Source organism: Helianthus annuus, chromosome 14 (assembly GCF_002127325.2).
Source record: "Helianthus annuus cultivar XRQ/B chromosome 14, HanXRQr2.0-SUNRISE, whole genome shotgun sequence".
Classification (NCBI taxonomy): Eukaryota; Viridiplantae; Streptophyta; class Magnoliopsida; order Asterales; family Asteraceae; genus Helianthus; species Helianthus annuus.
In genome coordinates this window covers 139,065,316-139,137,404 of record NC_035446.2, presented here as the reverse complement: position 1 = coordinate 139,137,404, position 72,089 = coordinate 139,065,316, and the positions used below count along the sequence as shown (strand labels likewise).

General features: G+C 36.1%; 5 protein-coding genes and 1 long non-coding RNA gene across 6 annotated transcripts in view; 4 read left to right on the top strand and 2 right to left on the bottom strand.

The window, feature by feature from the left end:
* Window positions 1-4,612, bottom strand: part of LOC110905954 — a 4,732-nt gene extending 120 nt beyond the window's left edge. The window contains exons 1-3 of the long non-coding RNA XR_002573538.1: window positions 4,470-4,612; window positions 3,239-3,324; window positions 1-101 (exon numbers count right to left, since the gene is read on the bottom strand). The exon at window positions 1-101 is cut by the window's left edge and continues 120 nt beyond it. This is a non-coding gene — a long non-coding RNA (uncharacterized LOC110905954). The remainder of the gene's footprint in view (window positions 102-3,238; window positions 3,325-4,469) is intronic.
* Window positions 4,613-20,254: 15,642 nt separating this feature from the next.
* On the top strand, window positions 20,255-21,729 carry LOC110903914 (peroxidase 63). Its single transcript, XM_022149711.2, has one exon. It carries the CDS (start codon window positions 20,537-20,539, stop codon window positions 21,530-21,532), a length of 996 nt encoding a protein of 331 aa, XP_022005403.1. The 5' UTR covers window positions 20,255-20,536; the 3' UTR covers window positions 21,533-21,729.
* A 246-nt stretch (window positions 21,730-21,975) lies between these two features.
* On the bottom strand, window positions 21,976-23,982 carry LOC110903915. Its single transcript, XM_022149712.2, has 4 exons — window positions 23,514-23,982; window positions 22,589-22,642; window positions 22,397-22,456; window positions 21,976-22,273 (listed from the first exon to the last, which is right to left on the bottom strand). Exons 1-4 carry the CDS (start codon window positions 23,844-23,846, stop codon window positions 22,154-22,156), a joined length of 567 nt encoding a protein of 188 aa, XP_022005404.1. The 5' UTR covers window positions 23,847-23,982; the 3' UTR covers window positions 21,976-22,153.
* A 6,645-nt stretch (window positions 23,983-30,627) lies between these two features.
* On the top strand, window positions 30,628-40,532 carry LOC110907446. The gene is made up of 12 exons (XM_035983100.1): window positions 30,628-30,700; window positions 30,786-30,863; window positions 30,967-31,005; window positions 31,110-31,232; window positions 33,456-33,650; window positions 33,758-33,955; window positions 34,052-34,294; window positions 34,405-34,843; window positions 34,944-35,884; window positions 35,956-37,176; window positions 37,363-37,591; window positions 39,221-40,532. The coding sequence occupies exons 1-12, from the start codon at window positions 30,628-30,630 to the stop codon at window positions 40,530-40,532; spliced, it is 5,091 nt and encodes a 1,696-aa protein (XP_035838993.1).
* A 19,066-nt stretch (window positions 40,533-59,598) lies between these two features.
* LOC110905951 lies at window positions 59,599-61,797 on the top strand. Its single transcript, XM_022151348.2, has 8 exons — window positions 59,599-59,770; window positions 59,869-59,979; window positions 60,068-60,136; window positions 60,536-60,595; window positions 60,679-60,747; window positions 60,818-60,874; window positions 60,957-61,169; window positions 61,267-61,797. The coding sequence occupies exons 1-8, from the start codon at window positions 59,636-59,638 to the stop codon at window positions 61,492-61,494; spliced, it is 942 nt and encodes a 313-aa protein (XP_022007040.1). The 5' UTR covers window positions 59,599-59,635; the 3' UTR covers window positions 61,495-61,797.
* A 6,589-nt stretch (window positions 61,798-68,386) lies between these two features.
* Window positions 68,387-70,883, top strand: LOC110907445. The gene is made up of 3 exons (XM_035983099.1): window positions 68,387-69,233; window positions 69,366-70,654; window positions 70,764-70,883. The coding sequence occupies exons 1-3, from the start codon at window positions 68,387-68,389 to the stop codon at window positions 70,881-70,883; spliced, it is 2,256 nt and encodes a 751-aa protein (XP_035838992.1).
* Window positions 70,884-72,089: the final 1,206 nt, after the last annotated feature.

Sequence of the window (72,089 nt, the reverse complement as noted above, 5' to 3'; positions counted from 1 at the left end):
AACATAATGTAGTTGAGGGAGGCAATGTGTGGAAGCTTCTTTTTCATGTGTTCGGTTCTTGTACGTTGCTTGATCTTCATCCAGGAACTCTTGACATTCACCTATGACCAAAACCAACTTAAAAGTTAGTTTTGATGGTTAAATAACAAGTTTAAACAAGTTATATGGGTCAAACAAACAAAATAAAACAAAATGCCAGCTTTTTCAGCTCTCGCGGGCCGCGACTCTCGTCGCGTGACCCGACGGTTTAAGTATTTGTTGTCGCGTAGCGCGACTGCCCAATTTCGACAGAAAGGTTCTTTCGTTGAGCTGCATTGCCCAGCTCCATTTTTACTAACTTAATATGCACAAAAATGTGCATAACTATCAATTTACAAATCCGTTTTACATGATTCTTTTTCCTATGCGATTGTAATTTAATTCTCCATTGTATGGAGATATAACCCGACATCTGAACTCATAAGGTATTAGATTTCAAGCCCTCGGCTTGAAATTAATTTATAAAGACTTTTGACCCGTTCAAGTTTAAAACCACCAACTTTTTACTAAATAATCAATTTACATACACCAATGTATTTAACTCAAAATCCTTAGCTCGGGTTCGAAATTTTATTATGAATTACGCATCTACTACACAAACAATGCGCATAAATCCATTTTGACCCGTTTAGGGGATTTTTATGCATTAAAGCATCAACACGCTCTTCCCCCTTCACACTTCGCATTCCCATATCTAAGTAACTACTTATAATCCACCACAACTATTTTTGGTGGTAGATTTAACATAATAAACCCCTTACCCCAAATTTTACCCTTCGACTAGTCATTTTACGTAAATGACCCATTTTTAGGCATTCGACCCACAATTGTTTATGCCTATAACTTTTATATGTATCAAGGATTTTATAATCAATATACAAGTTCCTAAAAAACCTCTAAGGGTCGTTTGCCCGGTTTTTCCCATCCAGGGCTTTTTGGTCAATTTTAGTCCCTCATTTTACGACGAAGAAGTTTCACTAATTATTTGACCAAAATTGCACTTTTAACTATAAACTTATTTTATACGTACCTGGCTCGGGTCAACGTATAGACCCGTTTTATACCTTACTTTATTTAGCCGCTACTTGATGTGCACAAAATGCAACATATAAATTACATCAATTGAGGCATAAAAATAACCCTTTTTTAGTACTAATGTTGGAAAAAGTGTGTTTTTGTCTTCCTTTTGTATTTTCAGGATTAAATGAGCTCAAATGAACAAAAGAAGAAAAAAAAGCAGCTAAATCTAACATAAATATAAGAAAAGGAACAAACGTGGGATGCCCGACCCCCCGACAGCATCTACCCAAGCAAAACAAGAGAACAGAAGGCTGAACACGCCCCGTGCTCAGTGAGCACGGGGGCGTGCCCAAGTGTCAGCAGAAAAAACAATGCTGTAGAAGCTTCTAACACCCACCACGGGGGAGTGCCCACTGGACACGGGGCCATGGTCAACTCTAAGATTCGCAGAATCTGAGGAAATCTTGATAGTACAGATACACTTCTGTACACGGGGTCGTGCCCAATGGACACGGGGGCGTGGTCAACTAATGTAGACAAACTGCAATTAATGAAGAAAGAGAAGGAGGATGGACACGGGGCCGTGCCCAATGGACACGGGGCCGTGCCCGAGCTTCTGTTCAGGCTATAAATAGGGGTGCTTGGCTCATTTGAAAACCATCCCTTGGCACACCACCTCTCTCACACTTCACCCACCACCCACCACCACCATCACAACACCATCATCCATTGTCCATCATAGAGTGTGTGAGTCGTCTCGGGAACCAAGATTGATCGTAAGAGTTCTTGACAATAAAAGGCCATGTTTGCCTAAGTCTCTTACATCACTTGGTGAAGACAAATGTTTAGTGTAAGACTTTTTATTTTTAATCTTTTCGCACTTTTTATTTGGTTATGTATTAATGACTTTGATAACTAGTTTCTTATGTTGAAGGTGATTCTTCCTTATCGTTTGTCCGTGGTGTCTTGGCATTATTTTACTGTCTATATAAAATAAGAGATTTTCACCATTCATATCTCCACGGTCTATATGGAGATATGTTGGCTACCTGGTCGGGGGTTAAGGGAACGGTTTGATAAGAGTCTTGCCATTGTTCAGTGTATAGATCCTGCAAAGGACCTGGGTCAAATTTAGTAGGACCTCCTTCAATACCCACCGGTATTGGATGGCGGGGGTCCAAACTCTTTGATCCCCTCATAAGTAAACTACTATTAAAACTTTAACCCGGCTACTTAGGACTGTATCCCTGCTGACTCAGACTACTTAGTCGAGGGTAACGTCACCTTCAAAAGAGGGCCTACCACATTATGCATTAATAACTTAATTAATTATCTTTCAATAATCCGACCCTTTAGGATTGTATCCTTACTGACTCAAACTACTGGGTTGAGGGTAACATCACCTTCAAAAGAGGGGCCTACTACAATAACTAAGATAATCTCTTAAAAAGTGCAAAATTGCGGAAATAATCAAAGGTTACACTACACACGAGTCGGATCCAAGTGATTCATCTTGTCTATCTGTTTTTACTTTTATTTTTATTTTCAGCATTTTAGCTAGTTTTATTTTTCTAGTTTAAAAATCGTTTTCTAACTTTTGATTTGATTAGACGTTGAGGATAAACCGGTATTAAAAGCTCTTGTGTCCTTGGACGACCTCGGTATCTTACCAACACTATACTACGCTCACGATGGGTGCACTTGCCCATATGTGTGTTTAGTGTTAGTAAATATCGTGTTTTATAAATTTAAAACTTGGCTAAAAAGTGTAAAAAGGGCTTAAAATATACACCTAAAGTATATTACACCACGCACACATCACTAAATAGCTACGCAATTATCCACTTCCCATTCACTCTTGTGAACATATGACTTGACAACCAAATGTTAGTCGATATTTGTCAAATGGTGTTATTACCACCATTTGACCCATTTGGCTTATATGACCAAACATTTATATTTATAACAAATCATGGTTTTTAATTACCCATTCACACATCCGACCCATTTCGAATTTTTACCACAAGATCCTTTTCCATTAACCATGGTTTTGATCGTTTTTATTCGTTCCGACTCATATTGTTTCGTATCGGAACCCATATTCGGATACAATCCGTTTTCATATTTATCACCTATAAAATAAATACGTACACTTAAATTGGGTGTAAGCTTTACTTACCTCGCGTCTGCGCAATCATTCTTCGCATCCATGATCCCTTTGACCCATTCCTTTCCAAGTTCCCACCTAGCTTGTTTAGAGTCAAACTATATCATAACATCCATAAGATGGTTAGATGGTCATTCTATACAATGGCCATCACCCTATGGACCTTTTTTTTACACACTTATCAATCAAAGCATGCCATATATTCAAGAACTAGTTTTATACCATAAATCTTTTCGTTCAATTAACCGTTTGACCCGTTAGTGAAGTTACTTATACAAACTAGATAGTAAGTGATCTTAAACACTTTAAGCATGTCAAATAAAGTGATTTTGTTCCCAACAATCAATACTTCATGCCTAAAGCAAGTATATACAATCCTATGTCGTTTTCTTGGTTAACAAGAACATTATTAATGTGCAACGATTTTCTATTTAGCTGCTGTAATTGACCATTTTGACCCATTTAAAATCTGAATTAGATCAACATGTTCAAAGATGGATCGTAGAACTCTCAAATACCTTTCCAAGCATGTATGGTACGTCTTCTAACGATGTTTCTATGATTTTATATGATTTTTACAAAATCAGAACAGCAGCTTATTTTTAGCCCAAACAACATGCTGTCTTTTCGAAATAACCACTGAATTCGACGTTTTTGACCCATTTAACATCTGAACCAAGTCATCATGTTAACTAATGAAATGCAGATTACTCAGAGACCTTTCTAGGCATATAAAGTACACACCCATACGATTTTTCTGTGATTTATTGTGAATTTTCAAAATTCAGGTCTGCACCATATTTACTTAAGCATTTCATCGAACACTTGGCGGGTTTCGCATTCAAGATTAGTCTCTAACCTATCTCTTGAACACCTTACCCCAATTTTATCAACATATCATTACAAACACACATATGTCACTAAGTTTTAGCATCAAAATCAAGTCCCTGTGTCTAGTGTACATGAACGGCATCAAGAACTTGAATTATATCATCAAATTTCACATATTTATTATCATTTTTCCAAGTGTTCTTCCTACTACCATAAAACCCACTTATCACCTATAAGGTCTTTCATTGGATTTCTAGTTTATAGCATTATTTTAACAAATTCACACCTAGGGTTCGTCCCTAGACTCATACACATCTCTATTTCACTATAACATTCATCATTCACACAAGAATTTCGTTCAGGAATTTTAACCAAATTTCAAAGTATCACCAAATAACAAAATTCAACATACCTTGCGATCCCCATGCTTAGGTGATCACGAATTTGTGTTCATGCATTGATTTGAGGCTAGAATCGACCATCAATTTGATGATTTTGGTGAACTAGGGTTTGCACCCATTTTTCCTCCCCTGTTGATCGACCCGCTACACACACTTTAAGTGTGTGTAGTGTTTTAAAGTTCTGTTTATAAATTATAACTTTCCCTTTTTACGACTTTGACCTCTCATGTTTTGTTTCTTTTTTTTTATCACATGAAGCCATAAATCACCAGTTATCACTTAATCCCATATTACTAGCTAGGTTAATTTTACCTAGTTAACTTAATGGGTTTGGGAAGTTATAACCCATTTTATTTTAAAGTCCCGTTAACTCAGACTCCTTATAAGCTTTGTTTTCTCAAAAGCTTTTATTCTCTTTTTTTTGTATTTAATATTAGGTCACAATTATTTAAATTCTAATATTTACTGGGTTAATTTTTACCACTAACGGTATTTCACCCGTTCATTATTATTAACGTGGTTTGATTACTAAACCCGTTTTCGGGGTGTTACATATAGCCCATCCGAGCGGATGACAATTCGAACGGATGGCCATTCGAATGAGTGTGCTTATTTTGGAAAATGGTGAAAGTTTGAAGTTTAGTTAAATCGTTTGAACTTTGGAAATTATAAAGGGGCAGTTCACCTGGTCGGATGGTCATTCGATCGGATGGCCTTTCGAGTGGGTGACTGTTAAAAAGTTTGAGGTTTAACGGAGACGGCGTGATGAGGTGTCAACAACGGAAAAAAAAACACCAAGTCCAGCTCATTCGACTGAGTGGTCTCGGCCCATTCGATCAGACTCACTGTTCTTGATGGAATTTCATGTTTAACCCGTTAATCGGTAATCTCTCCCGAGGAAATCCGTTTTCAAGCCGGCTCTCAACTAGAAAATGAGTAGAGAGTCTGAATGAGTCCAGATTCCATCGGTTTTGAGTAGAAAAGTTGAAGAAAAGTTGAAAACAGTTGAAAAGTGTTGGGATTCGAGTTAAAACGTGTGAAATCTTTCAGATCTAGGACCATTCTTGATCAAATGGTGTTCCTTAACCGTTTTCCAGAGCAAAACGGGTGGAAACCACCTTCAAGAGGTCCAAACCAATTATTTCAGAGAAAAAGTAAGTGTTTGTGTGTGATTTTGATGGAGAAGATGATGTAGAAGTGATTAGTGATGATGATTGTACAAGATTTGAGGAGAAATACTTACGGAATAGCCTTGAATCTCGATTAAAAGTGACTGAGAGTGACTTGAGTGCGAGTGGTCGGATGGAGGTGTCAAATCAGTGAAAAGGAGGTGTACGGGTACTATTTATAGTGTGAGAGAGGGGTTAAGTCTGTGCGCGAATTGGCAGTGGTCGGATGGCCTTTCGGTCGGATGGTCATCCAGTCGGATGGTCATCCGAGCGGATGTCTATTCGATCGGTTGTCCATTCAATCGGCCGAGTTGTGCGAGTTAGTTTTCCAACTTTCATTTCATGTGTTAAGTGTTGCATTGTGTTTAAGCGAGTTGCGAGTATGCGTTGAGCGTACAAACGTTGCGTTGAGATAACCACATAACATTAAACAAGTAATCACACAATTAACACACATAATAACTAAGATGCATAAGGTAAATCCGCGTTTCGAGTTTGCGTTGAGTTTGTGTTGCGTTTGCGTTTAGTCTAAACAAGCGATGTAATCATGCGATAAAGTGCGTTGAAATAGTATGCGTTGTAAACAACGTTTAATTGCAATAACTGCGTTTTGAATAAGCGTTGTAATAAGCGTTTAAAATGCGCTTGAAAACATAGTTTAAAATAGTTAACTCATAGCGATAATCGATATCTCGAGAGTACAAGCAATTAAGCAAGAAATGACAGTGACAAGTAATGACCCGGAAAGTCGGGTTGTTACAACAGTCACCAAGGGTGTGACAGGAACCGTTACTTTTGGGTGACAGGACCCAAAGTAATATGACCACGAGCACGGGGGAGTGTCCCCAGTCGCATACTGTGTTGAATAATTGATAGAAATAAACATTGTAATCGCTCTTAATACTGTGAAGTTATAACAATGTGTTTTTATAAAATATAATGTACTCACCAGTATTTCTTGCTGATAAAATCTTTTTAAAACGCGTTTCAGGTAACTTAATGTAAAGCAATAAGAAGCCAGCTATGGAGCACTGAAGGCTTAAAGAAAGTGGCTTTAATTTACCTAAATAAAAGAAGGAGTTATATTTTCGGCAAACCAGGGTCTATCCCTATAAAAATATTATAAATGAAATATGGGTTTTATCCCATTTGTTTAATATAAAAGTTTGGTGTTTTGCAAACTCTGAATTTATTTCCTAACTACGATCCTAATGTCTCATTTCCGCTGTCAAATTAATAAACACCAATACCACTTGACTGTCTCGGGGCACCCGCTCCCGGGGTGGGGTCGGGGGTTGCGACATTCATGACCCAAAATCCAGTTTCACACAAGCGTCCAAAACACATTGATTTGAATTATCACTTTATTCGTGAACTGGTAAATTCTGGCAAACTTTATACAAAGTTTGTTCCAACCAATCTTCAGGTGGCTGACATCTTTACAAAAAGTCTTCCGCGTGCTCAGTTTGAAGTTTTTCGCTCAATGTTTCGTCTTAGACCGTCACCGTTTTGATTGAAGGGGGGTGTTAAGTAAATAATTTTGTAATTAAATTGTATTAATTGTTTTTATTCTTTTCCTTTATTTTGTGATTTACTCTCTTTATTTACAGGAGATATTTTTGTACCAATTATCATATTATGAATTATCAACATATTGGTGTTTAGTAGACTTATACCTTAAGGATTGGGGGTTTCTCAAAAAAAAAATGTTAATGGTTAGTAGAGTTATACCTTAAGCTTGGGGGGTTTTCCCAAAAAAAAAAAAGTTAATATTAATTCATTTAAATTTAAATAATATCAATTAATAACAAGTTTATGCATTATAGTCTTATACATTGTGCTTTAGAACTTTGTTGTGTCGTAGGTTGTTTTAATTGGATTGGAAAAAGATGATTTTTATCTTTGTTGTTGGATTGGAAAGGAAATTATCGAGGTATAGGTATCATCTATCACAGATTCTGGCATCCTTTTTTTGTTAGGCAGGGCCGGTTATTAGCATGTTCAGAGTGAGCTTGAGAACAGGGCCCAAATAATTAAAGGGCCCAAAATTTTTATGTTTTCTTTATATATATATAGCCCAATTTTTTAACAGGCCCCAATGTTTAGTAACAAACCCATTAACCCAATCTCTTAACTGACTATAGGATATCAAAAGTCACGTACGCTGCAAGAAATCAGAAGTCGGTCGCTCATCGCTGCTTGCATGAAATCAAAAGTCGGTCACTCATCTGCAGGTTCCAAGTTTAACCGTAATACTGTTTGTTGATTGATTTTAACCGTAATACTGTTGTTCCGAAACAGGCCCTGTTCAGATTAAATTAATCTGATTAATGATAACCGGCCCTGGCTGTTTTCATGACCATTTGAAACCCTTATCGGGCACACTTTGAGACAATGATTAGTGATTTGACATATCAACCCATATGTGTGGCATCGATCAATTTTTTTCTATCAGATTGATGTTTTTTTATTAAAATATAGAGAAACTTTGTGAATATTGGAATTACACCTCTTTTGATGATATCTGATAAATGTTATATTTTGTTTAAAGTGGATGTTTGACACCACTATATGTAATGAATGTGTACTGTGCATTGTGCTTAACAAGAATGAGTGCATTGTGCTTAACAAGAATGAGTGATGTCTAGCAATAGTTTGTCTGTTCTGTATAAAATTTTCATTATTTGCCCTGAATGCGATTCTGGTTTACAATATAAAGATAATTTTGAACTGTTATTTAGATAATTAGATTTATTAAACTGTTATGAATGATTGAATGATTTCTAGTTTATTTAGATAAGGCAAATTGGAAAATAATAATCCCACCATTGTGAAATTGGCCAATAATAATCCCAAGTCAGGAATTAGCCAATAATAATCCCACCTCGTCCATTTTTGGAAAATAATACTCCAAATGCTGACGTGGCACTTTTGTCGTTTAGTGACTGTGGATTATTATTTTCCAAAAATGGACGAGGTGGGATTATTATTGGCAAATTCCTGACTTGGGATTATTATTGGCCAATTTCACAATGATGGGATTATTATTTTCCAATTTACCTTTAGATAATTGTGATTGAATGGATTTTATTCGTTAACATCTAGAAATTATGCCTCCCGTTCCTAAATACAAACACCTATCCGGCTTCAAGGAGTTGATCGAGAGCTTTGCTTCAAAAAACGTTAGGAGAACCACATTGTTTGCTTAGCAAGTAAGTTCGATACTTTGATCATTTTTGCTATCTATTTTTGTTAATTTGTTTTTATCCATTTCATAACAATTATCGTAGTCGTAGTATTATGAATTTTTAGTTATATAATTGAATGATTGATGAGTTTATGTTATATAAAGATTTGCGAATAGGGCCCAAATTTTTTATCTCGAACAGGGCCAAAAATTTTTTTAGGATTTTCGGAGACGGCCCTGTTGTTAGGGTTTGTGTAAGTTCTAATATATTTGTTACGAGGTACCATTTAATGCTATTTATAGAAAGGAGGAGCCCCTAAGTCTTTTTTAGGCGTCCAGAGCCACAAGAACAAGTGGTTTGGAGAAGAAAGAAGCGTATGTGATGAAACACGTCTTCATAATCCCGTTATGAGAATTGGTGAGGAGTTTTAAGTTGACAAAATCTAGATGTTTAATAAGTTGATACTATAAGGCAAAATCAATGGAATCTAAATTTCATTTTCAAAAGTTTTTGGTTCCTATAATTTGTTAGACCTAGAATCTAAATTTCATTTGTTTGTTTGAAAAATGAAATTGAAACGTATTCACTAAATCGTGAGTTTGGTTTGCGATTTAAAGCTTTTTCTCGCCCGCGCAACGCGCGGCGGGCAAAATCTAGTTGAATATAAATACATATTGATCCTTGATCCACAATACTTTTTGAGGTTGATTCTTAAAACCTTTAAATAAAGGATTATAAAACCTTAATGAAATGATTATTAATACTTTCATTCAAGGAAATTATGGGAATAACTGAAAGGATGAAAAACAACGAACTATGTCGTAGTGGCCAGTGGGGTCAACCCACACATGCTTGTGCAACTTTTTGGTGAAAAATGATTTACATACCATTTTAATTAATGATTATGATTTATGGATATAAAAACACAAAAAAAAAAAAAAAATTAAAACTTGGATGAGTGGATTGTTATAATATTATGATTGTATACATCCAAAAATACTATTAGAGTTTCTTTGTTTTATAAATTTCTGACAATTCTTTATGTTATAATTGATAAATGCCTTTTAAATGTTTTGTGTTATTAATATTGCAGCAATTTTCATATATGTTATAACTGAGTTACTGACATACTTAGTGATTAAATATTCGGTCAAACTATTTCTCGAAACTAAACAATTAAATGACGTTTTGTTTATTTATATTATAAACCAATTTGCAATCAAATTACCAATGTAAACTACACAATTCAAAACCATCTATTTGCTTAATATTAATAGGGAATATTTCAATAGTAATCAAGTTTCAAAAGTGTTCTAATTAGGTTACTGGTGTTATTTTTGTCCCAATTAGATTACTTAACATTCAAATCGAGTCATGTCCTTTTTCCATGTGTCAAGAAAAAAATGGAGCATAAGATGCTCGTGTCGAATTATTTTAATATATGAAATTATATTTATTAAAAATAAAAACCATTTAATTACATTAAAAATTAAAAAAACAAGTTACAATCCACGTCATCACTTGACGTTAGCATCAAATAAAAGAGAAAAAAGAATCAAAAATCCACATCACCACGGTTACCTATGAAATTGATGAAAAGACCCTTAATTTTAACGAAGAATGAATGATAAGTGACCTGATTGGAACACTTTTAAAACTTGAGTGACCTAATTGGAACACTTTTAAAACTTGGTTACTATTCTACAAAGTTACCCCATATTAATAATGCAACAACGTAGTCAATATTTTTTAAACTTATCTTTTATTTATTTTTTTAAATCAACAAAAACATAACATGCATTTAGCTATTTAGGAGGGATAAGTCATTACTTGAGTAAAACTTAAAAAAAATGTGAGCAATGAGCACTCGATGACTGAGCCATGATGGTTGGAGCAAGGAGGAAGGCATCGTCGAATCAAAGCAATGGGCCTGAAGTCACTTTGGTACTTGTTTTCTGTTAATTTTTAACTGATACAACTTTATTTTTAACTTATTTAATTCTTTTAACAAAAACATTTTTTTACCTTTTTTGGGTAAGCTAAAGAAACTTTCATTAACCAAACACAAACTGCTTAGCCAGAGGTTAAACCACCCCAGCCACAACAAACTCAAAAGAGACCCCAAAAAACTATTTTTTGGAAAAGGTCGGTGGTACCCTACTTAGGGTGAGAGGGGCACTTCCCTCTTAGGGGAGTCCCCTCTCTTACGCACACCCAATCAGGTTATGCCACGTCAACTCCCCTCTTAAATTCCCATCGCACCCCAATTTGATGGCGGCACTCCCCTCTTAGGGGAATTGTTTTTTTATTCAAAAAAAAAAAAAGTTTTCATTGGTTGGAAAAAAGGGTGGCCCACCTTCTCTCTCCTTCCCTCTTCGGTGCCCCCTCCCCGAAATGGGCTTCCCGATTCAGCTCCCCGCCTGGATGGCGGCACCGCCCCGCTCGATGGGGTTGGTCCCCACACAGGGTCACCGAGGGTGCCCCGCTCCCCCTTATGAAATAGGCAGGATCCGAGGCGTGAGACGGAGGTCGAAGAGGTATCCAAGTCGTTGACCCTCACACTATTTTTTTTAAATGTTTTTACTCTTTTTTATCTATTGCAATATCTGTACCTGCTCTATTAAGTTAACAATTCTATATTTTTTACTTTTGTCCAAAATTGCTCATATTTGGCTCGTTTACAAATCGAATCGAGCCGAGCGGCTCATTTAAAACTGAGCCTCACATCTAGCGAGCATTTTCCGAGCAATGGATATTCCGAGTGAGCGTCGAGCGAACTTCAAACGATTTTGACAACTGTGTCGCACGATTTAAATTTGCGGAGAGAGATAGTGATAATGTTGGGTTTCAGGTTATTACGTCTTTATAAACATGCACATTTCATGGCATAATATTTTTCTTATAAATAACAATGTTGTGGGCGATGAGGCGATGTTCATATTACACGAACAATGACGTTGAGAGCAGGAGACGATCAACTTAGGGTAAGAACATGAGACATTGAGGCGATGAACATATTGTCATTTAGCGGTTAGGGTTTGGTTTAACTTTTAGGATTGGTGTTAAGTTTTTTATTGGCATGATTAGACTTGTACGTATAGATATAGTTGTAAATTTGTATATAGTGGACCAAAATCTAATAGAGTGGTGTATATAAAACTATAAATTTAATTTATATCTATGTATATATTTATTTGTGTATGTGTATATATGTGTTTATATATGTATGTCATAGTATGTGTGTGTGTGTGTATATATATATATATACTAATTAAAAATAATAATAATTCGAGCCGAATCGAGCAGAGCGGCTCATTTACAACCAAGCCCCAAATCGAACGAGCATTTTTCGAGCGAGCGACGAGCGGTTTAAACGGCCCTATTTAAGATGTATAACGTGGGCCAGTCTCACATTGGCTAATGTTTTTACTCATTTGCGGTTTTGGTATGTTCAATCAGGGGCGGACCTAGTGTAGTCCGAGGCGTAGCCCGGGCTACGGCTCAACTTTTATCCGGTAGTGTAAAAATTTTTTTTTTTTTTCGATTTTTATACTAAGGACACCCCTCAACAACAACTAGGACACCTCTCAAAAAAAAATTAGCCCAAAAAATACTGATTATATTGGCCCAGATAACCATGGAAGGAAAACAAAGAAAAAAGATGAACTTGGTAAAGTTTCTTTGTTAGCGTTGAAGTGAAATAAAAAAAAGTTGCAGGTTTTGATACAAGAAAGGTTTCTTGAGGAGTACATCTTGGGAAGATAAGTCTGGGAAAATAAGTCTGAAAGTCAAAAGTTAATTTAATTTACCTTTCAATTCCAAAAAATACATTTTAATTCTTTCTTTAAAGAAACAATTTAATATAACCTGTTAGGTGGGGTGGGGATGGACTATTAAGGGATTTGTGTTGTGTATAAATATTGAGAAGCAGTTTCATTATATTCAACAATTAGTATGCCTTGTAGCGAAATTCGGTTTACAATCTTCTTGCTCCAACGCACAGTCTTCATTTTTTGCGTAATCGATCAGCCCCTTACGTAAAAATTAAAAATAAATCTAGCCCGGTCTAAAACCTGAAAACTTATTGTCAATATTGATTCATAAAACATAGCTCAAATGTGAAATACTCAATATGGATTCATTAACCTAAATACTAATAACATTAAAAAAACTAGTTTATAAAATTTAATTCTTTAAGGCCTAAGTGTCTTTTTTTGGCTGGACCAGGGCACTTGATTTTCAAGATTGGCCCTGCCCCGTAATATAGGTAAAAAAATTCTCTATTCTATAAATTATATAAACACACAGTAAAAAAATTGGGATACCCCTGAATATTTCTTCTGGTTCCGCCACTGTGTTCAATACTGGTATCAAATAATTATTTTTAGTTAACTTTTTGATATAAATTTGATTGAAAACTGAGTTGTATTAAAATAAAGTTTTTTTTTGGTACCGTAAACAATATCAAGTATCGCTAACATAACGAACCGAAACGACCAACAGAACAACAATAATGTTTTATGGTATTGATCGATGTAAAAACATGTATCAATATTGTATATTGTTTTGGAATACAACTACTGTGTCATTAAACTTAATACCACGGTAATAAACATTTCTATTTTGTAATAAACTATTGTGTCAAAGCTAAGAACTTAAGTAGGTATTAGCTCAATTACTTAGTTAAAAAATAATAATTATGACAATGAGCGGTTACATTATCTATTTCATCAAAACATAAGGACCCGTTTTCCAGACTCAAACAAAGCCACCTGCACTGTTACTATTACTATAAAACATTTTTTTATTATAAAACTTACTTTTCTAATTGATAGAAAATAGATTTATTTGTTCTCTCTCTTTCTCTTTCTATGGAACTAGTATGATTTCCCCGTGTTTTGCGACGGGAATTCAGTCGGTATCGGTTCGGTTCGTTTCGTTACGATATCATCACTCGCTACAATACTCGGAAAGGAAAACATTACATCCATTGAAAACAATAAAAACGAATATCAATATCAGTACTAATGTTATTAAGTTGATATCAGTCCGATTCTTTTGTATTCTATGTTTATTTTATTTTAACATTGCGATATATATCTTTTTTTATGGATACTGTGTTGGTATCGTACCAGACCAAATCAAAACCGATTGAACAACATCTGTCTCGGTACCAGTATTTATATATTGTTTTTGTTTTCGACAAACTGACACTGTATAACTAACATATTGTATAAATACTTAGAAATATTGAAAAAACTTTTAACTACTATTCATCCACACTTTATATTAATATTAATATGTATATATATATATATGTATAAAATTATAATTGTGTCTCCACTTTAGACCCAAACCTTTCTACTCATTCGCACTTCCACATGGTCTTTTGGTTCACTTAACTAATAAATTAAATCTAAAATGACAATATCAAATATCATATGTTTTTTTACGGCAAACAACAATTACTTCATCACCAAGAGTGTATACAATGTTTAGAAAGAGTAAGATACTAGACCGAATTTTACACATCTCCCAATATTAAACATCACCCAACTTTGCCAATCCAAGTTGCTTCATTTGGCCCGATTCTTCACCCATATGTATGACAAGTCGTTTTATGGAAAAAAAAACAAGTCGTTTCGCGCTTTCCATATCTCCCAACATAGAGTTAAGCTATCATTTGTATAATCTTTTTCTTCGCCTTAGACAGCATCAAAGGTCTGTCCGAATCCAGAAGTTCCTCCATCGATTGGACTGTGACATTTGGGACTTTACACCAGTTGCACAGATTGTCTCTAATAACCGACGTTGCATAACAAGAAACAAAAAGATGGCCTACGTCCTCTTCAACTTCGTCGCATAACCTGCAGAATGCAGATCGCTGAGCCTTGGAGGACATTCTTGCGCTGTAAATCGTCGGCTTCCGATTTTAGACTCACTTCCAGCCGAAAATATTAGTTTTCTTTTCTTAGGCGCCCATATGTATTTGGAAATTTTTGTTTGCCTTATTGAATTTTAAAAAAGTAATAAATCAATAACATAACACCGATAGATTTGTTGGAAAATGTGTTTTTTTTTTGTTTTTTTTTTTCGTTAAGTGGAGAATGTATTTTTCATAATTAACTGTGACATATAGTTTCCATAACAATAAACTTTTAAAAGTTGACTCGTAGACTGATTGTGGTAGTTAACATAAATGCTAAGAAATTGTTTTTCAATTAGTAACACTAGTTTTAATAAACAAACGCACCAAGGATAGCCATGAAGTGGCATTCCCTATATATACTTAAACACCCATTATATACATCAAAAGTCAAAACACTATCATCTAAATCCCCTAAATCTGCACGGGTCTCTTATCAAGTTGGACCACTTCATCTTCATGTGACCAAAATCGATTGAAGTACCATAAACTCATATTATGAAAAGGTCGCCACGCCGAGCTTTATCCTTGAGTAACAGTCGAGGAGCGTAAATAGGGGTGCAAACGAGCCAAGTCGAGCCTGAGCCCCACCTGGCTTGAGCTCTAGCTCGAGCTCGATTAACTTATGAGAACTTGAGCTTTGTTTTCAAAGCTCGAGCTCGGCTCGTTAGTAGTTTCTCAAGCTCGAGCTCGGCTCGTTTATTATTTATTAATTAATATATTAATAAAAATAATATAAATAGTAGACTTATTGAAGCTCGGGCTCATTTACTAACAAGCTTATTTTTACCTTCGGGCTCGGTTCGTAAACAAGTTCAAATAAGCTCGGGCTCATTTACTAACAAGCTTATTTTTACCTTCGGGCTCGGCTCGTAAACAAGTTCAAATAAGCTCGGCTCGTTTACTATACAACTTTAATTAGGGGTAAATGTCGTTAATATTAATAAAAACTAATATTATACTAAAGCTTGACTAGGCTCGACGGGCATGCCAAGCTTCACATATCAGGCTCGAGCTCGGGCTCGATAAGTAAACGAGCTTTATTTTAGGCTCTAGCTCCGGTCGAGCTCAATAAGACTCGGCTCGTTTCAAGCTTTTATCGAGCTGATTTCGAGTAGCTTGCAAGCCGCTCTGCTCGTTTGCACTCTTAAGTGTGCAGAATTTCATTCCGCCATTGTAGTGATTTTCCATATTTCCCCAACAACTCTTCAAATCGAATGTTTTTACAAATAATAGGATAGGATAGGATACATCATTCATAATATTATATACGCAATTGTGAAAAACAAAAAATTCCCTTAAAATAAACTGTAAGCCAAATTCCATGACATTTTTGTAATTAAGTATTGAAGAGGATTGACTTTGCACCGTTTGATGATGGTGGTCTCTGGATTCACGTGTACAGCGCTTCCATTGGGACGTCTCCTTACAGCTGTTGCCAATCACATGAACGAGGTCACATGGGACATTAATAACCCCTTCGCCACCTTAAACTAGGGATGAGAATAGTACCTGTTTGATACCAAAATACGGGGAAAATTGGTACCGATATCGAAAAACGGGAACCGATATCGGTACCGAATATACCTGGTACGGTTCGGTATCAGTACGCTACCGGTTTGCTGCCGGTTCGATACCGATACCCGGTATCAAATGCTCATCCCTACCTTAAACCGTGTGTCGTCACCGTCATTAGTGACGGCCTCCGAGACAAAAAAATCATATTTTCTAACGATAAACTAATCTATTCGTGAACACTTTTCTTTGTTCAAAAGATGAGACTTGAACCCTCATCGTTTGAAAAAGACAACACATTAATAAAAGGATGACAATCGAACCCGAACCCGACTGGTAAACCCGAAACCCAATACATTTGGGACGGGTTTGGGTCGGGTAATCGGGTATGGGACCGGGTTTGGGATTAGTTTTTATTTTTTTCGCAGGTTTAGAATTTGGTGATATATCCGTTTACTCGACCCGATTACCTGATAAAGTGTGTCCGTTTAGCGATATAATTTCTTAATTTTTTTAAGTATATATATGTGTGATATATATAGACTATTTTTGTTATCTATACATTTTGGTATCTTATTGATATACATTATAGTGATTTGATATATCAATATAGTGATAATAAAAAATTTAATTGATTATTAGTTATTAGATAGATACCCGACGCGTTTTGGTCGGGTATACCCAATGGATATTTTTTTTAAATTAACGGGTTTACCTGAAACTTACGGGTATGCCAGATAGTAACCCGACGGGTTTTATAATAGGTTTAGGATAAACTTATCTAATCGAGTTTAAGATGAGGATTACTTAAACCCAATCTATTGCCATCCTTACATTAATATCATCGAGCTACAAGCCTTTTGGTGTGACAGAATCACCAAACCTGCTCTCTAAACAGTTGAAAACCTCCCTTAAGTAAACAGTTACCTAAGTTCATAAAAAGAGTTAATGTTCTTATATTGTGTCCCAAAATATAAATGTAAATCGTACATGAAAAGAATATAAACTTATGATGACTGTTACTTGTAGAAGGCTTTAACAGTTTACATAGGTATATTTTTTTCATGATTATAAAGTGCTGCTACAGACTATATATAGTTTAAAGGAAGAGATGTTATTTTTTTTTAATTATTATTCTAATAGAACAGTTATTATTCTAAGAGTTAAATGTTCTCCTTGTAATGGTTTTAAAGTAAACTATGTATGACTAAACACTTTATAATACCATATAGATGGTTCATTTTGATGGTAATCTTTTAGTATGGGTTTTGACATTGGTAAATCAGGGTTTTGGTAATATTTGAAAGTCTCCATTGGAATATTTAACAATTCCATCACATATAGCAATGAAAGTGAGTTTCATTAACTTTAGAAAAGTTTTTCAATCCCAGTACATTTATGGACCAACCGGATACAATTTTGGATGAAGTGTTTAACAAATTCAATTCAATTTAGTGAGATGAATATAACAAGACCTTGAAGTATGTCATCCAGATGGTGGATATGGCAGGTTAATTTTTTTTTTTTTTTTTTTTTGAAAATTAAACTTAATTAAAAACAACCTCCAACCCAAACGGGCAAAAGGTCAAACACAGACAGAACCCCCAACCCAAACGGGTAAAGGGCAAAACACTTACAACATATACAACGGATAATTACACCATTCATTCCAACTAATATATTTACAAGAAGACCTATTTCTAAACCAAACATAACCCCTTGACTTAATTTCTGCAACAATCTCTTGCGGGCTTCTCTTATGATCATTGAAAACAACCTCGTTTCTGCCTTTCCAAATACACCACACAGAAATTATCATCAAACCAAGCATGATCTTTTTAGCTCTTTTCCCCAAGAAGCAGGTATTATGGATTCCTAACAAATCTTTGAAGGCGAAGGCGAATATCGGGGGAATTTTGCACCAAACACTGATAGCCGCCCAGACCCGTGAAGCTGTCGAGCATGCCGTAAAAAGGTGATCCGCCGATTCCTCGTACTCATCGCAGAAAGGGCACATAACCGACACAATATTAACATTTCTTCTTTTCAGATTAACTCTTGTCGCAAGCATGTCTAAATTGCCTCTCCAAGCCATTATGTTACATTTTAACGGAATCCATTTGCACCATTCAAAGTTGGGAAGAAAGCTATTTCCCCTCTCCAATATGAGCGTCTTTTTCACCGAACCCACCGAGAACTCCTTCTGATTTTCCACGTTCCAGCACCACGAATCCATATCGTTGGACAGTCTCACCATGTTAACGACTTCGATACATTCCTTCCATTCCTTAAGCTCGATGTCTGTCTCTAGTTGACTAATCCAATTCCACGAGTAGCCATCAATATCTTGATCATTTTTCAATCTGTCCGCAACCCTGCAAGGTTTAAACCTTTCCAAAACAAACAAATATGGCCATATTTCCAAGAAAGGAGAATCGCCAATCCAGGTGTCTAACCAAAACTACAAATCGTTACCGTTCCCCACTTTACCCAAAATCATCATGTTTAAACTCTTCCCGTTAAGTTTTATTTTAGATATAGTTTTAACAATATTACTCCAGCATCCAACGATGTTACCATTAATTGGCAAAAAACTTCTTTGATTATCTATACTATGACACGCTTCAACCATTTTCCTCCATAAATTTTGATTTTCGACCTTGTACCTCCATCCCCATTTGTAAAGGAGAACCTCGTTAACATCTTTAAGTCTATTAATACCCAAACGCCCCTTATTCTTGGGCCAAGTAACACAATCCCAAGCCACCCAGTTCATTTTATTAATGTCATTTGAACCCGCCCAAAGGAACCTTCTCATTTTTTCCTCAAGAGTTTTAATGATACTAACATGGACCTTATATAACGAAAAGTAATAAATATGTCAACTCTACAAAACAGAGTTAATCAGAGTGAACCTCCCCCCTTAGAAATATTTTTAGCTTTCCAAACTGACAATCTTTTATTGAACACCTCAATTATATGGTCCCAGTTACTAATTCTATTCATATTAGCCCCCACCGTAATCCCTAAGTAGGACAACGGAATACTATCCGTGTTACACTCAATAACCTTAGCCATAATTTTGATATCTTCCTCATTTACCCCCATCCCATAAAGGTTGGATTTGTGAAGGTTGATTTTTAGACTCGAGCACAAATAAAAAATTCTGAGGCATCTCGCCACATTCGTCACATTAACCCTATCTCATTCCCTCATTAAAAGCGTGTCATCGGCATAAAAAAGATGCGAAATGATCGGCCCATTATTTGGGGTTTTTATCCCTTTGAAACAACCTTCCAACCCTGCTTTGCAAAAGATGCGAGATAGAGCTTCCATAACCAGCAGAAATAAAAACAGAGATAACAGATCCCCTTGAGAAAGTAAATAGATGTGGGGGTGATGAAATCATGAAATGATGAATATAAGAAAGTAAAATTGGAGGAGGTTGTGCCTCCATTGAGAAAGTATTAATGTTACTTTTATACTAACTGTGGAATTGTGCGTGGAATGCCCCAAAAAAACGCCCCACAATGCCCACTACACCGCCTCTATGTATTTTTTGCCTTTTTTTAATGGCGTTTTCTTTTACACATCTAAGATGATTGTGAATAGCCAATAGGATTCTCCCACATCTATTTGGAACTCTTTTTATATTATTTTAAAAAATAATTGAACAAAATTGAATAATAATTGAAGGGCAAGAATGAGGCTTGAACCACTACACCCTTTTTGGATGAAAAACGCCCTTGATGACGTGACATCCACATGGCAGAAAACGCCTCTAAAAGACTTGAACCACTACACATATTCTAAGTTTATAGTTATTTTTAACATTATTAAAGATAGACATCAAACTCGTAATAGATTGATCAAACCCTAACCATAAACAAAATAAAGAAAAGGAAACAATCCTACACCATAGTCTATACTCTATAGTAACCATTCAAATAATTCTAAGAAGTAATCACAGTAGCAAATTTTCCAACAAAGTAATGATTAATCTTGCTAAGATAAAATAAAATATTAGAACACAAGCTCCACAACTTGACATTAACGTTATATTAATTTAACACTATCATTTCTTATATTAAATAAACCTTAATTTCATAGTTCATACCACTTTAAAAAAATAAAAAATACCGTTATGGGCCTATAGTAGTTTATAAAGACATCCAATACAGACTTATAGACATTCAAAACCCTCCTCTTCAGCCACCATACATTATCATCACACCACCAAGCTCTCACTCCTCTCACATCGAGCTCATCGAAGCTCATCCATGGCGATGCAGCAGGTGCTAATAAAACCACTCATTCTAACCCTCTTGTGCATCTCACTCATCTTACAACCTTCACATTCTCAGCAGCTTTCCACATCATTCTACCACAAATCATGCCCCAGATTCGAACAAATAATCCAAGACACCACCACCAACAAACAAATCGCCTCCCCCACCACCGCCGGCGCCGCCCTCCGCCTCTTCTTCCACGACTGTCTCGTCGAAGGCTGCGACGCTTCCGTCCTCATCTCCTCCACCCCCTTCAACAAAGCCGAGCGTGATGCCGACATCAATCTCTCTCTCCCAGGTGACGGTTTCGACGTCGTCGTACGCGCCAAAACCGCCCTCGAACTCGCTTGTCCCGGTGTCGTCTCATGCGCTGACATCCTCGCTGTCGCCACGCGCAACCTCGTCACCATGATGGGTGGCCCCTTCTACAACGTTAAACTTGGTCGGAGAGATGGATTGGTTTCACGCGCCTCACGCGCGCAAAACATTTTGCCCAAACCCACAATGTCTATGAACCGGATCATAAGATTATTTAAATCCATAGGTTTTTCCGTACAGGAAATGGTGGCCTTAACCGGGGCTCATACTATTGGGTTCTCACATTGTAGTGAAATAAGTTCAGATATTTATAATTACAATAACTCCTCAAGGTTTGATCCGTCTTATAATCCTAGGTATGCTATGGGATTAAGGAATGCGTGTGCGGATTACCGGAAGAATCCATCGTTGTCGGTTTTTAATGATATAATGACCCCGAGGGACTTTGATAACTCGTATTATAAGAATTTGCCCAAAGGGTTGGGTGTTTTGAGGTCGGATAGGGCGCTTGTTATGGATCGACGGACAAGGCCGTTTGTGGAGTTGTATGCGCGAGATCAGAAGGCGTTCTTTGAGGCGTTTGGTCGAGCGATTGAGAAGTTGAGTTTGTATGGTGTGAAGACTGGGAGGAATGGAGAGATTCGGCGTAGATGTGACTCGTTTAATTAAACTGGTCGAAATGGTGAGAGTTCAAACCCGGGCGAACTAAAGCTTGCTGGACTTGAGTTGATTTGATTCATTTTGTTTTTTTGAATGTTATGTTAATGATTATATGATTTTGTATACTGGAAAACAAGTTTTATGGCGTAATTAGTGGAGAATGATTAGGGTGTGCCATTATTTTGTTTACATACATTTTCATTTCACATGTCATGTTGGGTCGTCCAAAGTATACCCGAGATCTAGTGAAATCTTTTTTATTTATTGATTTGATTAAACAAACGAATATCAAGACACTATGTTCCTTCATTTTAATATAGACTGAGATTTATTTATTAATTAATTTAAAATCAATATCATTTTCAAACCTTTTTGTTTGGTCCAGTTGCAAACCTTGTTTAGCCCATCATAATCTTTTTAAGGCGGTCACATTAGGGCCAAATACAACACTATGAGTGAACTGAACTCTACATATATCGCATAACTCTGTTACTTCCAAGACAACAAAGCACAAAGAATAAAACATCAGTTAAGATAGCATCAGCGAGAAAATTCAAGATACCTTAACTATGAGGATGTGAATGTTCTGGATTCACTATAGTAGGGAAACGAACAAAGGAAATTGAATATTTAGTTGGCATCATCATCAAAGCTCAAATTCAGTGTCTGTAACTTGAATCCGGAATTTTGTATGATCTCAACCAGATTAGAAGCCACTCCAGTAGCTTGCACAGTTGTTTTCTTCTTTAACTAAACCAAAACAAAACGGGTCAGTTTACATTAAACAATTCAAGATGTCACCCCACTGAATAATGGAACGCCGTTTTAAGATATCTATTTCTCGCTATTTAAAAGATATAAAAAACAATTCACCTCAACACTTGCAATACCCTCAAGAACTTGGACTTTTAAGTCGGAGATGTCATCAGTCCCCTGAAAAAAAAAACCGAGAATGCATAGTTACGGATGTCGTTCCAAAACAGATTTATCATCGATCATGTTATAAAAAACTGCACCATTCAAATATGGATTAAGTAGGGCTGTCGGAGACTAAGTTAAATTTACCTCAAGAGCACTTGTTACAGAAGGAATAGCTGCTTCACTCATTGCTCCCTCAGCCTCCATATACATAAAGATCAACGATTGTAAGTGGCTTTAATCAAAATGAATAACATATACAAGAAACTTTAGCTAAATGTTGGATTTGCAACTCAGAATATGTTCAATTACAAGTGAAATTCGGTATACAGCTCAAAGTAGTTCAAATATTTATGTAACAGCTTTAAGCTTCCATATACTTTTTCATAACGTGGTTCTTAAATTTATCTTTGAACAATTATCAAACAGTTGGTGTGCATTCATTCATCGACCTATATAGGGGTGTTCAGTATTCGAACTGGACTCGAAAAACTCAAAATTCGGTTCAAATTCGATTTGAATTCAGTAATCGAATACAAATTTGAGAATTTCAATACAAAATTCGAATTTAAATTATGCATTTTTTTATTATATATACAAGTACAAAAGGACTTATAATACTTGAATTCTAACATTTGGGTCTCCTAACATTTAGTATGGAATCCAATTATCAACTCAATAAATAGTTACCCCAAAATCACTAATGTCTAACATTTCACTCTAGTCGATAACCCTCATTGCAGAATGATAAATCAATATAGAGTTTATGCATTCAATTTCGAGTTCATTTAGATTTAATAGCATTTTGAATCAAATTCAGTAATAGAAATCAGCTATCTTTAAAATTTTGAACTTGGATTCGAATTCAATTTCGATAAGAATTCAATAATAGAATTTCAAATCGAACCCGAATCCAGTTTTAAGGTCAGTAGTAGAATTTCAAATGGAATTAGAACTCAGCTTCAAAATTTCAACATTAGAATAAATTTATTGGTTTATTCTAAATTTGATTCGTTAAACACCTGTAGCAGAAATAAACATTGAAAACTTGGTGTTTCTTGTTACAAAATACCCGAAAGAACATGGTGAGCATATCAGAACGGGAAACTGGAACAACAACGGTGGGCTCCACTTCCCCTTGGTCGCTGCTGCTGCTCTCTTCTTGTTCAGGAATAGCGGTTTCTTCTTCAGCTACAGAAGACCTTATCTTGTTCAAATTGGGCAATCTTTTATGAAAAAGCAGCGAATTAGGGTAAGAATTGGGAATGCTGATGATGCAACGATGGGTCAATCGGAGTTGAATGGGCAAAGAACAGGAGACGGTGGGAGACGAAACAGAAGCGGGAAAAGGGGTATTAGGGGTTTTATGGGGTTTGATAACTGTACAGCAAGAGATAGTCGCCATTGCTGTTGGTTTCGTTATGCAAAATTGGATTGAATGGAGAAGATGTGTTAATTGAGAGTAGAGAAGACAGAAGAGAAGCTGGAATAATATGACCCTATCTAGACAAGTATCCCACCCTGAACAATTGTTGTTTGTGATTCAGGGTACTACTAAAGTTGCGCATCATACAACCTTTTGACAAAAAGCTGTTGTTTTGATTAGGGTGGTGTAAGCACTAAGTAGTGCATACGTAATAGTAATTAAATGGGGGAAAATTTCGCCCATCCAATCATATTGTGTAGTGTGTAATGTCATTTCTCCTTTCATTCTCCTCTCTTCCAAAAACACTAGAGATGGTTTCCTCAAATCATTTAAAAAAAGAGTAAACTGCCATTTTGGTCCCTGTGGTTTGGGCACTTTTGCCACTTTAGTCCAAATCTCAAACTTTTTACATCTGGGTCCCTGTGGTTTGCATTTTGTTGCCATTTTAGTCCAAAATCCAAAAACCCTCTATTTTGAGAGTTGAAAACTAATTATTTTGTCCTTTAGTGCAGGGGCATTTTGGTCCATGTCAATTTATTATAACATTTTAATAATTAATAACATAATCTTCAAGAACATCATCTTTTATCATCATCAAAACCCAGAAAATCAAGAACATCATCTTCAAGAAAATCAAGAACACAGAAAATCAAGAACATCATCAAAACCCAGACCTCGTTCATCTTACTTCAGCACCAAATTAACCACAACCAAATTAACCAAAACCAGATCACAATCAGAAACAACTTAACATATCCAAATCAACATCTCTCACGGATCCAAATCAACAACCACTACCAGATCACAATCAGCACCAAATTAACCACAACCAGATCACAATCAGAAACAAACAGATCCAAATCAACAACCACTAACCTTTAAAATACGAATCCAGATCCAGATCCTCATGATTTTTGGAATTAGGGCTTCTTGTAAAATGGGAAATTCGAGAAAAGCGGTGGAAGCATCAGCAGATCTGAACCGTTAAGTATCCCCCAACAGCTGTGCCCTGTCGCCACATAACATCCCTTCATGCCCGGAATCTCACCGATCACAGGAATATTGTCATCGGTGCAAGGCAGGAAACATGCCTGCTCGGCTTTCACCCGGCTTTCTTCCCCTAAATGGCTGGAGACCGTCCCAGCTACCCGTTTTAACACCCTGATGGAATCTGGGTTCGGTTCGATCTGTTCTGGGTCGTCCGGAACCTCTTCTTGGGAAGATATTCCACATATATACACCTCCCCTGTAACATAACTATGAGAACCAACTCAAACAACTAAATTAGGGCTGGTAGTGTTTGTCGGTTGGTGAGTTAAAGCCGACACAAACACTAAATTTCTACACGAAGTCGAGAATCAACACGACTCAAAACAGACCCAAATGAGGATGATGCCGATGATGAAGATGATGACTGGTCTGCAGATGAAAGGGTGGGTTTGTGGTTTGGGAACTTTGAAGAAGATGATTTATGCTGAGAAAGAGAGAGAGATGTCTGTTTGAGAGATAGGTTGAAGATGACGATGATAAGGGGTTTTATTATAATTGAGTTATAATAAAGAGATAATAAATCTAAAATGACCAAAATGCCCCTGAGGGTACAGACAAAATAGCAGTTGATTAATGGGAAATCTGGTCAAATCTGAAATTTGGACTAAAATGGCAACAAAATGCAAACCACAGGGACCCAGATGTAATAAGTTTGAGATTTGGACTAAAGTGGCAAAACTGGCCAAACCACATGGACCAAAATGACAGTTTACTCTTAAAAAAAAGATGATTGGTTTAGAAGATACTGGGCCCTCTCCCTCAAGTTCCCCACAAACGGCGATAACTCATCGCAAAAGCTAGCCTCCCGCGGCAAATGATTGATGGCGGTGGACTCCCCGTGTGGCAAAAGGTTTTGCCACTTCCTTTGCCGAGACCACCCCGAATACCCTTATAATCTAGTTGTGGGAGTTGTTACAAACTAAAATTTAATAAATTAGAGACTTAAAGATTAGGAACTTTTAAAAAAATTATTGACGAGATTTTTTTTTCTTTAACAGCAACTTCTAGATTTTTAAGAAAAAATACATTACAACAAGCGCACTATATCTTCAAAACATAGGTTACGCACACTCAGCCTCTCACCAAGTAACTCAAATCCACTGTTATGTTATAGCTGTGTAATAATTAAAAATTGTAAAAATTCTTGTCATGTAACTATCACGTAAACGAATTTGAATAAAAAAATCGTAACTAAACTACGTAATAGCTAGGTGTAATGATTTAACTAAATATAAAATATAAAAAATCATAAGAAAAGATGTGACTGGTTAATGTGTAGCGGACCCCACCCCTTGCCTCCTTCAAGGTCGTTATTCCTTTGGCGTTGAGAGCCTTTGGGGGCCCAAATGGAAGTGGAAAACGGTGTTTGGTACCAGTGGCGTGTGACGTAGAGGCTTTGGCGCTTTCATTACGCATGGTCTTACCAATTCTAATTTAAACAAGAATCACGGATTGTTACAATGTTTTCAAGCAACTGTATATGCGAAATTGAGGAAAGCAGACATTATGCTCAGCTTTGGGTGGGAACTCATGCCTTTAAACTGTCGTTTGGTGGGACAAAAGGCGAAAGTGGTTGTAGGCATGGTTGTAAAACAAGGCCTCCAAGGCCGAGTAATCGCTCCAAGGAAGGTTGAGGAGTCGACTTTTTTCAACTCCGCCTAATTACTTGGAATCGATCAAATGCAGTCAACATCGACCAGAATCAGATCCAGTAGGTCAATTCCGACCAAGTTTGGCTTTAAAAAAAATACATAATTTCTATGCCTATTATATAAAAAATGAATATCATTTTCACGTATTTTGTTATAAATATTAATAAATTTATGTTATTTGACATATATTTAATTTCTGAAAAAACAATTTATTTATAATTTAACATGTCCGAGTACTCTCCACCTAGGCATAGTACTCTCAACTCCCCAGTCGACCGACTAGGGAGCGCCTAGCGACTTTTGCAACCATGGTTGTAGACTTGTAGGTGATGTCTAATCACATGGGCAATGTGCATGCGTGCCTTTTTCAACAGGTCCAGCATAGATCACTCCACCACAAAGAACAAACAGATCCGCCCCTATTTATGTGTGTGTTCATTTGTATTTGCGGGTCAATGGGTCATCTTAATCCGACTTGGCCCTAAACACGTTCCCACAGATTACCCAACCCGCCCATATTACCACATCTTTACCAAATGATAGAACTAAACATTGTCAAGAATTTGGGCTACCAAACAATGCACACATGGAAGCTAACATGAGAAAAAAGCCACCCTAACATGAGGGAACTTGGCTAGCCAAAACCTGCCCATAGCATAGACGTTTATATACAATGAATGAGAAAAATCTAAGTAAATTGTACTTTTGTGGGTTCAATAATCCAAGAAGCATTATCCACCATGGTCGTCTTGTCTCCAAAAATTATCCAAATAAATGAAGCGATTACTTCTCTAACATGGTAATTTTATAGACCGTTCGTAGTCGTTACTTTTTGGGCCTTTTTTTGTAACAAAACGCCCCACCACGCCCCTGTTGCCACCCCCGTGGGCGTTTTTGTACCCAAAATCAGTTGGAGCGTTTTTATTTCCACGCCTTGCTTCCTTTTGTTTGTCCAATCACCATTGATCTTCCTTTGTTTGTCCAATTAATAAGATTTTTGATGATTTTTTTATTTAAATCTCTTTTAACACAATGTCCACATCCCTACTACACCCATTTTAGAAAACGACCCATAATGACCCATTGCTTGCTGACTGGGCTGCCACATGGCGCAAAACGCCCAAGGGCATGGGCATTACCACTGCACATGGTCTAATGGCCGTCTCGTTTGTAGAAACTGTCCATAATGTAAGTGATTACTTATCTCAAAATGGTCGAATTTCAAGTTCTAATGCATTACTTAGAACCTGTACCGTAATAAAGTCAATTCAAATATGAAACTTTTATAATCTCATATCATATTTGACTTTTGATTCAATTATATATCAGCACTTAACATAGATTGTTTTTCCTAACCAACCAGCTCACCACAACAACAATATTAAATAGAAGAATTTGTAGAAGAAAATTGTTTGAATGGATTTCTTTTCGATAATGAAGAACTTGAAAAAATCACCTGGAAATTTGCAGGAATGTGCCATCTTCAACTGCAAACATGGACTCATAAACAAACAACTGATGTGGCTAGAGCAGTGTCCTTTTGTAAGAAATACAGTGTTTCTCCTTTTTATTTCCATGATTTTCTGTCTCAGGTTGTTAGGCCGATGAATGTATATGTATATAGCTGATTAATGTTTAGGTATAATGTGGTTTATAATCCTGATGAATGTTTGTTCTATATCTTGGATGTTATTGAAGGATCTGCTGCTTTTGATACTTTTGTGTTCTTTATGTTTTTTGTTTTTATTTTTTTTATATTTTTAACAGATATTATTTTCATAGTATGCATGTCTTCATATTGATCTTTTAAGATTCTAAAAAAACTGTTCGTGAATCTATCTTTTTGTTGTATTATTTTTACAGTTGTGATGTTATTTGCTATTTCATTTGCAGATTTGAAGGTTTGATTCTTAATTATAATTAAACTTTTTATAAGTTTCTCCTTTAACAAATGGCAGAAACTACATGTTTAAAGTTGAATACCTTTTGTCCAAACTATCTTTTACCTTTAACTTGTGTTTTTTATGTAATGATTAGTATCAAGTAGGTAGTATGCACTGTTTTTTATTTTAAATCTTATACTTAAATGAATGTTTCCATACTTTTCTGTTTTTGTTGAGTCTTATATTATTGTTTTACGGTCCTTATAGATGTTATCTATAGATCGTTGACTAAATTTTATACTATTTTTCTGAATTAATGATGTATTACTTTTTGATATTGATGTTTCATTGTTTGCAACATATTTAGTAAAAAAAATTTCTTTATTTTTGTAGTACATGTATTCAAAAACTGCATCTTTGAATGTAATTATTATGTTGGTTAAAATTTTGGTTTATGTTGCATCTATATGTATGTATAATAAAATTTATAATGCTCGCTATAATTTAACTCTATTTTCAGTTCAGTTGCTGGTTGTGTTCATAATGGGAGACAATTCCGATGATGAGGTTCTTGAAATATCTCGTGATTAGTTTGTTCAGAAAGTAGACGAGGTAAACTACTAATAATTATAGACCAATTTTTGATTAATGGTTATATGGCAGTAATTATATTGCATTTTGTCAATTTTAGTCCTTACGTCAAGACTATGGCTTCTTTTTTTCACATGAAGAACAAAATGACCACCAGGTAATCTTATATTTTTTTAAAAGTATATTTATACAAAAAAAATCATGTGATATTTAGCATAACAGTTAATCATTTACATTATTTATCTTAATGTATAATGTTGCATTTCATCAGGATATTTGCATTCCGCAAGAAGATGCCATTACCATCAAGGAGGGAGTTGGAAATACAAGTAAGGGTAAACTACATGACGTTGAATGTACCTCCAAGGGATTTATATCTGAAGGATCTCCATGTATCACGGAAGATGTAAGTTTTGAGATTCATACAAATAATATTAATTTGTTAACAATAATATGTTATCGTTTTGAAGATAACATTTTTTTTAATCATAAAGGTAAAAGAATGTATAAGGTCGGTTGGTACTTCCAAGTCTAAGAAGCGTTTACATGGAGAAAATTGCGGACAACACACTGTTCCTGAAGGTCTGGCAGTTTTGAACTTCACACGTAAAGGGGAATACAGGCTGGTATTATTTTTGAATATAAGAAATCTTTAAATTTTCATTATTTTTCGTCATTATTGGATGTTTAAGGTGTAAACTGATTAATAAACGTTGTTACATGCAGCGTCTTCCCGTCGGGGTATCAAACCGCGCTGGTTTTACAAAGAAGCTTCATACACTGAAGATTGAAAACATGCAGGGGCAAGTTAGTACTTATGAAGTCAAACGTGAAAAAAACGGAAGTGCGAAACGCTATTCAGTCATAGACTGGCCTGTATTTATGGCGGAAAATAAGTTGAATGATGGCGACATGCTTGATTTCACTTATGTCACTTCAAAGAAGACCGTCATCTTAAAAAACGTCCGACATGTCTAAGCAAAAGTGCACCGAACTTTTTATAAACCGTCTTTATAACAACTGTTTGGACTTTCTTTTGGTAGCTATCCTTTGAACATGTAACCGTCTGGAATTATTTCTTACTAGACTTTTGTATGTTACCTAACTGTTGTGTATATGTTTAGTGTTTAAGTTTATGGTTGTTTATCTAATTAAAAATGTATATCTAAATTCCAGAATGTTATACTACGGAATATATTATATAGTGTCAATTTTTGTAGTGACATTTGTTTGATAATTATTCGTCTAATGTTGATGATAGAATCAATATACGTCATTTGATTATTGTAAATCATAACATACCGAAAATACAAAAACTATACTTGGAAAGCGTGAAATTATTGGTAATTTTAATTTTGGAATAACTAATCAACCATAAATCAATAAAATCTTTTGCAATTTAAGTTGATATGGTATTAAATTGATTCCAAAAATAAGTAAACCACTATTTATATTGAACGAAGACTCTTATTTCTTTTACTTTGTAATCCTCCACTTTGTTCGTTTACTTAACGGTTATACAGTTAACGATTTGGTGTTCTTCTTCTTCTTCTTATTGCAGTAACCTTAATCGCATTTCCGGTAATGTCAAAAAGATCGAAAAGTGAAAATTTTTCTTCTTCATTAAAAGATGTACAGAATGAGAACATTGCAAACCGTAAGTGCCATTTTTTATTGATTTATCATAATAAATTATACATTTACAGATCAGGTTACTTAATTTTTCATCTACCGTTTTACAGTTATAGTCATGCCGAAAAGGTCAAAGCTTGAGTCTTCGTCTTTCGGCAAGCAACCTTGCACTACAAACAATTCAAGTGGTAACATTTTGATTATCTTTCCGTTTAATTATTATTAGGTCGATACATGGCTCAAACCATTGACATATACTACTTTTGCATGCTTTTATTAATTACGTTGCAGGTGTGATATCAAGGATTCCATTTTCAGACATAACTAATGGTATACATATAATCCACACATATATGCATAATCCTTTAACATGCTGTTATAGTAGTTTTCTTTTTATTTATACTTTCTAAATTGTAATTTTAATTTTTTTTTAGTTCGAAATCCTGATACGAATAAGGAAGCGAAAGAGAGGCGAAGACAACGAAAAATCTATTTGGATTCTCGGAAAAATCAGTCTCTACGTAGACATTCTAACGCTCTCAGGAATGTATCTTCAGGTAATAGTTGTAAACTAAATCAAATTCTGAAAGGAACGTACCTTCATGTAGATATATTTTTAATAGTTACATGCATTCATGAAGATAATGTGACCACGATTGCGTCGTAAACATTTAAATAGCAAAACCTTTTGTCTGTAACAACTTATAATCGTATATTGATGTTGTAATTGCTAGATGACCATTATATTTAAAGTAGCATTCCAACAGGATACATGTATCACAATATTTAAACATATAACATAGGCCAAAATATTATCAAGTTCTGTTCCAACAGCTAACATAAACAAAACATTTAAACAGCTTCCTAAAAAACCAGTCCTACACACTTATATACTTATTGCCAAAACCGTTAGTTAGACAAAATTACCATATAAAATGGTTAAACGGTTTTGATCTATGGTACTAACCCCATTATTCTTCGATTACATCCCTAACAAAGAGTGTAGGCATGTCCTCATACCACTCTAAAACGCAAAGATAACCCATCTTGATGTTGTTTTCACGAACCCATGCTGGCCATCCCAGTACACTAAACCGATTTTTCTTTTTTGCTCTTTTTGGTTCAGCCGTGACGTTCAGATTTGTTTCCACACCACGCCTGTTTTTAATGGTCACCTTTCCGCAGCGATCGATTCCCATGGCTCTTGCAACCTTTACTGGTATACGCTAAAAAATGCCAAACAAGTATCCAGACGGTAATGATAAAGGCACTAAGGACACCATATAACATCAACAGTTAACTTACTACACAAATAATCAATATAAATACTTACAAAACGTGTACAAGAGGAGGGCATGAAAATGAGATTTGGTTCTGGTGCGTCCCAGTCAATTTCTTCGGAAGTGAAAGATTCGTCTGAGTCCGAATCTGTTAGCATTATCACTTCCGTTTCTTTGTTGTGTTTCTTTCGCTCAGTTGAAGAACGCGCCATTGACTACATACAATTATAACAGTAAATATTAGATGTTGATTATCATAGAACATATCGATATTGGAAAAATCCCCAAATTTAATAACATTTGTGTGTAACACTTATGCCAAACAAATATACATATCAACAATTATCCTGACCAAAAAACCTAAAACAAACAATAATAGATGTTCAGAAAAGAATCAATCAATAATAATAATAATGCCCCAACGATAATCATTATCAAATCGAAACCCTAAACCGACCTAACCGATAAAACAAACAATACGAAACCAAATCCTGAAACAATAACGGCAGATTAAGATCACAAAACATGTAATTTCGCTCAGCCAAAACGCTAATCTATATAACATGATGAAACGACGAAGAGAATGCCGTTAAAAACTATATGTTGTCTATCAAAGAACATGTCGGTTTATGAAAAGTCGTCAAATTTAGATTGCAAATCCCTAACACTGATTCAATTAAACCTCTAGGTTATGTGAGAAACATTAGTTTGAATCGTACCTGTTGTTCATTTCTCTTTTCGACGCTGATAATGTGAATGCCGATCGACTGTTAAACTTTGTATTCGTATGGAGACTGTTGTCATATATAGGGGCAACAATAGGGAAAGAGATAAGAATCATTGTTAGCTATAAAATATCTGATATATGATTTGACAAGTAGATGATTACTTATATATACTAATAAAACTATTTGATTACTTAATGTAATCAAATTATAAATATAAAACCGGTTGAATTTTTAATAAAAATAATAACTATAACATATTTTTTTTAAAAAAATATGAAACAATGAAATTATTTTTAAATATACTGATTCACTATACATTATAAATGTTACTAATAAATATCAAATTTAAGAACTTACAAACCATTTTCATTGCCGGAAAGAAATAAACCTATCATTTTTGGTCCATTCCCATTCCATTTATTATGTCGTCGTTCAAACTACTGCAAATTGTAATATTCTACCAAACTGCAATACAACTTCCTTTATGTTACTCCTATGTCAGAAAACATGCCATTGTATTACACATAACAGTTTCCTATTTTCGAATACTTTATTTGTAATTATACATCAAATTCTATTTATACACATGTATTGTATTTATACTCACGTATTTACTATTATCCCAGATGTCCAGCAACGAACACCATTGGGCAACATTTCAAACGGTATTATTTAACTTTTTATCTTCAGAGTATGCACATTTTCAATTTAAACCCTATCATTATATTTCATTTAGCTTATATGTGTTTTATATTTAATGATTGTCTGCAAGTTTTCATCCCTAAACTTACTCAAGATGAGAGTAAGGAGAGGCGTAAACTTAGAAAATTATACATCGATGGTAAACGTTATGGAACGCAAAAAGGTACATCACAATCTATACATGTTATAGCATCTACCTCTGGTTCTTCATCCATTCCGCATGACATGGTCAATGTTACAACAGAGGCGTCCATTGGATATGGAGGTAAAACTTTAATAAATGTTTGAAGTACGATATTATTAAAAAAAATTAAATTCTTTAGTGGATAATGTTTATATGTGAATTATCTATTTTTTATTATAAAACTACAGTTTTTGACCCGAGACTTCTTCAAAATCACTGCAAAGAGAGACGGAGGTTAAGGAAGTTATATTTAGACAGTAAAAGATCTACAAGTCTACAACGACGAAAATTACACCCTTCCAATACTTTATCATCTTCTTCTGAATTAAGATTGATATCTTCCAACACGCACAACGTTACTCCTACAACGTCGGTTGTACCTACAAGTAATAATTATATTTACCAAATAATTCAAATTTAATTTCAAAAACGGTATATATGTTTAAAAAAGTTAATAAGTTTGAGTATATTATGTTATTTAGGTAATCTTAGTTGTCTTACAAACAACATGACTACACCAATAAACATCCGTCGTTTTTCTCTATCTTCAAACATCACAAATTCTAGCAACACACCTACTATTCTACAAAGTTCTTCTTTACAGAGGATGTCGCCGGGAAAACGTAAGTTATTAAGTAAACCACGAGTTACAACTCCTATACCAATGATCGACTTGACGACAGAGGAAACTACAGATGATGCAATTTACAAAGGAGTTTCAACAGGTATAAGATCAATTATTTTATTTATTTAATTAAGTAAATAGTATATATTTTTTTATACAAACTTATACTTCGTAAAGTAATATTCTTTTTTTGTTCAACTAACATTACAGATTATTTTGATCATGGTGACCAATGTATTACTTGTGAAGTATGCAATGCTAAATTATGGGATGCTGAAAAAGGAAGGGGAAGAAAAGAGAAAGGAAGAATATGCTATTTCTTATGTTGTGGTTATGGAAAAGTAGAGCTACCAGATTATAAAGATACTGTTCCAAGTTATACGAAACTTTTTACGTATAAGGATAAAGAAAGCAAACATTTTTTGAATAATATTCGACGGTATAACTCCATATTTGCTTTCACGTCAATGGGTGGTAAGGTTGATCACACTGTCAACAGAGGTAACGGACCATTCTGCTACAGAATTAGTGGAGAGAACTACCACAGCACTGGAAGCCTGCTTCCAGAAGACGGAGATCAACCTAAATTTTGCCAGCTCTACATTTTCGATACTGACAACGAACTTTCCAACAGACAATCCGTTTTTAGGTAAATATAATAAAGTATAATTTTTTTCCCATCAAATCTTTCTATAATATATTTTTTATTAATATTGATGTTTGTTGACACTCCACTATTTTTTAATCAGTCGTTCCAAGGATTCATCATCCGCGAGTGTCGCTGAACTTGATAGTAAACTGATTGAACATATAAAATGTGTTTTAGATTCAGAAAACCAGTTGGTAAAAGCTTATAGGATGGTTAGAGACTGTTTTCATGAAAACCCTGATCTTAATCTGAAGCTTCGTCTAATTGGTATTAGAGAAAAGGATGGACGAACGTATAATTTACCAACTTGTGGTGAAGTTGCTGCTCTAATTATGGGGGATATTGCAAACACAATCAACAATAGAGATATAGTTATTGAAACGCAGACAGGTACTTTGAAAAGAATTAGTGAATTGCATCCTTCATACCTTGCACTTCAATATCCTATTTTATTCCCTTATGGAGATGATGGTTACAGAATTGACATCCCTCATCGAGGTGTCGTAGACGTAATCAATAAGAAACGTCCAAATTGTACAATGAGAGAGTTTTTTGCATATCGTGTGCAAGACAGAATTAATCAGTTTTCATTGATTCTGAATTCAAGGAGACTCTTTCAACAATTCTTGGTTGATGCGTATACTATGATTGAGAGCGAAAGGCTTAACTACATACGACTTCAACAAAAGAATCTAAGGTCAGATAGCTATGAAAGTCTATGTGAATTAAGAAATAAGGGCCAGCAAGACATATCTAAGGTTGGAAAACGAATCTTTTTGCCCTCTTCGTTTACCGGTGGCGCTAGATATATGATGCAAAATTATTTAGATGCCATGGCTATCTGTAAGTGGTTTGGTTATCCGGATTTTTTTATAACCATCACGTGCAATCCAAAGTGGCCTGAGGTAAAAAGGTTTCTTAGAGACACAAATCTTAAACCTGAAGATAGGCCCGATATACTGACGAGATTGTTTAAAATAAAGTTGGATTCAATTTGCAAAGATTTTAAAGAACGCCATCTATTTGGAAAAGTTGCAGCAGGTATTTTATCAAATTCCTTTTTATATACATATTAGATTATTTAAATCTACTAATGATTTCTTTTTGTACAGTTGTTTACACAATCGAGTTTCAAAAGAGAGGATTGCCTCATGCCCACCTATGCTTATTCTTAGAAAATGAATCCAAACTTCCAACGGTAAACCATGTTGATCCATTTATAACTGCAGAAATCCCTGATGAAGATGAAGATGCAGAATTATATGCGCTTGTGAAAGACTATATGATTCATGGTCCATGTGGTAACGCTAATTTAAGTTGTCCATGTATGGTTGACAATAAGTGTTCGAAGGGTTTTCCAAAGAATTTTCAAGATCATACTACACTGGATTCAAATGGATTCCCAATATACAAAAGAAGAGATAATGGTGCTTATGTAGTAAAAAATGGAATCGACTTAGACAACAGAAGTGTTGTGCCATACAACAAAAAACTTTTGAAACGCTACCAGGCACATATAAATGTTGAGTGGTGCAATCAAGCCGGATCAATTAAATATTTGTTTAAATATATAAATAAAGGCCCTGATAGAGCAACCGTTGCTGTTGTCCAACATGATAATAACAATGAACAACTAGAACAAGACGAGGTCAAAGAATATTATGATTGTAGGTATATATCGGCTTGTGAGGCATCTTGGAGGATCTTCGCCTATGATGTGCATTACAGGACTCCTTCTGTTATGAGGCTGCCTTTCCATCTTCCCGGAAAACAACCTGTTGTTTTTGGACCCGACGAGGATATTAATCAAGTCCTTAACAAACCATCTGTCAAAGCTTCAATGTTTCTTTCCTGGATGGAACGTAACAAAGACCCGAATGACACATTGGCCCGTACACTTACATATGTTCAATTTCCAAGTTGGTATGTATGGAAGCTTGATAAACGTTGTTGGGAACCTAGACAAAGACATAAGTCAATTGGGAGAATTCACGCTGTAAGTCCGTCTCTTGGGGAAGCATATTATTTAAGAATTCTTCTTAACAAAGTGAAAGGACCAAAATCTTTTGATGATATTAAAACAGTTGATGGTAAGGTATATGATACATTTAGAGATGCATGTTATGCACTCGGTCTTTTGGACGATGACGCAGAATACATTGAGGCAATCAAGGAAGCAAATGAAACAGGATCCCCTTCGTATCTTCGTAATTTATTTGCTACTTTGCTATTAACAAATACGTTGTCCAGACCTGAGGTTGTATGGGAAAGCACATGGAGATACATGACAGACGACTTTATCTACAGACTTAGAAAATATCATCGTCTTACAGGTAATTGTTTTACACAAAATGTTGTTATTATCCCTTTTTTTTTTTTTTTGGTTGCGTTAAAAAAAAAACAATTTTCATTTAAAGAAAACATGGTTTTGTGTTTCATTTATGCTATATGGTTTGGTTCATTAAATATTTTTTGATTTCATAACTTGATAATATATTTTTTTTTCCAATTTTTTACAGCTTTATCAATTCCAGATCACCAGCTTAAAAACTACGTTTTGAGTGAAGTTGAAAAATTCTTAGCCAGAAACAACTCATCACTCAAAAGATTTGAGACAATGCCGTACCCAGATACTGCGTCTATGTCTGATTCAGACAATCGTTTGATTAACGAGGAGCGTATCTACGACCAAACGAATCTTCAAGTTGAATTTAATAATCAACTTAATTTGCTAACTGAGGAGCAACTGTAACAACTGTCACTAAAATCCATAATTAGGATGGTAATTAGGTAATAAGGAAACCCTAATTGAAAAACCCACGTGATTCTGCATAAACCCTAAAATTTTCATAACAATCGGAATCAGGATCAGGGCCCCTAAAACTTAGGGGGGGATAAACCCTAGTTGGTAATATCTTAATAAAATTTACGTGGGAGCTAAGTTTCCGTCGAAACTGATTCAGTAAAGCTATACCCACAGCAAGGCTACCCTAGGCTATGTAGGTTTCCCAGGCGAGTCGCGACAGGTGTCACGACTTCTTCCGCGACACGCGGGGGAGTCCAATTTCAAGTATAAATAGAGGGGGTTGGCACTTGAAGTTCGGTGTTCATTCGACGTCCTAACTCTTAATACTCTCTGAGTTATAGACGTAATAGTTCACAAACACACACGATTATCGAAACGCTGCCGCAATCAGGGTAATAACTCGATCGCTATTACGATTCAACGTCCGATCGATTATAACTATCCAACGATAGTCCGGGTGCTGCTCAATTGAGCTTGTACTTTGATTATTCGTCGTGATTTCGACTTGAATATTTGAGTGCTGTTCGAATTCGGACTATGCTCTGTTATTCGTTGTGAATCCGACTGAATTATCGAGTATTGCACTGATTAATCGTTGTGAGGGTTTAATCTCGTGAATTGACGTAACTGCTGTATTAGTTACTAACCTGTCTGTGTGTGCATTGTGTTAAACTAGGTGTAATCAAGGCTAATCAGTAGGCTTATATCTATTGCTCGTTAATCTGCAATGTGAGTCATTCTTCTTTTTAAATTGTTTTCTCACCGTTTGTGAGTAAGTATTACAATACCTCAAATTATTTTCAAGGTTATAATTACAGGGATTAAGTCTTTGTAATCACCAAATTACAGCTGGTATGTGGGGTATTGTGCACATTACTGTTATTATCACTCTATGTGAGTGAATATTACTCTATGTGAGTTATTATTACTCTGTGTGAGTACACCGTCACTATTTGGGCAACGGGACCCAATAGTGGTATGACCACAGTCACAGAAATGAATCGAGTGACAAATACCCATTCTTGATAATTGGTTGATAGAAACATTGTAATCGCTCTTAATACTGTGAATTATAACTAACGGGTCGTTTTAGAAAACAGAATGATTCACTCAGTATTTCCCCGCTGACAAAACCTTTTTCAAACATGTTTCAGGTGATCTGTGTGATCCAGGAAAAGTGCAGTAAAGCACTATCAAGCTCAGAGAAGTGGCTCAGTGTAAATAAACCAATAAAACGTGTTTTGAAAAATAAAGATTTCTGTGTGAAATCAACTATTGTACATTATGGGATTTATCCCTTAAACTTAGTATAATATATTAAACGAGCATATTTTACGGATAAAAGATCCTGTTATAAAAAGACTTCCGCTGCCGCATAAATTAAATACCACGGGAACTGCCTCGCGGGCCCCGACTCCGTCCAGGGTGGGTCGGGGGCCGTGACAGCAACGGTCAGTTTTCCAACAAATAATCAACGCAATTGAGGGTAACAAAGGTGGGGTTTTTTTTGTGTACGGCTATGGTGGGACCGGCAAGACCTTCTTATGGAAGACATTATCTGCGGCAATCAGATCAAAAGGTCAAATTGTATTAAACGTTGCTTCAAGTGGCATCGCGTCGTTGTTATTGTCTGGTGGCAGGACCGCGCATTCCAGGTTTCGTATTCCATTGAATCTTACAGAGGATTCAGTTTGTCATATAAAACCTGATGGAGATGTTGCTAGACTACTACACGAAACAAACTTGATTATATGGGATGAAGCGCCTATGGTCCATAAGCATGCATTCGAAGCGTTGGATAGAACAATGAACGACATTTTCAATATCGACACTTCCAACAGATCAAACATCCGCTTTGGAGGAAAGGTTATTGTTTTAGGAGGCGATTTTAGACAGATCCTTCCTGTTGTTCCAAATGGTGGAAGACAAGAGATTGTCAATGCCTCAATAAGTTCGTCTTATCTGTGGAATACATGTAAGTTGCTGAGACTAACAAAAAACATGAGGTTAACAGTTGGAAGTTCAGCATCGGACGCTGAAGAAATAAAACAATTTGCCAAATGGCTTTTGGATATAGGTGAGGGAAATGTTGGTGGTCCAAATGATGGAGAAGCGTCAATTGAAATACCAAGCGACCTTCTAATCACTGATACATCGGATCCCATTTCAACTTTAATTGATTTTGTGTATCCTTCAATTCTCGAAAACTTCAACAATCAGAATTATTTCAGTGAGAGGGCTATACTTGCACCTAAGAACGAGGTTGTTCATGAAATTAATGATCGGTTGTTGTCACTATTCCCAGGCGAAGAACGAGAGTATCTTAGTTCAGACAGTCTTTGTCAGTCTGAAAATCCAAACGCTACACAACAAAAACTATACTCTCCTGATGTGCTTAACGGTCTTAAAGTATCCGGCTTACCTAATCATAGGCTAGCACTAAAAGTAGGCGTGCCGATGATGCTATTACGTAACATTGACCAACAAAATGGGCTTTGCAATGGTACACGACTACAAGTCAAAAAAATGTATAACCGTGTAATAGAAGCCGAGATAATATCCGGAGGGAACATAGGCACTCGCACTTATATACCAAGGATTAGTTTGATACCTTCTGATAAAAAAATTCCTTTTGAGTTTCAAAGGAGACAATTTCCGTTGGCTGTTTGTTTCGCAATGACTATTAACAAGAGTCAGGGACAATCACTGTCTAGAGTTGGTCTGTATCTGAAGCAACCAGTTTTCACCCATGGTCAGCTGTATGTTGCTTTATCAAGAGTTAAAACCAGACAAGGAGTTAAACTTCTGATTTTGGACAATGACGGCAAACCTACTAATAAAACGACAAATGTAGTTTACAAAGAAGTATTTCGTGACTTGTGATCTCCATGTACTCATTCATCAAACGATCTTTCATTCCATGTAACTGTTCCATAAAAATCATAATAACATGTTTTTGAAGTTATTTAATTTTTAATTATTTTTGTTTTTTAATCAATTTTGTTACTGTAATAAAAAACGTTTATACTCATACACATACTTAAATATTAAACTAAAAGTATGCATAAATAAACAGTACGTTCACTTACAATCCTCTATCCATTATCTTCCATATACGCAATATTACACAAATTTGGATCATCATGCATCTGGATTTATTACATTATTTGTCTCATTGTAGTTTACTAAATTATTATTACTTGAACTGTCACACCCCAACCGATGGCGGAAACATCGGGATGAGACGAAGTGTGTAGATTGCTCAAAACGTCATAACACTATGTGACAATAATTAATTTAAATTCAAACTTCATTTCAAAACTAAAAGTCATACATGATTCAAAAGAAAATAACAACATTGTTTCATAACATAACATAACAGACAAAATGATAGATTAATCTAGGTGTGTATCTAGTCCACCCTAAACTTGTTTCATGAATCATCCATACTTCAATAATCAACCTGCAACATGTATTAAAATAGAGTTTCAATGCAAAAGCAAAGAGCGAGTATACAAGTTTGTTTACATAGCATAATAGAATAAAAACTCATATCCAACATGAACATAACAAAATAGTTTCAACGTGCTAGTTTACGTAGTCCAAGTGATAGCCCAAGTTTCCCAATGCGTTTAAAGTACCTAACCCAAAGTTTAACGGGAGGTTGTTATGTCTCCTCCTAACAATACCCCAAAGACTAACGGGGAGGTGCATTACTCCTATAGCGCTACTATTGTTAAGGCGGAACTACACACAAGAATTAAACGTTCACATTGCACAAAAAGTCTCAAGATTCACAAGTTTCATGTTTCATGTTTAAATGGATAGAGTAAGTTTCAAATAAGTTTCAAGTGTCGTGTGTGTTTAATATAGAATACATGTTGCACCCAAAGTGTTAAAAGTAGAAATGGGTTCGAGTATACTCACGGTTTACAAGTGGTGACTTGAAGTTCCGAGAGCAAGTTTGTAGATGAGTTAGTTTGGAGCACCTTGTCCTTCTACACAAGGAAACGTAGGTGTGTGAGTTTGGCGTATACGGAAGATTATAGATTCGGAGTTTTTAAAATATAAAGAAAGTAACATAGGTGAAAATAATCATCTTGTACACATAACTCTTGTTCTTGACACTATTGAAACTCAAAAGAGTTGGTATGATTTCATGGATTCTAAGATCCATTAGAGTCGTAACAAGGGCATGGTCATAGATGATGTAACGTCCACTTAACAAATAACTATTAAGTCATCATCAAGTCTTAGTTACTTAGATGTATACATATAGAATAACTTAGATATTATATAGTTTTACAAGTCTTAAGATTCAAGCATGAGGTAGGAGATTAATGTCTCCATTTAGGTACCTCTTTGTGTCATAGAATACATACATGAGGTAGGAAGAACAAGCTTCCATTTAGGCACCTCTATTGTTCACCACTACACTTGTTGTTATAAACAACAAGGAGGGTCATGAACATACAAGTATCAAAGTATTAACAACAACTAATCTATAGTAAAACATCAAGTAATGAGTGGATTCTTATGAAGGATAGCCCAAGCTAATCCAACCATCTCACATTCAACAAGTTTCACACTTGAACATTACTTGTGGGTAAAACCCTAATTAAAAACAGAAAGTTTATGAGGCTTTAACCTCTGATTTAGATGTCTCAACCATGTTTTTAAGCCTAACCAACCATAAGAGAGGTTGTAAGCATTAGGACATTGGTTTGAGATGTGTTTCACACAAGTTGGATGAAGTTTGCATAAGTTTGAAACAAAACAGAAAGTTTTTGGTCAATTTCGGAGCAATTCCAGGTCTGATTTCTCCAAGGAGAAGTCAAGGAATCAAACTACATGATTAACCAAGCAAGTAGGAAAAAGAATGAGCAAAAACGGACAAGAAACGAGTGAGATATGCTCACTTTTGTGAAGTAGGATGAATCTGCTCGAACACCAATTTGCAGCTACGTTTTTGGATGATTTGAGAGAGATTTAGATGAGTTTGTAAAGTGTTTAGGACTTGGATTAGTGTGGTATTTATAGGAGAAGGTTTGGGTTAGGTTGTAGTTGAGTAATTAATGTTAAAACAAGGTTTAAAACTCAAAAAAACATAAAAATCCCGCTCAAAACGCTGAAATGGGGAATCAGTTCGCGGCTGTTAATCTGGGCCACTGTAGCGAGTCCTTAAATGGATTTTTGTCCGGGTAATGTTCAATAAAGGGCTGCAGAGCAGCTGGTTATGTTGTGCGACTGTGGGGATGCTGACCCGGGTTCGAGTCCCGCGGTCAGCGTTTTTGTTTCTTTTTTTTTTCCTTTTTGATTCCAGAACCATATATTTTCATCAATTAACACAAACAGCCCCTGTACTTAGTAACTTCTTATGTTATGTTATTTAAAAAAAGAAACTAGCTTCACAACTAACTAACTTGGTTAGTTAGTTGTATATATATATATATATTTTTTTTTTTCTAACTTTAAAAGTTTAACGAGACTAACTAGGTTATTAAACTTTTAAATAAAATTAATTAATTTAATTAATCCAAACAATTTGAAAAGTGACCATATTTATAATGAATAAAAAAAATTATTCTTTAATCGATTATTCGTTTCACAAAGCTTTCGAGTTTCGAGATTTAGGATTTGAATCTCATCATTTTAATAGTTTCAACTAGTTTAACGAGTATCGAGCGTAATAACGAATATATCGTTCAAGCGTGAAAATTTGCACATAAGTCTAACACAAACATGAATAAAATAGCTTCGTTTTCATTATGATCAATAGTCTCGAATTACAAACGGAACGAAAGTAGATTACAAAGAGAGTTCAAGTGTCTAAATATGGAAGGTACAACACGACTTGCTAAAATAAGAAAGGTTCGAAAATGCGGAGCGTTACAGTCTCCCCTCCTTTAGGAAATTTCGTCCCGAAATTTAGGAAGACGTAGGGAAGAGATGAGGGTACTTCGACTTCATATCACTTTTGAGTTCCCAAGTAAATTCGGCGCCACGTTTTCCTTCCCATCTAACCTTGACGATAGGAATTTTACTGCGCCTTAATAACTTGACTTCTTGGTCCACGATTTCGACAGGTTTTTCCACGAAATGCATAGTATCGTTGATTTGAAGATCTTCGAGAGGAACTTGAAGTCCTTCATCAGCGAGACATTTCTTTAGATTCGAAACGTGGAACGTTGGATGAACATTGCTGAGCTCTTGAGGTAAATCGAGTCGATAGGCCACCTTACCAATCCTTTCGAGTATCTTGAAAGGACCGACATAACGAGGGGCAAGTTTTCCCTTTTTACCAAAACGAACCACTCCTTTCCAAGGAGATACCTTGAGTAAGACATGGTCCCCAACGTTGAATTCCATTGGCTTTCGTCCCTTGTCAGCATAGCTCTTTTGACGATTTCGAGCCTTGAGTAGATTGTCACGGATTTGGAGAATCTTATCCGTTGCTTCTTGAATGATCTCAGGCCCAGAAAAATGCTTATCACCAATCTCGTGCCAGCTTAAAGGAGAACGACATTTGCGACCATATAATGCCTCGAAAGGAGCCATTTGAATACTAGAGTGGTAGCTATTGTTGTACGAGAACTCGATCAAAGGTAAATGCACATCCCAACTACCACCAAAGTCGATGACACAAGAACGGAGCATGTCCTCTAGGGTTTGGATAGTACGTTCAGTCTGTCCATCCGTTTGGGGATGAAAAGCCGTACTAAGATTCAAATGAGTACCCATAGCGGACTGAAAAGTTTGCCAGAGACGCGAAGTGAATCGACCATCACGATCAGAAATGATGTCGAGAGGAACACCATGATGGCGTATGACTTCATTGGTATAGATACGAGCAAGTCGTTCAACCTTGAAATCCTCACGAATGGGAATGAATTGAGCGGACTTGGTCAAACGATCAATGACCACCCAAATACTATCGTAACCAGCAGGTGTACGAGGAAGTTTAGTTATGAAGTCCATCGCAATGCTATCCCACTTCCAAACAGGGATTTCAGGTTGTTCGAGTAGACCAGAAGGTCGTTGATGCTCGGCTTTGACTTTCGAACAGGTAAGACACTTGGAAACGTACACAGCAATGTCTCTCTTCATGCCGGGCCACCAATAGGATGTACGTAGATTATGATACATCTTGTCAGCGCCAGGATGAATTGAGTACCTAGATTTGTGTGCTTCGTTCATGATAAGGTCACGAAGGTTGTCGCGGTCTGGAATCCAGACGCGATCACAACAATAAAGAAGACCATCAGGTTTTGAAACGAGTTGACTCTCAGATGCTCCACGTATTTCTACGGCCATGGAACCTTCATTGATAGATGAGTATTGCGCTTCACGAATACGATCGTGAAGATCGCTCGAGATATGAAAACAACGAATGACATCTACATGAGCCTTACGACTAAGTGCATCGGCCACGACATTCGCCTTACCAGGATGGTAGCGAATCTCGCAATCATAGTCGTTAAGTAATTCCACCCAACGTCGCTGTCGCATATTGAGTTCTTTTTGGTCAAAGATGTGTTGCAGGCTCTTATGGTCAGTGAAAACCACACACTTAGTACCATATAGGTAGTGTCGCCAAATCTTTAACGCAAAAACAACTGCGCCAAGCTCGAGGTCGTGGGTAGTATAATTTTTCTCATGTATTTTGAGTTGGCGAGAGGCGTAAGCGATGACTTTGTCTCGTTGCATGAGCACACAACCAAGACCACGATTTGATGCATCACAATACACCACGAAATCATCATTCCCATCAGGGAGAGCGAGAATAGGAGCGTTGCAAAGCAAGTCCTTGAGAGTTTGAAAAGATTCCTCTTGCTCAGGACCCCAAGCAAAAGGTTTCTCCTTTTGAGTCAACGAAGTGAGAGGAACGGCGATCTTTGAAAAATTCGAGATGAATCGACGGTAATAACCCGCCAATCCTAAGAAAGAACGGATTTCAGAAGGAGATTTAGGCGCGGTCCAATTCTTCACAGCTTCGATTTTTGAAGGGTCGACATGGATTCCCTTTTCACTAACAACGTGTCCAAGGAATTGAACTTCTTTGATCCAAAACTCGCATTTAGAGAACTTAGCGTATAAACGTTCACCACGCAAGAGTTCGAGTATAAGACGAAGATGACGCTCATGATCGGCTCGAGATTTAGAATAAATGAGAATATCGTCAATAAAGACGATCACGAAACGATCCAAGTAAGGTTTACAAACACGATTCATGAGATCCATGAACACAGCGGGTGCGTTGGTCAAGCCAAAAGGCATAACCACGAACTCGTAATGTCCATAGCGAGTACGAAAAGCGGTTTTGGGTATGTCCTCTTCGAGGACTCGAAGTTGATGATAACCAGAACGAAGATCAATTTTGGAGAAACAGGTAGCGCCTTGGAGTTGATCAAAGAGATCATCGATACGCGGCAGAGGGTAACGATTCTTGATGGTGAGTTTGTTGAGCTCACGATAGTCGATGCACATGCGAAAAGAACCATCTTTCTTTTTAACGAAGAGCACGGGAGCACCCCAAGGAGAGGTACTTGGACGAATGAAACCCTTCTCGAGTAGTTCTTGAAGTTGCGAAGATAATTCTTGCATCTCGGAAGGTGCAAGACGATAAGGAGCCTTGGCCACAGGAGTTGCGCCAGGTACGAGATCAATACGAAAATCAACGGATCGAGGAGGAGGAGGACCGGGCAAATCTTCAGGGAAGACGTCAGGGAAGTCGCGCACCACTGAAACATCACTTAGGCTCTTTCCCTTGCCTTTTTCTTCCACAACGTGGGCTAAAAAGGCAAAGTACTGTTTGCGTAAGTACTTGTTTGCTTGTGTGCAGGACATCAACTTTAGTCCCCTTGAAGGTCGGTCTCCATAAACGTGTAAAACATCACCAGAGGGAAGAGGTAAGCGAACGAATTTCTCGCGACAAGCGATTTCGGCATGATTCTTTTGAAGCCAATCCATGCCTATGATGACGTCGAAACTACCCAGTTGCATGGGTATGAGATCGATAGAGAAAACGTGCTCGTTAAGAATAAGACGACAATCGAGGAGAATGGAATCGACTAAGATGGACTTGCCATTGGCGACTTCAACGGAAAACGACTTAGGTAGCTTAGAGCGTGCACATTTTAACAATGATTCGAATTCTAAGGACACAAAGCTTTTGTCCGCACCAGTATCAAATAGTATCGAAGCATAAAGATGGTTAACAAGAAACGTACCGTTAACGACATCATTGTCGTTGCGTGCTTGATTTGCGTTTAGGTTGAAGACGCGTCCACGAGGAGGTTGCTGCTGCTCTTGGATCCATTGAGGGCATTGGGGACGAAGATGATTAACATCCCCACATTTGAAACATGCCCTAGGTGGCCTTGCGTTCTGAGGAGCAGGTGCAGCTTGTGGCGCTTGCTGAGCTTGTGGTGCTTGCTGAGCTGGCTGAGCTTGCTGAACTGGTTGAGCTGGCTGCCCTTGGCGACAATAGCTGATGGTATGACCATAACGGTTGCAATTCTCACAACGACGACACCTAGCATTAGCGGGATGATGGAAGTTACAAGTGGTACACTTGGGGTGAATCCCAGTGTACGGCTTGGGGGCATCAACAGGAGCGATAGGATTTGGGTTAACAGGCGGCACAATCGCGTTACAAACGGGGTTGGATTGCTTTCGCTTCTTTCCCCTATTGTTATTCGATTGTTGGGTAATTTGATGGGCTGGCTTAGAAGAAACGGGGTTTGCGGCTTGCTTATCGCGAACGCGATTGTTGTTCAAGGACGCGGCTAATCGGTAAATGGCTTCGATGCTATCGAGTTTGGCTGCCTCGATGGTGTCTCGCATGGTAGGGGGCAAACCATTGATGTACTTGCTATTCTTGCGTTCAGGGGTCGATACAAGGTGAGGGACAATGAAGCTAAGTTGTTTGAAACGGGTGGTGTAGGCTAGGTTGTCATCACCAACTTGCTTTAAAACCCAAAATTCTTCTTCTAATTTTCTTTGCTCATGCGGAGGACAAAACTCATCCATCATTAGGGCCTTAGTCTCCTCCCAGGTCAACGCATAAGCCAACTCGTTCGAACGGATGTTTCTTTCATTCGACCACCACTCAAGAGCGCGGGCTTGGAATACCCCGGTTGCGCTACGTGTCTTGAGTTCGTCAGGGCAATCGCTATTGATGAATGTGACCTCTATGCTGTCAAACCACTCGAGCATAGCGGTCACCCCATCATTGCCGGTGAATGGCTTGGGATTGCACGACGAGAAGTGCTTAAAATTGAACGAGGCGGGTTTGCGTATTTCGACCTTAGAGTCGACGGATGAGTGAGGAGTTTCGGATGCACGAATCTCGGAAATGACCTTTGGGACGACGCGCGCAAATTGATCGGCCATGAAAGCCATCATCTTCTTGGTGGAACAAGACTTTGACTTCTTAGACGCATTGGAGAGACGAGAAGACATCTAAGATTCAAAAGAACGAATAGGTGAGACTTGGTCATAATGCTTGATTAAGAAAATAAATTCATTCACGTAGCATAGTTATTCACATAGCATATAGGGTTCATGGCACAAAAGACTCATTGCATAAAAGTTTCATAGCACAAACGTTTAAACATTTCATATAGCATAGTCATGGATTCCACATAGCATAACATGAATGAATGAAAGCATTGTAAATTTAGTTTGTTCACGAGGGATTATTATTGTTTGTGATTGCGATAGCGTGCGAAATGTTTAAAACAACATTTTGAAATGAACGAACGTTCAAGTATAAAAATCACATATAAATTGAGATACATAAAAGAGAGGCTCAATAAAACATTGGAGTGTTTCGGGTAGAGAAACGTCGACTATTCCAAAGTGGGTCGAAAGTTCTTTCGAATTAGAGATATTGTGCTTTGGCCTATAAGTAAGATACTCTCGTCGAGAAGCGATTAACGGTATCTTACCCTTCCGGTTACTACACATCTCTAAATGATTGAAACATTCGGGACTTTGGCGAGAATAAAAATCAAGGAATGGGACTTAATCGACAAGATGCGGGTTTCACCCCTAACTTGACGATTTCGTACCCTAAATGTGGTTGGTACTCGTCGGCCAAAATAAATTTTGACACTTTGACGAGGGTCCACTAGAGTTGAAATGGAAATTACCATTAAGTTGTGGATGTCACTCCTAGCTTAATGGTGAAATTTCGTGCAAAAATAGATTAAAGGTAGAATGAGAGTCGTTTACCAAATTGTGGGTTTCACGCCTATTTTGGTAAATTCTTCTCGTTGGTGTTACAAGAGTATAAAAATAGCATAAGTGTATTCGTGTTAGCCTTAGGAAAGGCACATAAATTTAATCAAAAGTATAGCTAGGAAGCATGCATGGTAGAGTACAAAGTTTTAAACAACAAATAAGAGGCAAAATTCCTAGAACTATAGATTAGGGCAAAAGCATGGCAATTTTCCTAATTCCCTATAGTTATGGCTCTGATACCAATCTGTCACACCCCAACCGATGGCGGAAACATCGGGATGAGACGAAGTGTGTAGATTGCTCAAAACGTCATAACACTATGTGACAATAATTAATTTAAATTCAAACTTCATTTCAAAACTAAAAGTCATACATGATTCAAAAGAAAATAACAACATTGTTTCATAACATAACATAACAGACAAAATGATAGATTAATCTAGGTGTGTATCTAGTCCACCCTAAACTTGTTTCATGAATCATCCATACTTCAATAATCAACCTGCAACATGTATTAAAATAGAGTTTCAATGCAAAAGCAAAGAGCGAGTATACAAGTTTGTTTACATAGCATAATAGAATAAAAACTCATATCCAACATGAACATAACAAAATAGTTTCAACGTGCTAGTTTACGTAGTCCAAGTGATAGCCCAAGTTTCCCAATGCGTTTAAAGTACCTAACCCAAAGTTTAACGGGAGGTTGTTATGTCTCCTCCTAACAATACCCCAAAGACTAACGGGGAGGTGCATTACTCCTATAGCGCTACTATTGTTAAGGCGGAACTACACACAAGAATTAAACGTTCACATTGCACAAAAAGTCTCAAGATTCACAAGTTTCATGTTTCATGTTTAAATGGATAGAGTAAGTTTCAAATAAGTTTCAAGTGTCGTGTGTGTTTAATATAGAATACATGTTGCACCCAAAGTGTTAAAAGTAGAAATGGGTTCGAGTATACTCACGGTTTACAAGTGGTGACTTGAAGTTCCGAGAGCAAGTTTGTAGATGAGTTAGTTTGGAGCACCTTGTCCTTCTACACAAGGAAACGTAGGTGTGTGAGTTTGGCGTATACGGAAGATTATAGATTCGGAGTTTTTAAAATATAAAGAAAGTAACATAGGTGAAAATAATCATCTTGTACACATAACTCTTGTTCTTGACACTATTGAAACTCAAAAGAGTTGGTATGATTTCATGGATTCTAAGATCCATTAGAGTCGTAACAAGGGCATGGTCATAGATGATGTAACGTCCACTTAACAAATAACTATTAAGTCATCATCAAGTCTTAGTTACTTAGATGTATACATATAGAATAACTTAGATATTATATAGTTTTACAAGTCTTAAGATTCAAGCATGAGGTAGGAGATTAATGTCTCCATTTAGGTACCTCTTTGTGTCATAGAATACATACATGAGGTAGGAAGAACAAGCTTCCATTTAGGCACCTCTATTGTTCACCACTACACTTGTTGTTATAAACAACAAGGAGGGTCATGAACATACAAGTATCAAAGTATTAACAACAACTAATCTATAGTAAAACATCAAGTAATGAGTGGATTCTTATGAAGGATAGCCCAAGCTAATCCAACCATCTCACATTCAACAAGTTTCACACTTGAACATTACTTGTGGGTAAAACCCTAATTAAAAACAGAAAGTTTATGAGGCTTTAACCTCTGATTTAGATGTCTCAACCATGTTTTTAAGCCTAACCAACCATAAGAGAGGTTGTAAGCATTAGGACATTGGTTTGAGATGTGTTTCACACAAGTTGGATGAAGTTTGCATAAGTTTGAAACAAAACAGAAAGTTTTTGGTCAATTTCGGAGCAATTCCAGGTCTGATTTCTCCAAGGAGAAGTCAAGGAATCAAACTACATGATTAACCAAGCAAGTAGGAAAAAGAATGAGCAAAAACGGACAAGAAACGAGTGAGATATGCTCACTTTTGTGAAGTAGGATGAATCTGCTCGAACACCAATTTGCAGCTACGTTTTTGGATGATTTGAGAGAGATTTAGATGAGTTTGTAAAGTGTTTAGGACTTGGATTAGTGTGGTATTTATAGGAGAAGGTTTGGGTTAGGTTGTAGTTGAGTAATTAATGTTAAAACAAGGTTTAAAACTCAAAAAAACATAAAAATCCCGCTCAAAACGCTGAAATGGGGAATCAGTTCGCGGCTGTTAATCTGGGCCACTGTAGCGAGTCCTTAAATGGATTTTTGTCCGGGTAATGTTCAATAAAGGGCTGCAGAGCAGCTGGTTATGTTGTGCGACTGTGGGGATGCTGACCCGGGTTCGAGTCCCGCGGTCAGCGTTTTTGTTTCTTTTTTTTTTCCTTTTTGATTCCAGAACCATATATTTTCATCAATTAACACAAACAGCCCCTGTACTTAGTAACTTCTTATGTTATGTTATTTAAAAAAAGAAACTAGCTTCACAACTAACTAACTTGGTTAGTTAGTTGTATATATATATATATATTTTTTTTTTTCTAACTTTAAAAGTTTAACGAGACTAACTAGGTTATTAAACTTTTAAATAAAATTAATTAATTTAATTAATCCAAACAATTTGAAAAGTGACCATATTTATAATGAATAAAAAAAATTATTCTTTAATCGATTATTCGTTTCACAAAGCTTTCGAGTTTCGAGATTTAGGATTTGAATCTCATCATTTTAATAGTTTCAACTAGTTTAACGAGTATCGAGCGTAATAACGAATATATCGTTCAAGCGTGAAAATTTGCACATAAGTCTAACACAAACATGAATAAAATAGCTTCGTTTTCATTATGATCAATAGTCTCGAATTACAAACGGAACGAAAGTAGATTACAAAGAGAGTTCAAGTGTCTAAATATGGAAGGTACAACACGACTTGCTAAAATAAGAAAGGTTCGAAAATGCGGAGCGTTACATGAACGGTTATTTAATTCAAACGATTACTTCAATAAATTAAAGTTATTCATTTGTGTTTTAGTCCACCCGCGAACCTCGCGGGTTCTTAAACTAGTTCAATTATATATCAGCACTTAACATAGATTGTTTTTCCTAACCAACCAGCTCACCACAACAACAATATTAAATAGAAGAATTTGTAGAAGAAAATTGTTTGAATGGATTTCTTTTTGATAATGAAGAACTTGAAAAAATCACCTGGAAATTTGCAGGAATGTGCCATCTTCAACTGCAAACATGGACTCATAAACAAACAACTGATGTGGCTAGAGCAGTGTCCTTTTGTAAGAAATAAAGCCACTCACGCAAGAAATTGAAAAACATTAATGTAAAAAATAAGATGAACTACTACAAAATTGAAAACAAAATAGGGGAGAAATGATCAAATGAATACAAAAAAAAATCTTACTTTGAATCTATATAAAAGAGTATTAGTTTAACCATTTGACCCATTCCCTTAAGAGTAATTATTAACACTGCCCAAATCGATCCATTCATTAGTAGATGAGTCACCTCTACGGAAATGTAAATGAATGGGTGGATATAGTTTGTTTGATAAAGATAATGAAGCAAACGGATCCTTATCACTTTCACTATCAACAAACGGTTGATTACAAATCGCCCATGAAGACGTTGAACAATGAAGTTAGGTTACAAAATTACCCATGAATGAAAATAAAGCATGAATGTGCCACTACCTTTTTTATAATCATACCTTCAGAGGAACACCACTTCCATCTCCTCCTCTTGCTGCCTGCTATATTCAGATCGTTGACGATGACGTAGTTTTAAGAGATCTTGTAATTAATCAAGTCATTCCCTAGAATAATTTGTGCCAGCTCGGGATCACTCCGTTGATCACATCAATGTTCAAGACCCACCTTAAACAATAGCGCATAAGTAAATCCTTAGGCTTGGAAAGGTCTCCTGATAATCACTAATGAAGTCCTAAGTTCAAATTTAGTGTATATATTGTTTCTAAATAAACTGGCTGGAAAGGTCTCCTGATAATCACTAATGAAGTCCTAAGTTCAAATTTAGTATATATACTATTTCTAAATAAGCTTGCTAAATTTCATTACTTCAATTTAGGCTTCTGTTTCTTTCTAAACGTACTATTTTAAACCCAAACTAGCAATAACACTCGTGCGTGTTGCGGCGAGGGTACATCGAATGGATTAGTCCAAACATTATGTGATGTGTTAATCATATGAAAACGTGCATTTCGACATATCATAGAAAACATAACAGGTATAACAGAAAAATTGACATGTATAATCGAAAGAGATTAATTAGAACTTTTGGAAATAAAGGGAAAAAAAGAAACCACAATTTGACTCCAGTCAGTTCGAAACAAAATTTGCGAAACATTCATATAATAAGCAAGTAAGCATATTATATTTGACCTCACTCATTTCCCAAAAAAAGTTTACTTTGAAACATACACCAACTCGAATTTATACCAAAACGTACATATAAATATGGACGTAAAAATGTTTTTTGAACAAAAGCATATTATATTTGATCTGACTTATTTCCAGAAAAAAGTTTATGTCGAATAGAGAAAATCAAATTCATACCGACACGTACATAAAAATATGCACTTAAAAATAGTTTTTTTTAAGTAAAGGAAGTATAAGGGTAAACTTGAAACAAATTATTTTTAGTTAAAAATTTAATAGGTTAAACATATGTGTAAAAATGTGCCAAGTAGCCCAATGCCACACCACCACCAACAGAAGAGCTCGTAAAATAAAATAAATAAAAAGAGTAAAAATAACTTTGAACGAAAAACAGACGTAAAGTCATTGAAATGCGAAGAAATTAGACTGAAATGTAAAACGTAGAAAGAAAAAACTAAGTCAATTTAGGACCCGCACATTAGAACAAACTTGTCAAACGAAGCATAATAGACGTGTTGCGACGGGCCTGTCAAATAGGAAAAGCAGACAAAAAACATTGAACCATACACACACGTTGCAGCGTGTTGACTCGCCAAATTTTGAACGAAACGTAGAACAAAAAACTTGTAAAAGATGAAAAGTATAAAGGACTAAAGTTGAAAATAAAAAAAGTGTTGAGGTTAAATTGTAAATAAATAAAAAAAGTTAAATGAAAAGATAAAAACTTTAAATGGAAAATGAAAATGAAAATGAAAATGAAAAATAAAAGAAGAATTTTTTTGAAAATCACCTCATGCACATGGTACAACTAATAATGCAAGAAAAACTTGCTTATTTATAGTATAAAAATTTCTAAAAATAAGTACAACTTCAATTTTTATTGTTCTGACAAAATTCCAAACAACACGTACTTTTTTTTTTTGTTTCTTGAACGGCAAATTTGGATCACTGACGGACCACTGGAGTATCATCGTGCCACCAGCGGAACCACCCGATCATATCCATCTCCATTAAGCAATAATGTCTATATACCAATTCAGGAGGAAACCCAATAAGAAAACCCCCTCTTGTGGGAATCGAACCCATGACCTAATGGTAATAAGCCTTATCCCACCCCCCAAGATGCCACTGTTTCTACTGAATTAATTACACAACAGATTGAGGTTCCTGTAAAAAGGACCAAAAGTGTGAGAAGGGTAAAAAAGAATCTCAGCCATTAGATCTTTGATCTAATGGTTGAAATCAATAGGGACCAAACTGTAAATTATTTTTATTAATTTGGACTGATTTGAAAATTCTATGGGCAATTCTGTCTTTTATATCCACTTGATTTTAGGAAACTGTAAATCAGTTCTCTAAAATTATGATTTCTCTTTCTTGTTCCAGAATTTGAATCCTCCTCCTCCAATTCGAATCATTTTCATCAACAACCATCGCACCACCGTCGCGCCACCTTGCCACCACCGTATTGTCGCACTTCCTTTCCACCGCCGCACCATCTTGCCACCATCGCAACGTCAATTGTGGACTTTCGAAAATTAACTGAGTGGTTTCTAGTGGAACCATGATTGTATGTTTCATTCAATCAGATCATTTTCCTCATAGAGAGGCGGTGTCGGCCACCTCCCAACGTCGGCGGACGACAATGGTGGTGCCGGTAGTGGAGAAGAAGGTGATACGGAGATGTAATGATTATCGAATGGTGTTATATATGTGCTGAATGGTGTTATATACTTTATTGTATAGTGTTATATACTCTATTGAATGGTGTTATATATGTGCTGAAGGGTGTTATATACTTTATTGTATGGTGTTATATACTTTATTGAATGGTGTTATATATGTGCTGAATGGTGTTATATACTTACTGAATAGTGTTATCTACTTACTGTATGATGTTATATACTTGCTGATTGGTGTTATATACTTTATTGAATCTATATATATATATATATATATATATATATAAATGAGATGGATTTGGGCTATGTGTCCTTTGTCTTTGGCCATCTAGGCTGATGTGGCAATTTGGTTTAGGAGGGAAATCCCAATTAGCTTTCAACAATCACGATTCCAAGGAAAAAAGGCGGGATCCGAATTGAGTTGGGTCGGGTCAACAGAAAATGGATCCTATATGTTATTTTCCAAAACCCTAGACACCACATTCATCTCCATTTTCCTTTCATCTCCCTTCTGGTTCAAGCATACGATTCAAGCATTGCCATTCCGAGTCAATAATCTTCATTCTCCTTCATCTTTATTATAAGGTATCTTCAATCTCCCTAAAATAATACCCGCAAAAATAGCCAAAATTGTTCACCGAAATCATACCTACCGAATCTCCCTTCTCTATCTTCTTTTTCTTCTACAATTGTTCATCGTCTCATCGGATCTTCAAGATTTTATCAAGATCAAAGGTAAATATACCTAATCGAACCTAGATCTGCGTTGTTTATGTTATTGTATATACAAAGTTGTTTTTATAAAGATTGTTTCGATTGCTAAAAACCATTTGTTTTCTCATTTCTATAGATCCGATAAAAGAAATTAAAGGTGTGTTGTTATTTATGTTATTCGATTGTATTATACAAAGTTGTTTTTATGAATATTGTTTTGATTGCTAAAAACCATTTTTGTTCTGATTTCTGTAGATCTGATTAAAGAAATTAAAGGTATGTTGTTATTTATGTTGTTCAATTGTATATAAAGTTCATTTTATAAAGATTCTTTTGATTTCTAATAACGTTTTCTTTGTTCTGATTTCAGTAGATCCGATCAAACTTTATCTTTTTCTTTCTTTGGATTTCTAATAATCTTTGTTATGATTTGTAATAACTTTTTCTTTGTTCTGATTTCTGTAGATCTGATTTCGGACTCCGGTAATTCGTCAATCAAAAGAGGTTAGTTAAGTGTTATAGTTGTTTTATCTTTTTTAAGTTTGTAATATGTAATTTTATATCCTTTCTGTTCATTATTTTTTTACTTATTAATATATGTTCTGAATGATTTATGGTTTGTATTTTCTCATGGTGAACCCTCAATCTTTTTTGAAATTCGGACTCGGATTGTTAGTCTACCAAAATAAGTTATGTTGTTCTGAATTTTGTAGATCCGATCATAAAATTGAAGGTATGTTGTTTTAGTTTGTTGTTTATCTACTGTGCATCTTTAATCTAAGCGATTGAACATTTATATTTTTTTTGCAAACAATATCAAGATCAGAGGTTTTGTTATCATCATCTACATTCTCTGATTTATGTAGTGTCTATGAACGTTAATCATGTATTGGACATTTATCAAACTCATGTATTGGACATTTATCAAACTTACTGATTTTTGTTTATTTTGATTTTCATGTGAATCCCTAAATCTTGGATAACAATCGGACTCCGATCATTCAATAAGCAACAGAGGTTAGTTGAATGTTATAGTTGTTTTCTCTTTTTTAAGTTTGTAATATTGTTTTGTCAGAATCTTTGCTCCACGTTTCTATTGTTTTGTTTGAAGCTTGATTGAATATCATATTTGTTCTTGGAGTTTAATGGTTTGATCCTTGATGTTTGACAATTGAATTTCGGATCATGATAACGGTTCGGTGCTATCCATCCGTTTGTTCCAAAATTATTATTGTTAATTTTTATTTCCTTATTTAGAGGATATATAATAACTTGATTTTAAATTCAAATTTTTGATTTGGAGTATAATATGGAAGTAAACGATTTGGAGTTAATAACATTAATTGGATTTCCTTTTTAGGTGAGTTCAATGTACCTAGACATGTTAATGGTTTAAAATTTAGAGTTTTATATATAATTTTGATTAAATTCTTCCAACATATTATAGTAATTTTAAATTTAAATTATATTTGATTTATTTTTAAATAAAGTTACCTGAAATAGAAGTTGACTACATTTATTTTTTATAATTGCTAATTATCCTAATTTTTAATAACCTCTAATCGACAATTATTGGTTTCTATATAACTAATTAGATTCAAATTATTCAACAATCATATTAAAAAATTTATTGGTTTTTACCGTATATGCTTTAAATCATTAAAATAATAGATACGGAATTGAGTTTTGAACTTTCACTGTATTTTAGATGATTATGTCCTTCAAGATGCTAACATTTGTATGTTTTCTAATATCGTTTTAATTATTAGAAGCCTGTTTTAAGAATATATTAATATTTTTTAAAAATGTCAACAAATGTGTTTTTAGTATATTTCGCTGATAATTTCCTTATTTAGATGATAGATAATAACTTGATTTAAAATTCAAAATTTTGATTTGGAGGATATTATGGAAGTAAACGATTTGGAGTTAATAACATTAATTGGATTTCCTTTTTAAGTGGGTTCAATGTACAAAGACATGTTAGTGGTTTAAAATTTAAAATTCTATATATAATTTTGATTAAATCTTCCAACATATTATAGTAGTTTTAAATTTAAATTATATTTGGCTTATTTTTAAATAAAGTTACCTAAAATAGAAGTTGACTATATTCATTTTGTATAATTGTTAATTATCCTAATTTTTAATAAACTTTAATCAACAATTATTGGTTTCTATATAGCTAATTAGATTCAAATTATTCAACAATCATATTAAAAATATTTATTGGTTGTTACATATAAGTTTTACATCATTAAAATTAAATTTTAAGCTTATATGTTTTTTGTTTCGATTCATAGGAAATACCGTATGATTTTGCAAGCTTATTGTGGGAAGGAAAAGTTCCATATGGTCAATGTCTTGAACTTATTGATGATGACTTATGCAACTGCATGAGTCTGAATCTTTTTCGAACACAAGAGGTAATTTTAATTTTATCGTTTTTTGGTGTTTTTTGATCCGGTATAATGATAGTCAATTATTATTTTAAATTTATATTTTGAAGTAAACCATTATTGTGTGTGATTTTAAAATTTTAATTTCGAAGTCAATCATTATCTTAAATTTAAATTTTGAAGTTTGCCATTAATGTGTTTGATTTTAAATTTGGAAGTCAATCATTTTTTTAAATTTAAATTTGGAAGTAAACCATTAATGTGTTTCATCCATTTAGCCATTCCTTTTTCAATTAACTTAATTCATCTTTAATGTGACAGAATTGATGAAGTGATATAAGAAGGTTTCTTTGTTAATTGATTATTCTCTTCCGCTTACAGGGGATAACGCTAAGGTAATTAACATCAAAATTCAATATTTCTATTACTTGAATTCTCTTGCTTTATAATTTCTTTCAATGTATTATTTTGTGTTTTGACTTGGATATAAAACATAATGTGAAGGTATATTTTAAACTAATTTTACCGAGTGTTTTTATTTGGATTGCAGAATAAGTGCTTTGATGAACTAATAGGTGTTTGAATTTTGTGTTTACTTTGCTCTGCATAGGGCTCCTTCAGTTTTTTGTATTCTTTTACTTCGCTCAGTAATTATTCTATTTTCAAGATAAGAATACAAGCTGCATTTGCATTGGCTACCTACCAACAATAGTGGGTGAATCAGTAATAACAAAACTATTGAGATAAGTTTTAAAGCTTATTGAGAAATATTGATTGTGTTTCTATAAATACTTTACCGTTTAATTTTGTAAAAAACCTTCATATTTAATTTTCAGATATGGATCCAATGAACAACAGTCCTTCATTTTTAAAGCTTATTCAGGAAGATGACCAGATATTTTTGGTACGGTTATTGGTATTCTAAATACTAATCATATTTTTAGTAAACTGATGTTTGTCTTTTTTTTTTTATTTTTTTTAAACTCATAGCAAATACCTAATGACTTTGCTTCAATGATTTGGGGAGACCAACCACCTTACAAAGATTCAGTTAAGATTGTTGATGGCAACAAGTTATGGTTTGTAAGACTGAAAAAAACTGATGTTGGCCATGTTCTTGCTGATGGCTTCACCAAAGTTGTTCGGGATAGTTGTATAAGAAAAAATAACTATCTTATGTTTCAGTCATTTGGACAATCATCATTCTTTCTAATGGTGTTTAAATCATTTGTTCATCAATACTGCTTTATATCCAAAATCACACCTGACAAAGGCGTTATTGTAAGTAGTATATTATACAATCAGTATGATGAATAATGTTTTCTTTCTGTATATTGGTTTTTAAATTAATTTTTAATTATCACTGCCTATGCAGGTCATGGCTGATGAATTTTGGAGGCAATTTTATGGGAAAAATTTCAATTGGTGGTCAATCAACTCTTTATTTAGGAGATAGATTTTGGAACGTTAAGATGGACGGATTAACTGACAGCTGTGTTTTTACTCATGGATGTTCTAAGATGGTAAACGATCTTACCTTAGACAGCCGATCTATCTTTGTCTTTTCAATGGTTGGAAATAAAATTTTCGAGCTTTCAGTCTTTAATCATCAAACCAGTACTCAAATTCAGAACAACAAGGTTGAGTTAGTTGTTTTGGATGACTCCATCTATGGTGATGATGGTGATGATTTGGTTATTGCGGTTAGAATTATACATCTATACTATTATTTAGTTATTAATGCGAGCTTACAAGTAGATCTTGAATTTCACACATTGTTATTTTTTATCTTTTTTTGTAGTCCGAACATAAGGAGAAGTGTAGTACTGCCGAAACTGACTTTCAGGAAAGTGTTGTTGTGGAATGTGAAGATGACAAATTTCAGTTGGCAAGTTTTGAGTCTGTGTTCAATGTAAACCCCTATATTTTAATCTAATTTATTAAAACTTATCATAAATATTTTTTTGTATTTATACATTTGTTTATTGTTAATTGTGTAGGATATTGATGATTCGAAGTTTGATAACTTTTTCTCATATCTACTTGAAATGGAAGACCTTAAGAAGAAGGTAATTTTTTGTCATTGTTTTTTTTCGTATTTTATTAAATTTTTAATTATCATTCTTATTATATTGTTAAACACTTTTCCCTTATATGTAGTTCAAAGATGATTGAGATAAAAAAACCGATCCGATATGCAAAGCAAGTGTTGTTTGTGATAAAAATCAAAGTTTAAAAGTTTGTGTTCATTTATAGGAGTTTGTAATTAACTGAATTGTTTTACCTATATTTTTTCATTTTAAACCGTTAATGTTTTATGTTTCTTACGATGATCCGAAGGGGAAAACAAATGTTGTTGTTGATGAAAATCTAAGTTTAAAGGTTTTGGTTCAGTTACTTAATTATATTTTTATGAATTTAAGTTGATTACTTTACATTTTTTTATTTATACGTTTTCCTTTTTTCAGGACAAAAGCAACTTTGAGATGGACCTGGACAAATTTTTGATACCGAAGAATAACTCCCATGTATATCTGATTACTTAAGTATTATATAATTCAATGTATTAATTCATTCTATATTAATATTTTTATACTCTTTTGTTTTATAGGTTGATCCTACACGAAAAACAAATATTTTTATTTCTGAACCGAGTCTGTCCTCCATAGTTGTTTCTGATGTGAGTATTTCTGATTCGATATTTTGTTCGAATTATGATAGTTACTTATGTATTTATTTACCTGTTTTAGACCATTCCGAAATATAAAGTTGATGTTGGTCAAATTGTTTTACCGATAAAGAGGAAGGTATAGTATCATATATAACTTTTTTACTTTTAATTTTATTTCTTAAAAAAGAACTAATTATTATTTTATTTGAACTTTTTAGGCCACTCATAAATGTAAAGCAGTTATGTTGGTGTCCGATGAGTCTCTTATCGTTCATCGTACACGTTCAAAGTTTAGAAACAAAAATGAATCTGTGGTTGTTGATAAGTTTATGGCTGCTGAAACCACATCTGTTAGCCGTAAACGTTCTACATTGAAAAGGTCGAAAACAATTTCAATCATTGAGTTCACCAAAGTCGCCGAGAACAGAATGGTATGTGTTTTCATATTATTAAAATTTATATATTTTATTCAAGTAATAAGCATATGTTTTAGATTACTTTGACAATTTTTGGTTTTGTGACTTTCAGCGTTTACCGTCTGCTATTTCCGATGAGTTATCTCTTTCTTTTCACAACCTCCGTGATGTTTCAATCCAAAACATTAGATGTGAGGTAACAAACATGAAGACGATAGCGGAAAAGAATGGAGATGGTTACAGGTATGGTTTTTCCAAGTGGTCGGCTTTCTTGAAATCAAATCAAATACACATGGCGCTACTCTTTTCTTTAAATATGTCAAGTCTTCGCAGCTTTTGATTTTGACCAAATTTGTACACAAAACGACAAAGAAAAGAGGCCGTCCGTGACTGTTTGCATTTGTGGTTGTTAGTTGGTTTTGTATATGTTTTCGTGAACTGGTAGTTATTAGTTGATGGTGGGTTTACAGTTGTTTGCATAGTTTCTACTTGATCTTCGTATGGCCCAAGTTGGATGTCAGTTATGTTTTCTGTTTGGACAATTAGTACTTAAACATGCCCTCTTTTGTAAGAAAGTTTACAAGTTAATTTTTGTTTTAATTTAGAACATAATTTTGGTACTACTCTTTTTTCCAATTTTATTATTAGCTTTGCACAACCAATCATATTACTTTTTTAATATCCAAGTATCCAACGCAAACATCCGAACCTCTACATATATTATTTTAATACGAATATATAATTTTTTTTCAATACGAATGTTAGTTTTATATATTTTTATTAAAAAATATAACAATTGAATACTCCCTCCGTCCCATTTTAGATGTCATTGGACCCACATTCACACAATTTAAGAAATATTTGAGTATTTTATTTTTTGAGTTGTAAAATGACAATAATGTCCTTAGAAATGACAATTAAATTGGGACAACAAAAAATGGAAGTTTGTAATGGTAAGGGCAAAACTGGAAATTATATTTACATTTTTGGAAATGACAATTAAATTGGGACAACCAAAAGTGGAAATTTGGACATTTAAAATGGGACGGAGGGAGTATATCTTACACACGATAAAACATAACAGTCAAATTACCAAATAAGTTGATGTTTGAATTTGTATGTTGACTTATTTCTAGATGTATATCTTATATTTTTATTAACTTATTATTTATTTTAGGAAACTTATAAATATTTATAATAATTAACAAAACAATGATAATTTATTTATGTTAAATTATTTGGTCGATTTTGTCTATTCGTAATTTCCAAAGTTTTATAAATTAATATTTCCATTTATAATGCAATAACATATCCAAATTAATTTTAGATAAATTTGTTTCTTTATTAATTGACAATCATTTTTAAGTAAAATGGAAACTACAATAGAATGACAAATAATTTTGATGTAGATATTTTATTTTTTATTAAAATAAATATAATATTTGTTTTGTTCTATGGTATTACACTTTTAATTAATTATTTAACGATCATTTGTTGAGTACTAATAAAAAAATCCTTATTTTTATTGTCACAGTTTTCTATTTGAAAATGAGGTTTTGTTTTGATCAAAGTTGGGTTATGCAGGTAAGTGTTAAATCTCATGTTAATTTGAAAACGCCTCAATCTTAAGCTTCAAGATCTCGAGTAATACAATTTACATTTTTTTTCTTTATATTTTATAAATATTACCTAATTTTGTTAATCTGAAATTAATTGCCTATATTCTTTTTTTAGAGATGTTGAGGTTGATTTAACTCTTTGGGATGATTATGCGAAGGACATGTGTTCGTACATGCTTAGTCAAGATCTTGAAGCCCATGTTGTCAAATCTGTTCATTTTGGTGCTGTTAAAACCTAAAAAGGTATCTTATTAAGTCTAGGATTTAAAAATGTATCTTATTAAATTTCTCATCATAAAAGAACATTCCATTTATAATATCATTTTATATAAATTACAACATACATCTCCATTACATATCAACTTTCAATCTATTCTTTGGTTTCTTCAACTAGGTACGTTGCAAAATTTTTAAGTAATACACAATCTCTTTTTCATGTATCAATACAAACTAATATCATTTATGTTTTATTATACGTTTCCATTTTACTAGGTGTTTCGTATAATGGATCAAATTCCGTTTGATGTTTGATCATGGAAATTTTTGTATCAATACAAACTAATATCATTTATGTTTTATTATACAAAAACAAGTCATTTGGATACAACGTTTTATCTGATCAATACATGAATATTTTTTTACACAAACAATTTGAATTTCCAAATTAATTTATTTTTAAAAACAAACAAATTGAATTTAAAACCATCAATAACATAACCGTGAGTACTTTCTTATATTTTTAAAATCAAAGTAGGTAAAAATTTAAGGTTTCGAATTTGTTAATAAACTAAACATTAATAATTTATATATTATCTTTATTTTTTCCCGTTTGTTAATATCAATTTATAAAATATTTTGCAAATCAAACAAACTACTGAAATTTGTCTCTGTAATTTTGAGAATGTCGTGTATGTTTACCAATGCATACTCCATAGATAGATTTATTTTATAATTTTGAGTTAATAATTTTGTTTACAAATTGACAATCTATTATTATGAAGTAAGATTTTACCTCATATGTTTAACTTTTAAAGTTTCAAAAACCACTTTTAGTATGTTTTGTAAATAATAATTAATAGGTCAAATATAGTTACGTAAATAATATTATAACAATAATAAATACATTTGAAAACTATGCATTTGAAATTTGGATTGCACTACAGTCAACTTTCAACCTGTTTGGCCTATATGTGTGGTACTCAACCAATGTGATTGTGCATATCAAAAGATATTGTGTTTGTGTGTTTCAAAGGTTGGTGACAATGGTGGTGTTAAAGGCTTGGAGAATTCATTATAGTTTTTTTTTTATTTTTTTGTAAATGTTAAGTGTTATAATAAAGAACGGACAAAATATTAATAAAGTTCTAATAATCTGTTATAATAAATAAAAGTTTTTTTTTGTCGTGGGTCATTCAGTGAGGCAAATTTCTGCCTCCGGTTCTTGCCCAAAGTTTCTAACCTTACTCGCAACCCTAACGACTACAACTTTCAATTCAAAACAATTAAAAAACAAGTTTGTTCGCAACCCTAATGACTACAACTTTCAATTCAAAACAATTATAAAACAACTTTCTGACATAGTTTGATTAATATAAAGTAAATTTTCCTACCCGCGAAGTTCGCGGGTGATAACCTAGTGGTGTTATATACTTATTATATGGTGTTATATACTTACTGAATGGTATTATATACTTACTGAATGGTGTTATATACTTTACTGTATGGTGTTATATATGTGCTGAATGGTGTTTATAGAGATCTTTTAAAAAAAGCCAGTTCCTATAATTAAGGTGACGGTTATAGGAAGTTTTTAATTAATTGAATTAATGATAAAATTACTTGTTTACCCTTTTGAATTAATTTAGATTTAGGACACATGTCATCTTCATAATATTTCTCACCTTTCTCACACTTTTAACCCTTTTTACAATAACCTTACCTATACCCAACAAACTTATTTATGATATAATTACACAACATATGTATTTAATAACAAACGAATATATAAACATACTATACTATTGAATTAAAGAGAATAAAATTTTAATTTTTTTATGGTATAATTTTAATAAAATAATAACGTAGTTGTCATTATGGCCTTTTCTTTTTGTCATACCCGTTAATCACGTAGTTGTCATGGACTCATTTTAGATTTTGATTTTCATATCTACTTAATAAAATTCGCATGTAATTCACCTATTGTATTTTGGTACGCCTTTCGTATATTGACTTATCGAAAGAATGGTATTCTCTTAGACAATTTTAGAGAGTAATAAACTAACAATAAGTTTTATAATATGATCATGAAGAGGTATGGTCCCAATTCCCTGCCTACATGGCAGGGACCACACCACTTTTTGTGCACACAAGGCATCCATGTCACCAAGACCTTCTAGAAGCTTCCAGAAGACGTCTAGGCGGTCCATAGTTGGCATCAAAGATGCTTCGTCCAACATAAAGGACAAAACGTGTCACCATTGAGAGAAGGCCACATAGGCCTGCGACAATCCAGGGAGCAAGTCTGACGCAACCAGTACGAGGTATCCAGCGTAAGCGAATAGAAGGACGCCACGTGTACCACTACACCCTTCGCGACAGAGCAGACCAAGAGGATATTCCCCTTGGTCGGACAGCTGGCGCACACCCACAGCTGGCACAGCTGCTTCCTCCTTCTTCACCATCCGGCTATAAATAGGACCCTTCATCATTCAGGTTAAGGATCTTGACTCTCTTTACTCACTCTATACACACACTGTTTTATTCATCTCAGAGCAGTACTTATTCTCACGCCGGAGCCTGGTTAAGAGGGAAAACCCCCTTTTCCCCCTCTTAACGAGACTAACGGTGTTTACTGTTTTGCAGATCTCAGGCCTTTGATACGAGCAAGAGAAGAGGTTGAACCCCATAAGTGAAACGACCCTCTTGGTTATCCTTTGTGTTAACCATTGTTTCAACATTGGCGCCATCCGCTTTTTTGCAAGACCACTCTCACCTCTTTTTCTCTTTTAGAAAACACTCGTGAAAATGGCAGACCATAATCATTCACACCCAGCTGACGGAGAAATCTCTTCTTTTGAACTCGTTTCGGACACGGCACACGTCCAACGAGGTCAAAGGAACGAGACCATCCAAGAAGGTCAGCTGAACAACGAGTTTCCATCCATTTTTGGAAGTGCGTCCAGGGCTGCTAGCCAAACCACAACTGGACCCATTTTCCAAACACCAACAAGAACCGTTACACAAAACACAAATGGAGCTACGTTCCAAACTCCGACGGGGACCTTGCACCACGTGCCTCCCCCGATGCCAAGTTTAAGCCATGGAGCAGGCCCTTCTGCTCCATCGGAACCAACACAGCTCAATTACTCTGCACTCTTAGGGCTACCAGAAGGAAAAACTCTAGCCTCCTGGTACGCCGAACAAATGGCGTCCATAAACTTAGTTTACACGCAACTTAGCGCACAGCAAGCTCTGCTCCAAGCACAGGCCAACCAAACAACATTTGCAACTCCGCAGCCAAGGTCTCTGAGCACACACACGGCTCAGCAGACCAACGCATGGAACTTACGTCCAGAAAGAGGGCCAGTGCAGAATATAAGAAGACCCAGTGTACAAGACATGCGCGACACTTATGCTGAAACAGAGAGTAATTTCGTGCAAAACTCCACCCTGCACCGGAAACCAATCCAGACCCGTTTGGGCGCACGTAACATGAACACAGAATGGGAAGAGGAGGAAGACGACCCAACGTACAAGGCAGAATCCACAGTGTTCAGCAGACTTCCTCCAGAACACGAGGCATACAAACCAACCAAGCGCGCGGGGTACAACCCCAAAGCAGAGCACGATTACACTTTGAGCTATCGTCCTGAGGACATGGCAGAAAATTCAAAATTCATTCCAGAAATCGCGTGCGCAGCCATCGATAAAACAAAGTTACCCCACAACGTAGGTAAATACAACGGGCTGACGGACCCAGACGATCACCTCCAGGTGTTCAAAGGCGCAGGAGCAACAGGTGGTTGGAACCTACCAACATGGTGTCACTTGTTCGCTCAAACTTTCGTTGGTGCGGCACGCATCTGGTTCGACAATTTACCAGCTGGAAAAATCAAATCATGGGTCGACTTTCGAGAAAAATTCTTAGCACACTTTTCTTAACAGCGAAGACACGCCAGAGACCCAGGTGATTGTTTGAACATATACAGAAAAGACTACGAAAGCGTAGAGGATTTTATTACGAGGTACAACAAAGAATGTTTGGAAATCGGAGACATACCGGAAAAGATGATGCGCGCACACTTCATGCGAGCAGTCAAATGCGACGATCTGGTTAAAAGAATCAAAGGGCGCGACGGAGGACCCAAAGACTGGGAAACCTTCATTGAAGCGGCCAAGACCATCGCGCAGACAGATAGACAACTGACCGGTGACGATCACCGTCAGCGCGCACACAACCATCACGATCGAAACAACAAAAGGGGTAGAAATCAACCCTGGAGGGCTTCTGGGAACAGAGAAAGAAACCCCCCGCGGGACGACGCACGCCATACGATCAATCAGATAGCCCATCGAAAAGAAGTAAAGCGCGAAAACAGAGAAAAGCAGTGGACTCCACTAACCAAAACACCTTCTGAAGTCTTAGCTACAGAGAACCATCAATTCAAACCACCCTTGCAGATGCGCAACAAAAGGGGTCAGGACCCAAATCTCTTCTGTGAATTCCACAAAGATACGGGCCACTTGACCGACGATTGCTTTAGCTTAAAGCAAGAAATTGAAAGAGCTCTAAGAGACGGAAAGCTCGGTCACTTAGTCAAAGGAGGAAAGCGCGATTACCGCCAGATACAACGAAGAGATGAAGGTCCAGACAACAAGAAGCTCAGAAAGCTAGAAACTCATATGGTGCAAGGAGGACCACGGCGACCAAGAAAAAACTATAACAAATGCGCGCAGGATGATTCATGGCGCGAGAAGCAAGTAGTGTTCCCAATTGTCAGGGGGGGTTCAAGAGAAAAGCGGCCAATAGTCATTCCAGGGGTAATCGGCCACTACCAAACAGATTACATCTTTATTGATCCCGGAAGCACCGCAGACATCATATATGAACAGTGCTTCAATCAATTCGACCAAGAGGATAAGGCGCGTCTAGAACCAGTTGACTACCCATTAACTGGATTCTGCAACGAGGCCGTCTTTCCCCTAGGACAAATATCTTTCCCAGTATTACTTTCTGATGGGAGAAATTCAAGAACAGAAGAAGTCACATTCATGGTGCTACCGGCACATTCACGACATGACATCCTCTTAGGACGAGAATCCCAAGGAGATTTCAGTATGATATGTTCCGCACCACATTCTGCCATAGGCTTTCCAACCGAAACAGGCGTTGCGTTGATATACGCAAGCAAGGAAGTGCTAGCAACAGACGAAATCAGGCCGGCAAAAGCAAGCAAGCCCGCACCGCGCAGAGAGGCAGAAAAATGGGTATTGAATAGCGCATACCCAGAACAAACGGTCACTCTGGGACCCGCAATGTCTGACCTAACGCGTGCGGCGCTAAAGAAATTACTGCATGACAACATGGACGTGTTCGCCTGGACACCGGCCGATATGGTTGGTGTTCCACGGCATATAGCGGAACACCGGCTAAACGTTTCAGAGGATGCGAAGCCAGTAGTGCATGCCAAACGACACCTGGGGGACATCAAACATGATGCAATGAAAGAACAAGTGTTAGAACTGCTAAACGCAGGAATCATCAGGGAAGTCCGGTACCAAACGTGGGTGGCAAGCCCAGTTATGGTAAAGAAACCAAATGGTAGTTGGCGAATGTGCGTCGACTACAAGGATCTGAACAAAGCATGCCCCCGTGACTGCTATGCGTTGCCAGACATAGACGAGAAAATAGATTCTTTGGCAACGTTTCGGTGGAAATGTTTCCTGGATTGCTACAAGGGATACCACCAGGTCCAGATGGCTGTTCAAGACGAGGATAAAACCGCATTCCGCACGCCAACGGGGCTATACTGCTACACCAAGATGCCGTTCGGCTTAAAGAATGCAGGTGCTACGTATCAACGGTTGATGAACGAAACATTTAGCGACGCCATCGGTAAATACATCGAGGTATACATGGACGATCTGGTAATCATGAGCAGGGAGGAGAGCGCGATGCTGGTAAACATTCAAAAAACCTTCAACACGCTGCGCAGCGTGAGCATCAAACTGAATCCAGCAAAGTGCTCATTTGGAATGGAGGAAGGAAAGTTTCTGGGCTTCATAGTCACCAAAGATGGTTTTAAGGTGAACCCAGAAAAGGTCCAGGCCATTGAGAGGATGCCTTCACCAGCAAGCATCAAAGATATGCAAAAGCTCGCAGGACGATTGGCAGCCCTCAATCGATTCCTAGCAAACCACGCGGCAAAATCCTTCCCATTCATCAAGACCTTGCGAAACTGCATGAAGAAAACCCAATTCCAATGGACTCCGGAAGCAGAAAATGCGTTCCGCGAGATGAAAGACTGTCTCATCAAGCTGCCAACTCTAACCGCACCAAACAAAGGAGAACCTTTGGTTTTGTACCTCTCAGCTTCCGACAAGGCCGTCGGTGCCGTACTGCTGGTTGATCGACAAGGTGTCCAAACACCTGTGTATTATGTGTCCAGAACCTTAACCGACCGAGAAACAAGATACGCAATCATGGAAAAGCTTGTCCTTGCACTGATTCACGCGTCAAGAAGGCTACGCCGATATTTCGCCAATCACGTCATCCACGTGTTAACAAATTACAATATTGGGAATATCCTAGCAAGGCCGGAAATATCAGGAAGGTTGGCCAAATGGGCGATAGAGCTAGGGGGACACAACGTAGTCTTCAGACCACGACCGTCGATAAAAGGCCAAGTTTTGGCAGACTTCATGACGGAAGTCCCCGATGACAAAGACAGAGAGTGTAAGGCGATGGAGAAAGCGGAGAAAAAACAAACCGAAGAACCATGGATGCTGTATACTGACGGCGCGTCCAACGAAGATGGGGCAGGCGCGGGGCTACGGCTAGTGAGCCCTGACAAAAACGAGTTCACTTACGCCATACGTCTAGACTTCAAGAGCACAAATAACGAGGCAGAGTATGAAGCCTTTCTGGCCGGCTTGCGCTTAGCAATCAAAATGGGAGTCCGACATATTGAGGCACATGTGGACTCCATGCTAGTGGCAGGCCAAATCAACGGTCAATACGAAGCCAAGGGCGACATAATGGCACTCTATCTCAACCAAGCAAAGACGTTGCTGCAAACTTTCTATTCGTACAAGGTGCACCACATAAACCGCAGCGAAAACAAGCCGGCAGACGCCTTAAGCAAGCTTGCGTCAACAAGTTTTCAGCACCTAGCCAAATACGTACGCATAGAAGTTTTAAGCAACCCGTCTGTTCCACTCCGAGAAGTCAGCGTCATACAAACGGGAACCACGTCATGGATGACACCCATCATCATGTACTTACAGTCCGGGATACTCCCAGAAAATAAAGCCGAGGCGCGGAAAATCCAGTATAAATCAGAACATTATCAAATGGCGGACGGGATATTGTACCGAAAGTCATATCTAGGCCCTCTGCTGAGATGTGTTGACGCCGACGACGCAAATTATCTGATCCGGGAAGTACATGAGGGCATCTGCGGCATCCACGCCGGGCCGCGCATGGTAGTGGCTAAAGTAATGAACGCCGGTTACTACTGGCCCGGAATGCACCTCGACGCCGTGAAGGAATTAAGGAAATGCAGCGGATGCCAAAGGCATGCACCAAAAACCATGCGTCCAAAAAACGAGTTGGTGCCAGTAACAACTGCATGGCCCTTCCAACAATGGGGCATAGACATGGTGGGCCCCTTCCCAGAAGCTCCGGGGGCAGTCAAGTTCATCATCGTCGCGGTCGATTACTTCACCAAGTGGGTAGAAGCAAAAGCACTTGCGTCAACCACATCGGCAGTCGTTAAACGATTTATCTGGGAACAAATCATATGCCGTTTCGGCCTGCCACTCCGAATCATCACCGACAATGGTACAAATTTTGCAGCAGATGATCTCGAACGATGGTTCAAGGAACTAAACATTGAACACACCTTCTCGTCGGTCGCACATCCGCAAGGGAATGGTCAAGTTGAAGCAGTCAATAAGAGCATCGTTGATGGCATCAAAGCAAGACTCGGTGAAAAAAGACGAGGATGGGTCGACGAGCTACCAAGCATATTATGGGCCCATAGAACAATGCCCAAGACAAGCAATGGAGAAACACCGTTCAGCTTGGTCTATGGGTCCGAGGCTGTGATCCCAGCAGAAATCGGGCTTCCATCCCCGAGAATGCTCTCCATGAATCTGATCAATAACGAAGAAGAAAGAAGGATCGACCTGGACCTCCTAGAAGAACGGAGAGAGATGGCAGCAATCAACGAAGCCAAATACAAGACAAAGCTTGAAAAATATTACAACTCCCGAGTCCGGATCTGCACTTTCAACCCAGGCGATTATGTCTTAAGGGACAACGAAGCGTCCAACGCAGAAAAACCGGGAAAACTGGCTCCCAAATGGGAAGGCCCGTACATCATCGATGAGGTCCTCGGCAAGGGAGCATACAAGCTACGCACCATGAATGACAAAGAGGTTCCACGAACCTGGAATGCCCAACAGTTACGAAAATGCTACATATAAACATGTAATCGTATAGGGCGAATCGCCGACACATTTATGTAATACAAGAAGTGTTTGGCTATATTTACTTCATGCAAATTTTTTGTCACAACTGCATTTATCACTTTGGGCGTACACGAAAACATCAATGGCTCGACCATAGGAAACGTTGTAGACCTCCAAGGCTCGTCACAACCAAGTGCACAGCCGGGTCGAAAACACAACCAAAGCCTACAAAAACGCCAAAAAACATAACTTCGTGCCCACATAAACACGAAAATATCGATAGCAAGGCAACTAAACATTGTAATGCTCCCAAGGCTGTGATCCCAGCTGAGCTCACACAATAACCTGCAACTCGATCACTTCGTATGTCACATACAAGCGCGCATACTTAAACGACAGAATAAAAACGTTGTAGTAACACAACATCACCTGTCAGTGCCATCATTCATTCGTGACACCTAATCAAAGTAATCAAAACATGCACATATTATGACGATTTCAAAATTTGCATAAACATAATCAAAGTAACACAACATCTGTCAAATACATGACATCACAGGCAAGAAATTGCAAATTGTGTCAAAAAACAATCATTACAAACCCATCCAGGGCCATACACGGC

Bases quoted from the DNA above. Each gene is read 5' to 3' on its own strand.
- LOC110907445 (XM_035983099.1), top strand. From the start codon at position 68,387: ATGGTTGGTGTTCCACGGCATATAGCGGAACACCGGCTAAACGTTTCA. The intron at 69,234-69,365 runs GCATGAAGAAAA...TGTACCTCTCAG, and splicing joins CATCAAGACCTTGCGAAACT to CTTCCGACAAGGCCGTCGGT. The intron at 70,655-70,763 runs GTGGGCCCCTTC...CCACATCGGCAG, and splicing joins AACAATGGGGCATAGACATG to TCGTTAAACGATTTATCTGG.
- LOC110903915 (XM_022149712.2), bottom strand. From the start codon at position 23,846: ATGGCGACTATCTCTTGCTGTACAGTTATCAAACCCCATAAAACCCCT. The intron at 22,643-23,513 runs GTATTTTGTAAC...ATGTATATGGAG, and splicing joins TGCTCACCATGTTCTTTCGG to GCTGAGGGAGCAATGAGTGA. The intron at 22,274-22,396 runs GTGAATTGTTTT...GTTTTGGTTTAG, and splicing joins AGGGTATTGCAAGTGTTGAG to TTAAAGAAGAAAACAACTGT.
- LOC110903914 (XM_022149711.2), top strand. From the start codon at position 20,537: ATGGCGATGCAGCAGGTGCTAATAAAACCACTCATTCTAACCCTCTTG.
- LOC110907446 (XM_035983100.1), top strand. From the start codon at position 30,628: ATGTCAAAAAGATCGAAAAGTGAAAATTTTTCTTCTTCATTAAAAGAT. The intron at 30,864-30,966 runs GTAACATTTTGA...ATTACGTTGCAG, and splicing joins CACTACAAACAATTCAAGTG to GTGTGATATCAAGGATTCCA. The intron at 34,844-34,943 runs GTAAATATAATA...TTTTTTAATCAG, and splicing joins AACAGACAATCCGTTTTTAG to TCGTTCCAAGGATTCATCAT.
- LOC110905951 (XM_022151348.2), top strand. From the start codon at position 59,636: ATGGTTGGAAATAAAATTTTCGAGCTTTCAGTCTTTAATCATCAAACC. The intron at 59,980-60,067 runs GTAAACCCCTAT...TTAATTGTGTAG, and splicing joins GTTTTGAGTCTGTGTTCAAT to GATATTGATGATTCGAAGTT. The intron at 60,596-60,678 runs GTATATCTGATT...TTTGTTTTATAG, and splicing joins TACCGAAGAATAACTCCCAT to GTTGATCCTACACGAAAAAC.